Source organism: Silene latifolia, chromosome 3, assembly GCF_048544455.1.
Source record: "Silene latifolia isolate original U9 population chromosome 3, ASM4854445v1, whole genome shotgun sequence".
Lineage (NCBI taxonomy): Eukaryota > Viridiplantae > Streptophyta > Magnoliopsida > Caryophyllales > Caryophyllaceae > Silene > Silene latifolia.
This window is the reverse complement of record NC_133528.1, coordinates 137,835,199-137,907,287: the sequence shown is the minus strand read 5'-3', so window position 1 is coordinate 137,907,287 and position 72,089 is coordinate 137,835,199. Positions and strand designations below refer to the sequence as shown.

Sequence of the window (72,089 nt, the reverse complement as noted above, 5' to 3'; positions counted from 1 at the left end):
AACTATTATGAGCCTGGAGTTCAATCAATCTGAGATATTTCCATTTTCCAGGTCCAAGCTTCTCAATATTTATACATGATCCGCTGACACTTGTAACAAATAATACATACAATTATGATCAATTGGATGATATAATTATATAAAGCTCAATTAGAAAAGCTGAATAAATAAATTCTAATTTAGATGTTGTGTTCGATCACCGTATAGTGCTATTGGCGACCATCTTGTGATAAAATATATCTTGTGATAAAATATAATGACTTTTAACTTCTCGTATTAAAAAGCGACCATTTTTTAATAATAAAATGGTCACTTTTTTTGTCGTCGCACCGTAGTACGATAGCTGATGATAAGATTCTCGTAAATAATTGTTGATCTATGACAGTTTTTACTTGTAGCGTGTTGTCACGCATCGTTTTAACACAATTCTTGTAGGAAGGTAAATCTTACAAAAATACAAATTACATCTTAATTATGTCGAGACAATTTTACAAGACGCTACTCATCGTCTTAATAACTCCATTCCTTCTGATTGAATCACATATCTAGTCCTCATGGTATTAAATCTGAAATGTGGAACTTTAAGCAACAAGCCGGACATATAAATTATAACGACGATCAAGCCCGCCCTATGAAGAAACTGTTTCTCCTGCAGTCCCAAAAAACTTGATGCCCTTGGAGAGCGCAACAGCCATACATTGTTACAGCGTTTATGTTGTTAGGCAAACCACTTGCAAGTTGAAGCAACATAGCCAGACACTTGCAACGCAATGGCCGAGTCTGGTCTGGTCGAGCCTGCAACATAGCCAGACATTGATATAGGATTAGGTAATTATCATTGTGCTTTTAGGCAAACCAAATTAGTATGAAAATTAAATAACAGGAGAACCATAGAATGTTTACATCATTGTCATGCACTGTAGCATGAAACATGAATAGTTAACAAATAGTACCTTTTCTGTAACAACATCAGTAATGCAAATCATTGAGAGTAAAATTAGACTAAAAGTAAAGAGTTTGAGGTTGATATTACTCTAAGCTCCACTAAACCAGCTCACCTACCATTCCACTCCATCTGTCTTCGATCCGCTTCTACTTTTTAACTGTTTATGTTGATCCCCAAATAATTCAATTCAATTCCCATGGAGTAAAAGTTGCGTCCTACTCGGAATCTTTATCAAAACCAATCGGAATCAAGTAAAATATTCACAAGAACGACTCCTTATCTGATGTACGGATTTTTTTCACGTATGAGACCATCTCATATAAGTAATGTATGAGATAATCTCCTAATCCAACGTATTTCTCCATTAAGCACAGGGATAATGGGATAATCTCACGAGTGACACCATCTCATATACGTTCTATTCACCAGAATATCTTAACGTCTGGTTCGCTGTTGAGAGATAAGCCTCGGAACACATGCCACTGCTTCTTAGTAAAGCAAGAGCAATAACCAGGAAGGTATAAAAAGCTATGTGTTGATAAAGAAGTCTGGGAAACATAGACCACTCATGTATGACTACCAAGAACTGATTGTTTATCAGCCTTAGCTTTCCATATTCCTTTCTGTACTTTTGACTTTTCAAGTGGGTAACATTCTTACATATTCGAAACAGAAAAACTCTGACACTTAACTGTTGTTATGACAACTAATTAGGGAGAGATAGTGGTCTTCACCATAATTGTAGGAACAATCATGCACGTTGAAATGTTTAAGGGATAGTAAAGGTCATGATTAAGGTCTCCAAGGCTTAAAAAGCTTCTTCTATCAACATAATAAAAGACTAAGGCTATGTTCTTTCTAGCTTAATTTCAACTCATTTCAGTTTAGCTCAACTCCATTCAGTTCAGTTCAGCTCCTATCAGCTTTTTATCAGCGGAAAAGAATAGGGCCTAACAAAGTCTTTTGATATCCATTATTGACTAGTTCGGGATATTCATGTCCTAGTTTAAGACGTGTGGGCGCTTGACAACCATGTAACCATCACAAGAATGACAAAAGTCGGTTCTGTTCTAGATGATCAACCTAGTTTTTTTTTTTATAAAAAAGAAAACAAAATAGAAAACAGTCCTTAATGTCCTACCATCTTGTCCATAACTCTAAAAGCCAATACTCTTTTTTTTGGCACCTTTCCTAACATCCACTAACATCTTTTCTCTTCTGTCAAAGCCTAGGGATTCCCCCTAACTGCCTAAGTCAACTTACCATACATAGTATAAATAAAAGCATTTACTTAAGTTGTACTCAGCACCTAGACAAACATCAGCACTACCAAAATCACAAACAAGACTCACACTCGAAACTCTGAAGTAATGCACAATATGGATGTCGAAGATCCGAGTTCAATGCCGTCAACCCCCGTAACCCCAGGCACTCCTGGGGCACCTCTATTTGGGGGATTTAGGGAGGACCGACCTAGTGCGACTCGTAAGAAGTCCCTTCTTGGGAAGGGATGCAATTGCTTTACGGTAGACACTTGGCCTCATGAGGAAGGGAGCTTGCCTGCTGTGACCTGCACAATTACCATGCCCCCTCCCCCTATTCCTCTAGCAAAGAAGGTACTTCACTTTCTTTGCTTCTCATTGTTTAAGCTCAAACTCACATTAAAAGATCTGGCTTTAACATAGTAGTATTAAATCTAGGTCTGAGACTTGATCTGTGAAATGGTTATTGCGACTTGATCTCGGTAGTTTTGCGATCAATGCGGCTTAGATTTAATAACATGGTTTCAAGTGAACTGTTTTTATGACTATGAAAGTTATTACTAGACTTGCAGACAACATCCTTCCATACTTGAGTATGGGAAAATTGTCGATACTCGCTAGCTCAACTAGTAAGGTCGTTTTGGGTTTGGGATAGCTCTTCTACTTCAATATTGCCCTTTAGATTTCTTGTGAATCAAAACACATCTAAAAGTAAAAAAGATAGATATGATAAAATTATATAGATTAAAAAAAAACTTAAGACTGACCATTGTTTATACACTGTTCTGCATGAATGTGGCTGATATTTGTTATGTTAATCAGGTGATTGCAGAGTTCCTCGGCACTCTTATACTTATCTTTGCTGGGACAGCCACTGCAATTGTAAATCAGAAGACAGGGGGAACAGAGACCCTGATAGGACTAGCTGGCTCATCTGGCCTTGCGGTTATGATCATCATCCTCGCGACCGGGCACATATCTGGGGCCCATCTCAATCCTTCTATCACCATTGCTTTTGCAGCACTGAAACATTTTCCATGGACTCAAGTAATTAAAAACCATAGTTTTAACTACATTGGTAACACGAATCACATTGAGTCCGCATATTTTTAATGCTATTTTATTGACTGGTGTAGGTGCCCCTGTACATAGCAGCACAGATGCTAGCATCACTGTGTGCAGCATTCATGCTGAAAGCGATTTTTCACCCTATTATGGGGGGAGGAGTTACTATTCCCTCAGTAAATTACGGTCAAGCATTTGCCCTAGAGTTCATTATCTCTTTCAACCTCATGTTTGTTGTTACTGCTGTAGCCACCGACACCAGAGCTGTAAGCATCATCCATTCTTCCTCAGTTTTTTAATTAATTAAGACCATCTAGATCCCCTCTCCAATATTATAATAAAAGAATCCAGTTAAAAAGTTATTTAGAAAGACAAAGGTATTTTCCTTTTACTTCCCACATTTAAGCGTTGGCTTTGCTCCCACAGACCACAGTCCAAGTTCCAACACAGTACGGAGTAGCATATAATAAAGCTTAGTTTCAAAACTATATAAATGAACCTATATTATAATAGAATTCAGGAAGATAAGGCCAATAGTGAACAGTACTATATGGGCATTAACTTGGCTTGTCTGCTGTCTCTGATTCTTAGAATTATTTTTCTTGGTCTTGAACGTGCATACCTGGGGTTGTGTGTCACATCGCCCACGTCCTCAATAAATCAACTTATTTAATACGGAGTATCATGGATTAGTATAGAGACAAAAATAAGAACAATAATCAACTGAAAACAATGTAAAAGGTAAGGAGGAACATGACAGTAGAAAAATGAACATTGCAAGAAGTCCATAACTGAAAACTGAAACAATCACACAACTACAAATTTTCCTTCTTGAAAATACCGATACATGCTTAAATTCGGAAAGGCAGTACGTGAAATGCGGTCCGATAAAGAACTGCAAAATCTATGTATCTAGCATTATTATAATTTAAATCTAGAGGTAAGTGCCAGTTCTGAAAACATTGGCAAACGATGAGAATGGGTAAATGGTCGGTTCTTTGCTTCTTGCACTGAGAAAATTGGAATTAAACGGCGCTACATCAAAATAATTTAATTAGCATGGAAATACTGAAAATTGAATGATTATGACATTCTGCAGGTGGGAGAACTGGCAGGAATTGCGGTTGGGGCAACTGTCATGCTCAATATTCTCATAGCTGGGTATGCCACAACCTTTACCTTGTTCATCCATTTTTGGTTAACTCTCCAAATATTAGGCCTTCCGATGCATAGCAGCTATGTTACTCAGACTTTTATATTACCTAGCATACTCGTGTCGAAGGCATGAAACTCGGATACGGGGTGTGATATTGCACACTTCATACAAGCCAAACACAAAAAGGTTTTTTTTTTTGTTTGACAACATTATTGATTCACTTCACTCTTCTCTGACCTTCAAACTCTTCTACATCCATACCCCTCACCCACAAGACATCCCATTCCCTTACCCCCATTAACCCAACCATCACCTTCACCCAACTACCATCACCACCGGCATAGTTGGTGCCTTCCCTCTGCCCCCGGTCTCTGGCGTCGCTCATCCCCCTCAACTCTAACCACTTAGAAACCTAGCCCCACCTACTACAACCACCACCCCAGACTAGAAACCCCTCACCCAACCCCAGTCTCTCGATTCCAAAGGTGGTGAAGGGGTTTCTAGGATAGAGTGATGGTTGTAGTAGGTATGGCTAACGTTTCTACGCGGTGCCGATGATACCTGGCGAAGGTGCGGCAAGAAAGTCATAGGCGCCAACGGTGGTGTCGTTGTGGGTATTGGTGGGTTTATCTAGTGGAATGGTGGTGGTTGGATTTGATTACTATTTCCAAGCCAAACGGACTAGAATTATTTTTTCCTTTTCCTATACCCTTGATTCAATACCCTTAACCAAACGCCCCTAATTTTTTGAAACATATAGTCATAACCGAGTTTGAGCAAATGCCACTTGAGCATGCACATGTGCGAAATAGTCATAACGAAGTTTGAGTAACATAGCTTAGCAATCGACATTTGGCTTAACGAAAACATTGTTTCCGCAAGTTGATCTCTAGGAGGTTAAGTAATATCCTAACACATGAAAGAATTGAAAAATTCAAGATCATCAATCATTTGGAAAGAAGATATGTATAATTTTATTTCAAATAAAATTTTCAAAATAATTATAATATGCACACTTAAACTCTCACTAGTTCAAACCTTGAATTTTTTTTTAGAAGGTTACCTATCTTACAACTACCCCAAGCAAAGACGAAAACCAAACCTATGATGTGCATGTGCTTTTAAAAAAATCAGCGTGTAACTGAAAGTAACTAAAGATTGATTCCCTGTTTTGTAGACCGTTAACAGGAGCATCAATGAACCCAGTTAGGACATTGGGACCAGCCATCGCTGTAAATAATTTCAAAGGCATATGGATATACTTTACTGCCCCAATTCTGGGGGCGCTCTGTGGAGCAGGGGTTTATACTGCAGTGAAGTTGCCAGAGGAAGATGAAGATGCCCTCAAGCAGCCTTCAGCAGTAGTGAGTTTCAGGAGGTGAAACTATTCATAGCATTACCGGTTTTCCTGTGAATCAAAATCACAACTTTTCATGCATCTAGCCGATTGAGGGAGTAGATGGTAAATATGTCAATGAAGAGCAGTCGTTATCTTAATTAAGGAAAAGCAGTTGTTTGTGGAACAAGAGGAAACCCTTTGTACAAAAGTTGTGAAATGTGAGTTCCATATATTTCTCAAAGTGAAATGTTAAAATCCATCTCAAATTGCCAAGACTGTCTTGCCTTACATAAAAAAGAAAAGGGCCTTATCATGCCATCTTATTCTCTGGACATGGCCAATCTACCATGCGTAGAGACGTTGGCTGGACCAGGAGCCATTAGTGGAGTCAGTAGTAGGCATTGTGGTCACGAGTGTCCATAAAGGCTATTGGAAAAGCAAGAATAGGAAAAGGAAGTCCAAGAAAGAAAACACAACAAGAAGCAACATTACCCCCATGCCCATAGTCTCTCAGAGTCTCACCTATGATGCACTAAGGCCTAAGGGGGTTGAATGTTGAAAAACTAAACAATTATTTCCAAATTACTCATAATGATAATTAAAGACAATTGCATGACCAATACTTCACAATATAAGAGACGCACGCACACAAGTTTGAGTCATATTAATTTATGCTCATAATATTCCGCAGACATAAAATAACGAGTCTTTGGTTTCACTGGAAATAGATAACCAAGATACAAACACTTTGAAAACAAATTGTAACCAACAGTTTTAATTTTTAAATGCCACCAATGGAACATAAATACATTGAAACCAAAAATCCAGCATCTCAAGTGGCAAGCTATGTTATTTCGACATGTTACATTGTTGTGCGATGAGTATCGCGTGTCTAGCACTCAAACACTTTGTCGTGTCCGATATTTGCAACCGAATTAGAGTGAGATTAGTGAAATCATGGGCTAACCTGCATGGTGGGAACTGGGAAGGCCCCAGATAGAGGCACCTAGCAATTGGTGGATAACTAGTCACTTCTTCAGCTAGCCAAACTCGAGTAACAAGTCGCACTGAAGCACCCCGAGTTTACAATTCTTTCCAATAAAAACCCAATTTCTTACCACAAATCCTCATCTGCACATTAATGTACATTCATATTAACAAGCAAAACATGCACAAAATACACCAGCATGATTATAAAACATACTATTACAGTCAGATATGATTCCTACTCTTCTCAAAGTCCGGTGAATCCCCATCCTTCCCCCCTACAGTCTCCACAACTATAGAGTTCATTCCCAACTTCTTTATCATTCCTACACTATCTCATATCGTCAATCTTGAGACCAAATCTCTAGAAACCTTCTGTTCATCAATGAAAAACATTAAAAAAAAAAAAAAAAAAAAAAAAAAAAAAAAAAAAAAAAAAAACATTTTAAAATAAGTCTTATTTTCTCTACTTCTCCATTGCAAAAATCAAAGAACCGACTTCTTCAGCAAAAAAAACTAGCTTTATATAAATAGTCGTCTCATCAATGATTGCTTCATTTATAATTACTCCGTATTATTTTCTACACTTAATAAAGAGAAATGTGTGGAGTCAAGCAAGGTCAAATCCGATCATTCATTATGTGTCCAATCGGTTTCTATAATACAAATCCAAAGATTCTTGATCGACAAACGTATCATCCGTAAATAAAATATTCCTCCTCTCTAATGTCTGCATTCTATAACTATAATAAAAATGAACACCAAAGCCATTAGATTGAATAAACACTGCTACACTGACGCATAATTTCAACAATTTAACGGATAGAACACTTAAAAGTTCATAACTTCGATTAAAAATTCAACAATTTGTATGCCTTAAAAAATCGAAATAACTACTCCATCAATTCATTTTCACAAATTCTCATTTGTGACGGCCCTATTCCGTCACAAGCTTGTGACCTATCACAAAGAGCAAATGGGAGGGGGCTCTGAGAAGTCAGAAGCTTGTGACCGTCACAAGCAAGACGGTCTAATTCATTTTTTCCACCATACATTAATTTAAAATTCATCACATATTTCGAACTTATGAAAACGAAATCAATGGGGAGAGAATATGAACAATCAAATTCTTACAAACAAATTCATAACTTCGGTCACAAAATTCAAATGCCTCTAATTTCTATCTCCTTGTATCACTAAACAAGCAAAATAACAATACACATGAATCATCCTTTAAAACCGTCAATGATCAATTGCAGGCAATCAAACAAGCGCGGAACAAATAATGAATATTCAAATTCTCAAAATAAAATTAACACCTCTCGGCGATCAAACAAGCGCGACGCCAGCAAAATCATCATCGGACTTAGGTTTCCGGCGAAGGAATATAGGGAGAGAAAGTAATGAACAAGCGATGAGAACGCCGACGAAATCGGCGACAGCGTCTTTGAAGGAGGCGCCGGAGGATTGGAAGTAACCTAAGTGATCAGCGAATTCTTTGGCGGCACCGGCGAGGAGAGAGAAAGTGGCGGATATGACGGTGGAGTGACGGCGGAGGAAGCGGTGGCGCGTGAGAGAGGCGAGGAAAGAGAAAAGGAGCGTGAGAGTGAAGCAGAAGATGACGTGGTAAATTTTGTCAGGTGCTGTCCACGAGTCTTCTGTTTCCTCCAACATTGGAGGAACTCTGCTTGGTGTGGCTTTTTTTTTTTTTTTTTTATATTAAATAAGTGAGGTAAGTTGAAGTCACCGGCTTTCAAACCACCTCGAAAGAGTTGGACGGATATATAATTTCTTCATTGACCAGAGTAGAATGTTAGCAAGGAACCGCACATTTGCTAGTTCGGTGTGTTTCTAATTATCGATCATGACCGAGTGTCTAATATTACAAACAGTCACAAGCTTGTAATGAAATAATGTCGTCACAAAGGAGAATTTGTGCTAAAATTATCGTGTATCAAACTTAAATACTAAATTAAACATGTAAAATTTTATTTTTCTAAGATCTGTTTTATTATTTATATATAAAGAATATGGTCAATTTTAATATTTTGATTGGACAGGGTATACAATGGCGTGGTACACCCGATGTACTTAAGAATTTCTCGGGTGATATTCTACAACTGTGTAAATTAGGTTATAAGACGAAGTTAGGTCCAAATTATACATAGGACCGAAACATCAAAAAACCTACATTCAAATCATAATTATTTTTTTAAAAAAGTTAGTGTGTATTATATTTTTCCAAAAAACTAGCCCGAGCCATGGCTTGGTCAACATGTGCTTAGCTTCATCTCTGCTGGTTTACTGTATCGGGATGATTGGTTACGATTCAAGATGACACATTTATGTAGGAGTTAAATTTCTCATTACAATCTTACACTTAGCTGAAAGTGAATTGCACAAAGGAATAAAAATCGAAAATACAAGAAGAATGAGCAAAAAAAAAAAAAATGTGAAGGAATCAAATTAATGCCTTCCACTTTCAGTCCTTTTTGGACTTTGCAAGGGTACATTCTTTAGGGAGCCCTTCACTAAACCTCCACTTATCCTTACAATAGTCATAAGTCATGTACTTCTCTTGCACCCTCTTCATCTTCTCCAAACTCTTAACATCCAATTCCTCCCTCAACCAAGCATTTTCCGATCCCGGTCCAGGGTCCGACCCACAAGAAGATGACCCGGATGACCAAACACAAGCACGAGACGTAAAATTCCTAAAGGAGGCAACAAAAGGAGCCTTAGACCAGTCAGTATGTACCTTACCTCCTTGTGTAGCCCAATCATCGGCATTCCACAAACTCGAGTATATTCTCATAGGTTGATTCTTAGGAAAAGGCACACCATTCTTTTCCATGTTCGTAAACTCCCTTATCGGAGTCGCGTCTACAAAGAACACAATCCTTGAAGGATTCCATAAAATCGAGTAGCTATGGAAATCTTGTGTAGGATCAAACCATAAGTAGAATTGTTTTTCGCGGTTACCTTTCCCTTGGCTATATACATTGGTGTGTAAAGTGTAAGGTTGGCCACTTACATTGCCTAAGAACTCGAAATCTATCTCGTCGTGGTTTGTTCCATTTGATGATAGATAGAAAGTGGTGACAGTACCAGCAGAGTTGTCAGGGATGAGCTTAATGCGCATCTCAATCTTTGCGAATAAGTACTCATTTTTGGATTGGAATCCGGAGCCTGAGGAGTTATTTAATGAAAGTGTAAGGAGATCGCCATTTTCGTGGAATTTCCCTCTGTCGTCTCCCCAAGTTATTTCAAAGTCTTCGGCTAGACCTCCTAGGACGATCTCTGGTTTTTTAGTGTCGTTTTGTGGAGTTGGAATGACATTTTCTTCCGTAATAGGGTTTGAATACGGAGGAGGAGAAGGAGGAGGAGGAGGAGGGTTATGAAAAGGCGTGATTTCTTCCAATTCAAGTCGAGGAGAAGGAAGAAAAGAGGAAGGCAGAGCGGTTTTAATTTGTTCGGAAGGAAGGGTTTTATCATTCAATGTGATTGAGCTTTGTAATGTGATGTAAACACAGAGGATCACAGCCAATCCAATGAAAGTGTGAAGAGAACATAATGATGGTAAAATCGAAGACGAAGAAGAACGATGATGTGTGTGCATTTGGAAAACAATAAATCTAGAATTCAGGAAGCAAAACAAATACCACCCACACAACTCACAAGCCCTTCTTTTTGGATCTAATGAAGACTTGATCCTTACCAAGTTAATGATGAAAAAACAAGAATCCTAAAATGCAATTTCCCGCTCGAATAGCGTAAACTGCGTTTAGGATCAGTAGATGGCAGAGATTAAAATCGAAGAACAAGGGGGGTTGATATGATTTGGTAAGGGAGATGTGCAGTTGTGTATCTATGAAAATTGGTAGATGAACTAACTATTTATAGTCATGTTTTCGGATATATATACAGGCATTATTATAATATTGTGAGACCCATTTTAGGCACACAAAGGAAACAAATAATTCGTAGACGTGATTGACTGTTTGTGTAGTAAGAATTGTACATGCAGACGTGCAATCAACTAAGCATTGTTGCATTACTATGGGTGACTAGGTGTAATATTCTGATGCATGCATTTCTGTAAGCGATGTAAACGTAAGAAGATACACAGAATCGGCAGAATTTAAAGGTGAAGTCGAACCAAGAAGATGCGCAGGATGAGGAACAGAATTAGTAGAATTTTAAGGTAAAGTCAAACCTACGCTTATCATTTACAAAAACCTCCGTCTTAACCATCAAGCTAAAACCACTTCGGTTAAAAAAAATTGCAATTAACTCCATGGTTAGGGCATGTTTGGTAGACAATATTCTGATACGAGTTTCCATGTATGTCGAGTAAAAAGTAGTGTCGTGCACAATCGCATGGCACTAGCTATTTCCCTAGTGGCATTTGTGCCATTCGAAAACAAACAGATCAAAATCAAAACTGCGACCATCTGTGTTTTTAAATAAAATAAAGTTGCCCATACCAAACAAGTCATTACATGCTTACCAAAGGAATTAAGACTCGTAGTGTATCTTAGGCATTTAGGTACATGCAGCAGTCACAAGTACACTACCCTAATTCATCTTATCTATTAGCTCGTTTATATGCTCCTCGCGATTTCCAGAGTCTCCGCCATTCTTAAATGGGTTTTTCTTACCCTCAAGTGCGCCTTCTGGCCTGGCAAGAACGAAAGGCCAAAGAAAACGAGCTACTTCCTTAAAATGGGGGCCAACGTTGGAAATTTCGTGGACCAAATCCTCAAGACATAAAATACCATGTTTCCCTAGTGCCTGAACAAAGTAGAAGCAATGATGATATCAGATTTTATGGTACTTTGGAGGTTACAAGTCAGTCGCGAAGCCCAAGACTAATAATGGGGAATTTGATTACCTGCTCAATGATGTTATTGTCTGTCAGTGGAACCGTTTCTTTTCCCAATCTTCCACGACCCTTTTTGAAGATGAGGTCCCTTACATTCTTTAAATTTGGATAACTACAAAATAACAAAATGAATGACAAATTCAACAAGTATAAACAGAGTGGCATAAACAAACATCTGTAACGAATTTCACCAAGCAAGGGGCAGTAAGCTACATAATCGCTAGGGAGAAATAAAGTAGACAAAGTTAATTCAACCAAAGGCCAAAATAGAGTTTGACCAAAATTTCAGTCACTAAGTCCCCTTTATTTATTCTGGGTGGGACATTTTAAACAATGGGCTTATTGGCTGAACTGGATGGAATACGAAAACATATTAGGTTTAGTTTACAGTCCACACAACGCACTGAAGCGCTATAAAGACACTCGCCAATAGTCGTGAAGGAAGTGTATTGTCTGCAAACAACGATTTAGGTTTTTCAAGCAAGTATTTCCCCATTTAACTCCGAGAAAGTAGAAAAAGAAATCAATGATGATCACAATGAAACAAAGCCAGCATCATGTGATAATAAGGTATACAGCTTGTGTCAGGTTTGTAGACACGTGTACGTATTGCATGCACGTCGCTCAGCGGAAAGCCAGAAACCACCACACAGTCACACCCGTTTCGAATATCAGCACCATAAGATGTAAATAAATGCAAGATATATCAAACTAGCATAAAAAGCAATAGAACACAGATGTGAAATGTGTATATTCATGCATAACAAGATCCAGTTCTTACCCATAGGTTACAAAAGGCTCCACCTTCTCCAGCATTGCTAGAGTCCCCTCGGTAGCTTTCAAAAAGACACCATTAAAAATTCTCTTCAACCCAAGCGACCTCAGGACTCTTTCCAATTTTGGATGGATGGCCTTTTTACTGGGAAGAGCACAAAAAGCACAGCACAATCAACAAACAAGACAGGACAGCAAAAAGTGTACTCGAAAGAAAAGTATATAAGAAATAAGACGCTTACCCTTGAATTCGAATGACAAAAAGAAGATTTGACGTTGGTGTCAGACTAGATGTCCTCCGTCTCTTAATTCTATGCTTCATCTTCACAATATCCATTTGCTATTTCAAAGGGACAAAAAGAGTAAGAAAGATACAAAAAGTTACTAGTGACTAGTGAGGCTCATGCAACCACACATACAAAATGAATACGCAGAGATCAGAAATAGATAAGCCCATATTACTCTCAAATCCAAGTTTCCAAAACCACCCTATCTCAAGTTTCCTTGCTCCATTGATGATAAATAAAGAACCTCACATTAACCAACCCTCGTACCTAACTTAGCATACAAAATTACTAAACATTTTTTCATAAGAGCATTTACTCCATCAATGAAACCCATTGAAAATTCTAATTAGACCCACCAAAAAGTGAAACTACAGCTACAAATCCATTTCAACTGGATACCCAAAGAGTATGCTAATTCTTTTGTTTGATTTTCAAGACCATCAACTAACATAAACTCAACCTCACACTAACTCTAAGACAAACTTGTTTGCTATTTCCAACCAGCTCCTGAATCAATAAGCAAAGCAAATCAAACACTAGAGATGGCATACAGTATATCATTGCATTGAATCCTCCAAAAAGTAAATTTCTAGTTCCCTTCCATATTCCCTCAACTCTCGATAAACAAAAACCTAGCCCAAACAACTAAGTACTTGATTCAGAAGAATCACCCCAAAGCTAGGTGAATCCTAGTCCAATTATCACAGCTCTTCATCGACTTTCAAGAAATATAACCCAAACCTAATACGAATTTCCCCCTTTTATAGTACTTGTCAGTTGTCACCAAACAATCGCTCCAAATCAATAAGCAAACCTATGCAACACAAAACTCATCCTTAAGTAACTAAAAATCAAAACCTTCAGTCCATACATTTAATCTAATCAGTGATCAAAGTTTATCCTAATCCATTTATCACAACTCTTTATCAACCTTCGAGCAATATAACCCAAACCCAATATATATTTCCCCTTTTATACTACATGTTATCAAACAATCACTCTAAATAAGTAACCAAGTCCAAGCAACAGAAAACTAATCTTTAACTAACTGAAAATCAAATAAAACCCTCCACTAATCTCTACTCTTCAAATTACCCGCTTCCAGAAAACAAAATTGGTATACTTTTGATTCTCAAGCACAAAAATCAAACCCAGAACTGAATCTCTACTCTTCAATTCCCGCTTCCAAAAATCACCCAAATATCAATAAACAGAAACTTCCCCTCAATCTCTCACATACTTCAAAAAAACGTATACAATCAAATGAAACAAGTAAAGCATAAACTAAACCATTAAGCTAAAATGAACCCCTTCACATCCTAAAAAAAAAATACAAAATCAATTACTTGCATACAGTTCAAAAAATTACTCAGTACTTCAGTAGTCCGTCAGTCCCTATTATTTGTTTAGGTTCGATTAAAATAATCCTCACAAGTCACAACGAATAAAAAGGTAAACTATTGACCAAGACCGACACCAGAACAAATTACAAACTAAACCATTAACAAGCTAAAAATGAAACCTTTTACATAAAAAAACGAAAGGGAAAATGAATTACTTTAATATGGTGATCCTTGATGAAAGCTTCAGCACATTTAAAAGCAAGTTTTTTATTCTCCCGAAGTTTAAACTGCCTATCAAGTAATTGCTGCCTTCTATTTCATATGAGTATTGACTCCATCAATGAAACCCATTGAAAATTCTAATTAAACCCACCAAAACAGGAATTACAGCTACAAATCATTTTTCTACTGGATACCCAAAAAGTACACTAATTCTTTTCTTTGATTATCATGACGACTATCAAATAATATAAACCCAACCGAACACCAACTTTACAAACGTGTTTGCTATTTCCAACCAAGTCCCTAATCAGCAAGCAAATTTAACACTAGAGATAGCATATGTCATTGAATTGGAAGCCATAGTTCCCTTTCATATTCCCTCCGCTTTCAATAAACTAAAACTAACCCAAAACAACTACATACATGATTCAGAAGAAATACTCCATTGCTAAACTAATCCTAACCTAATTATCACAGCTGAAAATTGACTTTCGAGCAATATGACCCAAACCCGATCTTAAATTTTCCTCTTTTATATTACTTGTCAACAAACAATCACTCTAATCAATAACCAAATCCAAACAACACATAACAAATCAATAAACACAATATTCCCCTCCATCTCTCACATATTTTGAAAAATGTAAACAATCGAATGAAACACAAAGTACAAACCAAACCATTAAGCTAAAAAAGAATGTATTCGCTTCAAAAATTACTCAGTAGTCTCTCCGTCCCTATTATTTGTTTAGGTTTGATTAAAATACCCGTCGCAACGAATAGAAACGTAAACAATTGAACACGACCGAGAACAACGCCTAAAAAGAATCGCAAACTAAACCATTAACGAGCTAAAAATGAAACCTTTTAATCCAAAAAGAGGGAAAATTAGTTACTTTAATACGGTGATCCTTGATGAAATCTTCAGCGCGTTTAAAAGCAAGTTTTTTGTTCTCCTGAAGTTTAAACTGTCTATCAAGCAATTGCTGCCTTCTACGAATAGCCCATTCTTCGCTATGCTTCCTCTTCTTCAACACCGTCTCTTCTATGTAATTCAGCTTTGATTCTTCGATTTCCGCCATTTTTTTCTGCAACTGTTCTTCGCAAAATAGGTTATAGTATATATAAACTATAAAGTATTAAAATAATGTATGAATGTATGAAGATTAAGATGAGGAGTATTGATTGTTGAAACAAAGTATCAAAATTTGCAGAAGAAATTGGAAAAATTACCAGAGAGAGGACGAAAATGGCGAAGATGGCGGAGGAGGAGATTGGAACAAGTGTGACGGAAGTTGGGGTTTGTGAGAAGGATGAGTTAGGGTTTATGTCCGTCTCAGATATTTACCCCAGCGTCTAGTGGTTTTCTCCCTTTTTTTTTCACACAAATTCTTCTTAATATTGTCTTGTTTTTCAATTTTAGCGTATTTCTTCTATAAGACGGTCCTATAATAATATTGAAGCAGATCTTTTTGATAACCACGCGAGTATCATGTAGATCTCGTAAAATTAACCCGATTGGATTGACCTGGCCTGAAAGCTTGACCTGAGACCGAAATTGACCCGAACTACAACCCTCATATGTAGACCTGACAAAACTGACACAGCCCGAATAACCGACCCTAACCCGTCCTGCCACCCGAACTCAAGATCCGAACTTGACCAGAACCCGAATAATGCAACCAGAATGTTTATTGCTGCAACTGATTATTATCCACAAATAACTTGATAATTGTTGACTCGGAAATTACCTAACCCGACCCGACACGAGGCATGTAGACCCGAAATGACTCAACCCGAAATTGACCCGAACCAATTGACCGCCACGTCTACCTGAATCGACCCGATTCGACCCTAACAAGCTTTGTTGACCGGGTATTGAGCCGACCCGACCGAAATAACCCGATTTGAAATCACCTAGCCCAAAAGTGACCCGACAAAACATAACTCTAAATTCTAATTGAACACAAAAGACCTAAAATGACTAATTGAAATACACACTTTAGTTAAAATAAAGAAAATTATCAAAACTAAACTAAAAATAGGTAATAACACTAAACGTACTTTCTTTTTCTTTTAATCATTGACTCGAAAATGAGCTAGACCCGAAATAACCTGACCTGGTTCACCCGAAAATGACCCAGTCAACATACCCAAAAACACCTAAAACCCAAAACAACCCGGCCTAAACTAACTCGATAATATGACAGACCTGACCTGAATTGGCCCGACCAGAAGCGATCTGGTTGACTTAATTACCAGGTCTAGTATCATGTACGGGTCATTTATTTATTTGTGGGATTTGTTTTACAATATTAGTGTAAAACGTCTTACAAGACAACAACTAATCTTAAGGAAGGTTAATAAGTTATTAATAGATCTGTTTGGTTGGAGCATTTGTAATGGATTGGAATGGATTCAATCCATTCTAGTGTTTGGTTGGAGATTTTTGGAATGAAATTAGATATCTAATGGATTCTAACCCCTTGGAATCTCATACCCATGTTTCCACTCAAGTTTCTAACTTTATTCCGTATTATTACTACCTATATATCCATTTCAGGGTCGAACCAAACACTCATGAGCAAGTATGGGGTTCTAACTCCATACCACTATGATATCACAATCCATTCCATACCATTCTATTACTTCGAACCAAACGACGATTTGGTTGGGTTTGAGTTTGCCAAACCGTATAGATGTTAATGAGCCACTAACCACCTAACTTGAATCCGGATTTGATCACACGTTTACACAAACAATTTAAATTAAATGGAGAATTCACGTGGTACTCTCAAACTTTTCTATTTTTCATGTGGTATCCAAAATCCAATTATTTATGTTTGTGCAGAATGTAACCTTGAGGTAATATTTTTTTGGTCCACCGTGACCAATATATAACATAAGACAGGTGAAGGTTAGTTGGTTTTTATGTCTGACACGGAAAACATCGGAACGATTATAACCTCAATGCAAGCTTGCAGAATGACCCTTGTGGGATTCCTTTTTCACAAAGTCCTTGCGGCAATTATCCCTAGGTTTGTTTTATGAAACCAACAAAATCTCTAATATCTGATTTTACATATTATAAGTTATTTTGGACATTTACATCGAACTCTTTCGTAGTGTTAGAAATTAATGACTTTAACTTATCTATCACGTTTAAAATAATAAAATAGATTAGTTTTACTGTAAAAAATCAATATAATTTTCTTACCTTTTTTTTTCCTTGACAACAAGAGAATAATAACTTCCACAATCCCAACGATTATAGAGTAAGCTATTCCACTAAATAGCACCAAACACCTACCAACCAAATCTAATACTACCAAGCCACACATAGAAATTACATGAACATTACTTAGAATTAAAACAACAATAATAGAACAGCATAGAACAACAAAGGCCTGATGGGGACGGACATAAGAATGGCCACGAGCTATACATTGAGCTTCATCAGCACAAAAGACCTCCAAATCCCATTGATACATACGAACCGCAGAAAAACAATAACAAGGTATATTTACACTCTAGCGAAAAAAATGACGAGGTGTACTTAGGGGAAGTTTAGTTCGTGCATGGTTATGAGTTTGGAATTGTAACACCCCCATACTCCAAGTGCCTTACCAGGACCACTTAAGGCATGGAAATGCTACCATCTCGGTTACCCGAGGCAATGATTATCATAAGACAATAAAGAAACATATTTAAATAATAATTAACGTTTAAAGTGATTACATGCCAAAAACCAAAACTGATAAAGAGATACAAGTTCTCCAAAACTATCTACTATCAAAAGACTATAAAACTATCAAACACAGCGGAAGACTTCTAAACTGCATCGTGGTGACTCCTCCCAGTTATCCCATACGCATCAGCTCATACCTGCTCAATAACTGCTCACCACCCCCGAATGGATCACCACAGTTTTTAAAACATTTAACAGGGTCAGTACTAATCACACAATTCAATATATCAACAATAAGATAAACAGACAGCTTAACCGTCACACACACACACACAACTACACCAATCCCAACAATCTCAATCACCGATCGTCCACCGGACCCGCCACACCCGGGGGGACCGCAGCCGTTCCCACCTAAGCCCCGCTCATCATACCGAGCGATAACCCTGTCCATTAATGTGCACATCCCCTCCCGTGGCGGGTTCCACGGAGGGCGAAACTAGGGCGTGAGGCCACTCCCGCAAGCGACCCCACTCAGCCGAGAACGCATCTCGAGAACCATCAACAACGATCACAACCACAAACACAGTACAATCATTATATCGAACAACTAAATACAAAGACATCACCAATACCCCATTATGGGACTAATACGAGTAGAAATCCTACCCGAATGCAACACAAACATCGACGATCTAGCAAATTGTCTCAAAACCTTTCCTCTACGAACCCTTCTCCTATACACATAATCACGTAATCACTACCAACACAACAAATCATAAAAACCCCCAATCCCAAAATTAGGGTTTAAACAAAGTCAACCAAACGCTATAAAATTGGTATGTAGGACTTACCCTTGACGCAAGGAACACTATGATGCAAAGAACAATGAAATCCGACACCTCTAGCTCCGGGATTTGTCAACAATGCGATTAGGATGATGAATGAACTTGCTTTCTCTCTTTAACAGTAAATTAGGTTTTTGTAAAAGTGTTTAGAATGATGACGGAAAGATTATATATCTTAATCGCATAATTAACAAAACCCGAGAAAAACTCCCCGTAAACCGGCTACTCGATCGAGTACCCAAGGCTACTCGATCGAGTATCCTAGTTACTCGATCGAGTACCCAACAGGTCAGAAACTTTTCTAAAACGCAACTTACCCTTACTCGACAGAGTAAGGCCTACTCGAAAGAGTACCCCAAGACTTATAAATACGGAGTATTACAGTCTTCCCTCCTTAAAAAGAACTTCGTCCCCGAAGTTCAACCCATACATAAAAACAACCATACTAACTCGACCAAGACACAACAACATAACTAAGAACTCAAGAACTCGACCAAACATAAAACATGAACTTTTAACACCCACTCCACCAACTATGTTTACTTCCCTAACATGACTCACGATATCGTATCCACCACATATATATCTCTCACGACACCAACTCCATACATAACCAACTACCATCCTCTAATGCTGCTAGCTCCATAATATCATCCACTATCAAATCCAAAATCAAGACACTCATAGACATCAAACGGAATGTTACATTCTACCACCCTTAAAAGGAACTTCGTCCTCGAAGTTTACTCACACTCATAATCTCATCATCCAACTGTCAACACTATCGAAGTATTCTCGCATTCCTAACATCAAACTACTACAAGCACGTCCGTGACCTTTTAACACTATCAACCACAACATATACAAATCCATATCTTATGCTACACCAACACTCTACTTCCAAATATACTACCATATGAACAACCATCAAAATCTCTTTTATCGCATCCTACTCCTCTTAAGATAAATGTTACGTCCTCGTAACCTACTAATACTATATCCTTAGTTATATCTTCTCATTATTCTCATCATCATCACATGTCATAGATAACCACCTATACTCTAAACACTCGCCATGCATGTATCCAAGGCTCTCTTACTTAAACAATTCTCATACTTCAATTCACTCGTCACACCACCTAACCTATACCTCAAAATCTTTATCTTAACCCAAAACTTCAACTTTTCCACATTACCGCAACGTGACATACCTCTCTATATAAACTATATGAAACTCCCACCATCAAAAGCATAACTCACAATCCACATTTGTTACGTGCACTCATTCCAGATCCTCAAGTTCTTTCCTTCATTACCGCAAAACTCATACACAACTTAACATGACACTAATTCCCAATACCCTACACTCACTGTCTCAACAAACGATTATGAACCACCTGCATCTTTCGGGTCATTACCACACATGTTCTACGACTCACTTGCCATTACCATGTCTACTGAAACCTTAACTAGAACAAGATCATAATTATTGTAACAACCTCTCACAACCGTGTCCCATTAACAGAATGTCACTATACTATAACAACAACGAAAACATATACAACTCTATTTCATATCATACTCTACCCTCATTCCCAACTTAACCTGGTAAGAAACATCAATAACAAAACAACTGTCTATCTTTACAAACTGAAACTTACAGGAAGCAACATCAAACAAAACAACAATCTATGTATAACTGGTATGTACTTTCGAAACTCGAATCATAATCATCCCGCCTACTCCACCACAACCGGTGACATCACATCACAACACCGCCACCAACAGCCACACCGTAGTGCGAAAATACCCGCATCACAACACTATGTACCGTGCCCGGATCACCACCCGAGGCACCACAACCACACCGATAGACATCACAACTGCATACGATTCCCATAAACACTGACTGAGCATAACTTCTCAGACAAGAAAAACTTACTCAAATCCACTTTATTAAATCACCACGCAACATATTATATGGATAAACAGATAAGCATCTCATGAACATCATCTCTACCATTTCACGGAATACACATGTGTTATTAATACACATAAAATTATAACTAGCCATGTCAAATTAATCAAATTATTACCTTTTTGGATATCATTCAATTAAATTACCGTGTCCAACATATATATTCTGACGAACATTCATAAAACAACTTTATAATTATCACACCATACCACTTCTTATGAGGTCAGAACCTCACACAAACATTTACACATATCATAGACCCGTAATCACAACCAACTAGTCAATCCTGACCACGTAAGTTACCACTCGATAAAGGTTACCTGTCGCCCGAGTTTAACTCATATGCCCCTCATAACATATTCCCCCATTCGCACAACCATCACTTCCTGCCAAATATAACCATACCTTTACTATTCAACTATTAGCATCCGCCTCATCTAACTACATCTTATACCCTCTCACAATCATACACAACAATCAGGTCCCTACCAAATCAACCTCTTTAGAATTGCTACCTTTGTAATATACCATCACCCTTAACCACCAAAGGACAACACCACAATACCACCACTGCTCGTATATCAAACCTCTTACACTCATATCAAAATAACACGGTTCTTCTCCTATCTTTGGTTATCATTCCAAATAACGAACATCAAACCCATCCACAAAATTACCTCAACATTATTCCCAATACTATCTTATTTGTGTTGTCATTCAACTCTCCACCAAATACCTCGTATCGTGCCAATACTCCACCAACTTCTTGCTCCCTTAATTCCTCGAAACTCATTATCAATCATGTTGTTCTGAAACTCCTATATAACCTTTAGCTAACATCCTCGTGACGCTATCACACATTTCAATGATTCCTTACCTTTATATCACATAACTCCGGTGAATATTTTCCTCAGCTTACTTTTATCCTTCTTTTCTCTTTACACTCAATAATACCAATTAATAGTTCAACTCCTTATTCCTTCTAGCTAACTCTTTAGAAATCCAGTTACCCCTTCGTTGCTCCAAAACTCAAATTCCATTATTTTCTACCGACATCATCTCACTCTTTCTTACCATGGATCTTCTCTTATTATGCTATCACTCACACTTGCCACTAATCTATCCATAAAATCCACGTTCATTCTCCCTTTTTACATCTCTAGAAATCAAAATTCTCTTTTTATACCGTTAATTGCCCAAGGAAATCACACATTAGCTTCGTCTCTCGGTGACACAAATTTCCAAACTCAGTCACTATCTGCAAATCCACGTCGCGACATATCCCATTAAGTTCACTATATACCACTCGTCTCAATTCCTCTAAAACGACCTTTCATTACATATATTCTTACTCAACACTATTTCTAACCATCTCCCTCCATAATCCGTTATACATCTCAAGTTGCTACTATCCACATCCTTTCTTTCAATACTTTCATTCTCACGTTCCTTAAACTTGCATCATCCCTTGCCCACATTCACTTACATTTTCATTACTCAACATACAAATATGTCACTCATCTCGTCTCACAAAACATGCTCTATGCCTCAATTAAGTCTTACCAATCCCAACACATATAAATCATGTCCTCCCCACCGAACTCATACTCATCATAGGTGCCACTCTTTACACCATAAAATTGGGTAACTTACGCGTCAAGACCAACATACATGTAAAACAATGCATAAAGAAGCAAAATAACGCCTTTGAATTAAACATAATATGCAACGAAGTCAAAAGATAAGCATATGACCCAAAATAGGGGTCACTAGATCGAGTACAGGCCACTCGATCGAGTAAGGGACTTACTCGATCGAGTAGGTGAAGATCAGAAGCACGTAAAACAAATTACCAGGGACACTCGATCGAGTAACTGACGTACTCGATCGAGTACCACCCTACTCGATCGAGTACCAAGGCTACGCGATCGAGTACCTACGCATTTCTCAAAGACTTTGTCCGTTTTTAAAAACAGCCATAACTCACTCATTTCTTGGTCGCTTTGGGCGTGTGACCTATCGTTAGAATCGTAAAAGAACAAGCTATCACCTCCAATTGGAATCACATTAAAATCATTTACGCATCTCAAGTTATAACAGTTTAAAGACAACTTTGCTGTAATCAGACGACATAACTATTCGATTTTCTCTTTCAAACAACTTAAACATCAACAAAGCGAATAAAAGCGACTCAATACTTGTAAAACCACTATCCCTAACCACATGTTACGACCTACAAAAAGCCAAACAATAACATTTATTATGCACATAATTCATTTAACTTGCCAATCATGGCTTCCCACATGCTTTTATTCTATCACTTTTCGTAAACAAAATCACAAATACATGACATCAAGTCCCCTATTCACATGTTACTAGCATAATAACATTATAAAATAACTTTCATTATATAACATGCTTAATCATAAATCATATTATCATACAACGATTATTCATCTTTTCCACTAATTCATCCATCATGCCACATATTTATCCACCACATTCGTTCAACATATTCACCCAACACATGTTCAATTCACACTCCCAACCTTCTGTACTTTTACTCAACACGACAACAACAACATGTATACTTACACATCGCTTTATATATATATATATAGACAAAACACTTTTCCTTACATAATTATAACATGCCAAATTACATGTATCAATCATTATACTTTCATGCTTTACAATAAACCAACATACAATTCACGTCATCATCATCAATTCATGCAACATACTACTACATAGATACACACAACACACAATATGCACATAACGATCCCGACACATATCCCATGGTGACCGGTTCAAAATTGTAGGGCGAGTTCGCGACTTTAGGACGTCTCCCAAGTCTTTGCATTAGCTCCTACAACCTTTACCCCTGGTTCATTTTAATTGACTCCCTATATTCATTGGATTTATTGGTTACAGGTTTCAGGATCGTCGCTCTGATACCATTTGTAACACCCCCATACTCCAAGTGCCTTACCAGGACCACTTAAGGCATGGAAATGCTACCATCTCGGTTACCCGAGGCAATGATTATCATAAGACAATAAAGAAACATATTTAAATAATAATTAACGTTTAAAGTGATTACATGCCAAAAACCAAAACTGATAAAGAGATACAAGTTCTCCAAAACTATCTACTATCAAAAGACTATAAAACTATCAAACACAAATGGAAGACTTCTAAACGCATCGTGGTGACTCCTCCCGATTATCCCATACGCATCAGCTCATACCTGCTCAATAACTGCTCACCACCCCCGAATGGATCACCACAGTTTTTAAAACATTTAACGGGGTCAGTACTAATCACACAATTCAATATATCAACAATAAGATAAACAGACAGCTTAACCGTCACACACACACATAACCACACCAATCCCAACAATCTCAATCACCGACTGTCCACTGGACCCCGCCACAGATGGGGGACCGCAGCCGTTCCCACCTAAGCCCCGCTCATCAAACGAGCGATAACCCTGTCCATTAATGTGCACATCCCCTCCGTGGCGGGTTCCACGGAGGGCGAAACTAGGGCGTGAGGCCACTCCGCAAGCGACCCCACTCGGAGAACGCATCTCGAGAACCATCAACAACGATCACAACCACAAACACAGTACAATCATTATATCGAACAACTAAATACAACACATCACCAATACCCCATTATGGGACTAATACTGAGTAGGAAATCCTACCTGGAATGCAACACAAACATCAGACGATCTAGCAGCTGTCTCAAAACCTTTCCTCTACGAACCCTTCTCCTATACACATAATCACATAATCACTACCAACACAACAAATCATAAAAACCCCCAATCCCAAAATTAGGGTTTAAACAAAGTCAACCAAACGCTATAAAATTGGTATGTAGGACTTACCCTTAACGCAAGGAACACTATGATGCAAAGAACAATGAAATCCGACACCTCTAGCTCCGGGATTTGTCAACAATGCGATTAGAATGATGAATGAACTTGCTTTCTCTCTTTAACAGTAAATTAGGTTTTTGTAAAAGTGTTTAGAATGATGACGGAAAGATTATATATCTTAATCGCATAATTAACAAAACCCGAGAAAAACTCCCCGTAAACCGGCTACTCGATCGAGTACCCAAGGCTACTCGATCGAGTACCCCCCTACTCGATCGAGTATCCTAGTTACTCGATCGAGTACCCAACAGGTCAGAAACTTTTCTAAAACGCAACTTACCCTTACTCGACAGAGTAAGGCCTACTCGATAGAGTACCCCAAGACTTATAAATACGGAGTATTACAGGAATTATGAATCATACCTGGGTGGTATCGGGTTGGAACTTATACCTCATACCTTGTATTTGTTTCAATTTGGACGGTATAGGGTTAGAAATTAATCAAGGCAAAAAAATCTTTAAAATACAATATTTTTAAGGATTAGTTAATGAGAACACTATTGCACTTTTTAAAACTTAACATCTTATGAAAAGTTTTTTAAAACGTAATACCTTAATGTGCACTTCATTCACATTTTGGTACCTTCAGTGGATTTAAACCAAAAAAATTGTGAAATACTATCGAGATTGAATCAACCGTGACTTCTAGTTATAAGAGGGAAGGGAAGAGGTTGAAAATGTGTACGAAGTGTATCATAAATACGTCATCATGTCTTTAAAAAATAGTCGGAATATTCCAATTTATTTGGCCTAAATCCACTCAAGGTACCAAAATGTGAATGAAATGCACATTAAGGTAGTAAGTTTTAAAAAAAATTTCATAAGGTGTTAAATTTTAAATAGTGCAACATTAAAGGGTGTTTTCATCAATTGATCCTATTTTTTAATAATAAATTTTAATACTATTGAATCATGTAGATAAAATTTAATCAAATAAATACTCCATATAATTTTTTTTTTACAATATTACAAAACTAGTTGAAAAGCCCGTGCGATGCACGGGGCTCTCATTAGGGTCATATGTATAAATATATTCTATAGTTGATAAAAAAAGTTCAATTATGTTTAAATCATTGATAAACAAAAGTTCGTGGTTGGTATAGTTGATCAATGAACTATTAGTGCTTTTGCATAGGAGTTTTGTCATTTAGTAGTTATTAATTCAGTTGTAAAACATCAAGTAACATGGTAACCGTATGTAATTAGTTTTTCCATTATTGTTATAGGTATCACTGATTTTAAGTAAATACAAAACATTATCTCCATAAATATAGTATAGCTCACCAAATGAATCGCCCTTAATAACTGAGACAGACCTTTATGAATTTTGCAAATTATTTTAACCTATAACAACTACGTAAAACTAAATGGTTTTACGTAAAACAACAAGTATCATAATTATCTATGTTTAGTGTGTTTAGAGCAATGTTAGATCTCCTATAGCAAAAGTTTTCCTCGATTATCTACAATTAATTAAGAGAGTGTTTTGCTCTTTATATACCTTCTCGTAAAATCAAATCCATACTAAATTCCAATAAAATTATATAGTAGTCTCTAAACAATAGTACAAAAATATATGTGATTCTGTTACATAGAATGCATGAGACTCCCATTAGGATTATCTTTAAAAATATGTATATTGAATGTTCTAAGAATTTGTTGAACAACAAATTGCAAACATTGGTTTACATTGTCATGCTTTGATAGTAGAAGTCAATTAAATTGATAAAAAAAAAGTCCAACAATCTTGAAAATAGGAACACAAAAAACTTTTGGGTTGATTATTGATGGATCATCAGTCCCTTTAACTTAAATTAAAGCTACTCCTTTTGGTATTAATTATATCAGTTGTATAGAATCCGAAGACACAGTTGTATAATGTAATTACCTATTTTTATAGTTGTATGCACCACCGATTTTAGTTAATTTAAAACATCATTCCTAAAAATGTGGTTTAATTCCATAAAATGAACACATGATAACTAAGGCCGATTTTATAAGATTCACAAATTAGATAAACTTACAACATTTACGAATATTCCATTTTGTAAGCATACGACCGTGTAAATATTGAATGGTGGTACGAAAAACAACATGTATCTCAATTATATATGTAGCCTGTTTGGAGGATTTTTGTTAGATCTCTAAACAATAAAAATTTGCTTTTGACTATTGACTATTAAGACAGGTTGTTCCCTATGAACTTCATGTAAAATATATAATACGAAATTTATTTTTTTAGATGTGAGATATATTTTTAAGTGAATTAACGGTCAAATTTTTCAAAGTTTGACCTGTAAAAAACAAATCAGGGGTTTTGTGTGGATTCGAGGGAGTAGGATATTATGATACTACTCTTAAAGTCGATTAGTTTTATATTAATTCTATTAGAATTACTATAATTCATTTATGTTTATTTGAAATGTTATATATTCACACAATCAAGTCTCATTATCTTACAATGTTATTCTACTCTTTATTTATAATAACAAAATGAACAAATTTTCAGAAAGAGTTTCAATTTTAAAAAAAATTGCTTCAAATTACTAAATATATACGTACAATCGTTTCACTTCTTAACCAATATATATGCAATTATGATTTTTATCTTAAGTTCAAACTCTTAAGTTTGATCTAATTTATTACACTAAGGAGTACTTTATATTCAACTAAACCCTTATGGGATACCCCATAGTTAACCATTAAAAAACATGATTATTTCCACTTTGGTGCCCTAAGGTTTAGCCTAATTTCACTTTAGTGCCCTGGGTTTGCATAATTTCACTATAGTGCCTTGAGGTCTACTTCCCACTTAAGTGACCTATACATAACATTCTTAATATTTCATACTCCCTCCATCATCTTTTATCTCCTCGACCACTTCTCTAATATATGTGAAAGAATTTTAATGAAATGAGAAGATAAAAGATAATAGAGGGATACTAAAAAAATATTTTGAACATAACAAATCTGGCATTTTTTTGCAATATTACTATTTTGTATGTAGTTTAATATCCAATTTTGCACTTTATTTTACTGAAAATATAATTACTATTAAATATTGTAGGCCACCAAAATGAAATTTTATTCAAAACTCCGGTTAACAAAGTGGAAGTAGTCGAAACCTTAGGACACTAAAGTGGAATTATGCAAACCTCATGGCACTAAAGTGGAATTAAGCCAAACCTCAGGGAACAAAATGTAACTTTTCCCAAAATAAAAAACACCTTTGAAAGCTACCGTAAAAACTATTGCACTTTTAAATATACAATCAATACATGGCAAAGTAATAACCAGCCAAATGCAAACCGCGGTAAATAGTTAAGTGAATAAAAACACATAGGAGAATTGGAATTTAGAAAGTAAAAATTGATCTAACCGCATATTTTGTATATTTGGCAGTTCAATACATTTTTAACTACTATTATGGATTTGATATGAATTTGAAACCAGTTTGAAAAAAAAAAATCGGTGATATAATAGTATATTATATATAGTTCTAACAATTTGTATATATATTTACACTGATTTATTCATAGTTAGCTGGTTCTTGAATAATTATTAGTCCGCATAAAATCGAAATTCATGACTTTGTTCATTTGTATTTAATTTTTTGGCTCATTTGACTAAATCGATATGAGACTTATTTAATATTTTTAAATGGTAGCTCAATTTTTTTAATCTTATGTGAATATTATTGGTAATCTAATCATACACATTTGATACGTTATAGAAAGTCAGAGTTAAAACGATTTCATGCCATCGTTGAAGTTGTTTATTTCTAATATTATCATTGTAGAAATTTTTCTCTGTCAAATGCTAAGTAAATGTCATTCTTTACCTCTTTTTCCTATTATGACATGTTACTTTTTCATGAAGTATTTATTTTTTAAAATAAAGTTCAGCTTTTTCCTAAGGTTTTTGTAAAACAATTACAGAGTTGGTAATAATTACCAACTTGAATCTTTTGTAAATATTTTAAATATTCAAAAAAGTTTCTAAATAAAATTATCTTTATTACTAAACGAATTTCACCAAGTAGTTAAAATCGAACAACTTAGATTTTTGACAATATTTATGTTTGTAAGAAATTAAGTGTATTTTACAGTATAATTTATGTTTATAAAATATATAATTTTAACATTTTTGTACGTTTATTATATGACTTTTTTTTGCTTTATAAATATTTTTAAAATAAATATTCTTTATAACATTATTTTTCTATTTTTATGTTAGTAAAGAATAATCGATAAATTATTAGATCCACTTCTATTTTTTTTCCTTATAAAATATTAGATTTACTTCTATTAGGATTACTTTGTCATAAATTATTAGATCTACTTTGATTAGGAGAATTTTCTATTAAATTATTAAGAGGAAAAAGCTAGATCTACACTCATTAGGAATTCTTAAAAAGTTGGACTCTCTAATATCGCTCGAAAAGTTTCTGTTTTATATATATGTACTAGTTGGAAAGCCTGTGCGATGCACGGGGCTCCCATTAAAATTATCTGTACAAATATATTCTTAAGTTGATAAAAAAAAGTCCAATAATGTTGAATCATTAATGCAAAAAAAATGTTGTTGGTGTACGAAGTTGTATAGTTGATCATCGATAAATTATATTTATTCTAAACCAATAGTTATTTATTCTAACAATCAAGTTTATAAAATTAAAAGTAACTTGAGATTAACTCTTAACAATAGGCTCAAAATCAAGTAAACATGGGCATATAAATAAGAAATTAATTTGATATGAGGAAGGTCGGGAGATTATGAAAAATCTCATATTTAGGCTCTGTGTCTATGAAATAAGTTTAAGCTTATTTGACCAAAATTTCATTTATCTTAATTTCTTATAAATATTTGGTAGATAGAGTAGCGTGTGAGAAATAAGTTACATGTTTGTTATTTTTAATCCTTCAATTTACAAATAAAAGGGTACGAAAGACTGGTCTCTTAATAACTTATTGAAAGACCGTTTCTCCTAAGTTTTAGTGTCAATTTAAACTATTAAATATGGGGTACTTATTATGTCTTTTTATGTCATTTTACTAAAAAACAGCTACATTTCGGTTAGTTTTTCCAACATTTTCTTTTTAATCAGTCAATTTATCAACTCGTAACTTTCAGTTACCTTTTAAGCTTTTTTTTTTTTTAGGTTTCAGTTAACTTTTTAATTTTAGTATGACTAATGTAATCTGTGATATAGTATAACTTTTCAGTTTCAGTTAAACTATATGTATATCTGAATACGTACTTTTGTATGTTATTAATATACCATATAATTAGTTACATTGTGTATTTAGAGTAGCACCTACTATTATTTCTTTTAATCTTTCCAATTTTTTATGAGTCCAACACTCAAACTCTAAATGGTTAAAAAGGTTTTGATTTTCTGCATTGTAACAAGTTTTTCCGTTCTTCTTGTTTAAGTTAAGAAGAATTGTGCATTAAGTATTATTTTATCCTTTGGAAAATGAATCTAAGAAGAAATCAATATTATGTAATGGTTATATTACAATTGATCATCAGTTCATCATATATGAATAATACTATTAGTTACTCCAATCTTTAAGTTATTCAAACCACCAAATTTTACTTCAGTTATATATTCTCGTTTTCGTTCCTCTACGATCTAATGATCTACACATTCTTATATGGAGTAAATTAACGACACAAAATAGTACTTCCTCCAACCCGATCAATAATTTACACTTTCCTATTTAATGTGAATAATCAATCAATAGTTTAAACTTTTATTTTCTAGTAAATAAACAAACTCATATGGGTGGGGACACTACAAAAATAACGCGGGAAACGGACAGAAATTCTGACGTATTTTCCAAGCCTTCAGATAATTAGGGAAACTGACGGAATAGTGACGGAAATTCCGTCAGTAATCCAATACTGACGGTTATTCCGTCAGAATACGTCACAGGTTATTGACGCGTTAAAAAAAGCAATGGCGCCATCACATCCTGACGGATTACCCATCAGGTATTCAATATTACTGACGGAAATTCCGTCAGATGTCTCCCCTAAACCGGCCAAAAGTCTATTATTGATAGAAAAGTCCTGATGAAAAATCCGTCAGGAAAGTCAATATTTCGTTGACTTTCCTGACGGAAATTCCGTCAAGAACTTTCAAAAACACGGGATCCCGTCAGAAACTTTCAAAAACACGGGTCTGGACCATTTTATTTCCTCCTTATTTCGAGTTGCTTTTGATTTTTTTAATAATTTTAAACTCATTCCTCTCTCATTACCTTAATAATCGTGTATAAAGCAATTATAAACTGTAACTGACTGGGACGGAGGGAGTAACATACATAGATCGGTGAATTATTTTATACTCGTATGTATGGATCACTTGAATGTGTATCGAGTCATGTAAGATTTATATAGTCACTCCAATGATTATTTTGTGATTATATTGTGATAGAATAACCGTAGTGTATACTTCGTGTAACTACGTAGTACATCATCTTAACATCACACTTTAAACAAATAAATTCATTATTTAGCCGTCAACTTCTTGAATTTTAATGCGATAATACAAACTACAAATGTATGAGACCATAAGTAGGAGAAAAATAAAAATGATAACTGACCTATTATAAATGTCTGTTATCTGTTTGATAATTGTAATCTACCTATATTAGGATAATTTTATTAAAATATATTTGATCTACTTATATTAGGATAATTATTTTACATAGTTGCTTTTTCATGTACAAACATTACTCTTGCATGGACTTTTTGTCATTATTTTTCCACTCCTTACCTTTCCCCCCAAAAAAACTCTCTCTAATTCTTTTCATCACAAAATTAAACAAATTAGTTAAATTACTTAATAATTATGGAGTCTAGTTCTTATGTCGATCAAGTAATAATTCTAATTTATTTAGTTTATCAATAGGCTATATCAAATTAGGGATTAAATTAAGACTAATGAAATTAGGGTTTGGAAAAATGTTTGTCAATGAAAAGCTTATGGTCGGAGTCTGACGATATGTGGTTGTGGCTGCGGTGGTAGGCAAGAGGGGGCCTGTGATGGTGACGACGACCAAGGTAGTGGTTGTACTATGGCAGTGGTGGTACGGGTAGATATTGGCCGATCAGTCAATACTCAGTAGTCAAAGGTAATTAAAATAAAAATTCCGCAGTAGCATTATTTCATATCAACAAAGCCATGTCTAGAACCATGTCACTCACATTTTCAGATGCAAGCAGTATATGAGATTCCTTATGACAATACCCACTCACCATTGAAACTAAAGGGCAAATTTTTCTATTGAATTCAATCAGGAAAAAGGGCTCGAATTATGTCCAGTTTAATTTCAAGCAAGTAACAAATTGCATCATCCGGAGTGGTTTAAGACCTTGTTATTTGTCAAAACCCCCCAAAAAAATCCTTAACTGAAACCATTTTCTCAGTTGTCAGTTGTCTATCTCTAGTCCCGACTGAAAAGCATATATTAATGTATCGAGGTGCAAATGGAATGCATTACTTAGTGTATTTTTAGAGGTGGTCCGATAGTATAGTCGGTGCGGCCGGTCCTATGCAGGGGTGGTCCAGTTGTATCGTCGGTGCGGTAGGGGAGGCTGGTGGTTTGGACAGGGTTGGATTGAATTATTTGAGAGGACTACCAAATTGAAAATGAGTTTGTAAAAATGATAAGGGTATAATGGTCATTCATGTCCATGATTGAGTAAATCATGTCCATGAATGAGCATAACCTTTATTTTAAATTTTGTTTTAAATATTAAGAAAATCTACTTTTATTAGGATAAATTTAGTAAATTTATTTCGAAATCTAGTCTTGTTAGGATTTCTATAAAAGTTGGACTCTCTAATATCGCTCGAAAAGTTTCTGCTTTATATATATGTACTAGTTGGAAAGCCCGTGCGACGCACGAGACTCCTATTAGGATTAGCTGTTGATAGGCTTATCGCGTACCTATGCAAAAATAATTTCCCTAGACACAAATTAATGTAGTAATAGGGGTCGAACACAAGGAAACGGGAATTATGTCGTGAATTGCTATGGGTGGATTTTTATCAAGGTCGATTACGATTTGGTTTTGGTTTGTTTGGTTTGATGATTAATGAAAATTGCAATGTAAATAATATGATAAAAGATAGTCTAAAGGGGTCGGGTCACTCATGCAAAGGTAAACATATAAACATGATAAACTTGATACTAATAATCTTGTCAATTGCTTAGGCTTAAAGACACCCACCTTACGGCATTAGTGTCAACCATAGACCGGGTCCTAGAGAAACTCTCGTCCATGACTAGGTCGTCCTACCACACATGCTTAGTCTAATTCAATTCGGTGCCTCTCGACTTTAGAACGAATGAACAAATATAATCTACGACTACGGCCGATAATCAAAGATTAAGCGTAATAAAACAAGCATGTGATGGAAACAATTGATCAATATTATTATGAACTTTATTTAGTCATATTATATGTTTGATTTTGCATGGCTCCCCTAGCCTTTAGACTAGAGAATTTAGCTACTCATACTAAGATATAAAATGGAAACTAAATTGTAAAGAATATTAAACATGGTTATATGAATTATATTAATTAGGTGATATAACATATGAAAAGAACAAAGCTAAAGTAACAATTATAATAACTATGTGATAATTAAAACAATGATGTAAATTGTAAACTTGTAATAAGAAATACCTTAATAAGGAAGACTTGTATGGAAGAACAAATAACTAAAACCAAAGGATTGAATAACAAATGCTTGAGAATCTCTTGAAATACAAATTGTTGAAAGATTAACTAAGGAATGCTTAAACAACTTAAACTTGAAATGTAAACTAATGAGAGAAAACTTATAATGCTTGAGGCTTAATGTAGTAAACTTGGACGTAAAATGGGATGCCCAAAACCTAGGAATAATAGGAGAGGAGGGGAAAAACGTAAGAGCCAACGAGCATGCAACCCCGATCGGGGTTGGGCGGCCCCGATCGGGGCCATGCGTTCCTCGGTATTTTGCCTTAACTCCTCCCTTAATTGCTAAGGGTATCCAATGTTGGTGATTAATTGTGCGATTAATCACCCGGTTAATGCTCTAAATTCCTAGCATCCTAAGCTCTCTTGGCATCCAATGCTTGCACCTTGATATGGACCTTTATTTTGGGTTTGACTTTGCATTTGGCTTCATTTGTAATTCCTTACTTCAATCCACTAATCTTCATGCAAAACCCAAGTAATCTTCACATACTTAGTCCAATATTTGGCCTTGTTTAGCTTAGTGAACTTGGTGTACAAAATCATAGGAAAAAGCCTCTAAATGCTTAGATTCCTACAAAACCGTAACAAACACAACAATACACCTAGAACACAAAATTAGCTCAAAAATATATTAATTAAAGTATGATAATCAATAGAAACCGAGCTAAAATGAGGGGTAAAAGTATATATAAAATGAACATATCAAACTCCCCCAAGCTAAACCCTTGCTTGCCCTCAAGCAAGAAACCAAATTCCATCAACTGCTATATCCTAAACAAGCTAAGCATAATGATTTAAAAACCCGAAACAACATGGGCAAGGGATAAAGCAAGACATGAATGAGATTTACACGACGGCGTAGCATAGAAAACTTTGAATGAACCTTTAAGCTCTTGCATGATCTTTCGACTTATGGACTCTCACGGGACACTCAAACTCTTTTATATGTGAAAGGACAATTTTTGTGAATGAACCCTCAACTGTCCTCAACTTATAACAATGTGCCCGCAATCTAATATGGTAAACATGTCAAAACTAGCAAGCAAAGACAATCAAATGTAAGCATGATAAAGAAGCCAAATGGGTAGGAAGAAGGTAAATAAACATGGGTAAGAAGGGGGAACAAAAGAGTTATGGTAATGTGGAGCTAAGTCAAGCTAGCAACTACCAAAATGCAAGGATGCTCAATCCCAATTCTAACCCAATTTTTTCAATTCAAACCATAAGAAATTTCTCCAAAATATAATGAATAATGCTTGAGAATTTCTCATATCTTTTCTTCTTCTCTTTTTTTTTTTTTTTTTTTTTTTTGTTCACTGCATACTTCTTTTTTTTTTCCATGCTTTTTCTCATTCATTTGTTTTTTTTTCTTTCTTCATTTTTTCATTTTCCAATTTTCCAATTTTTTTCTCATTTCTCCTTTTTTTTTTTGAGCATTAAGACCAAGCTCACATGACTTCAAACAACCATATATATCCCAATGAGCACCCAAACACTATCCAACTAAACTACTAGCTCAACAAGGGTAGGCAATTTCAATGATGTAGCTAAGGACAAATTTTGTGAAGGGGTAAAAAAGGCTAAAATATCATGTGAATGACTCTAAAATGCTAAAACAAATGAATGCATGCTTACCAAGAAATGACATGAAGACCATACTTGTGCGTTTTGATGTAACACACATTATAAGGAGACACCTACACTCACCTAAGTGAGACCAAATAAAGATGAAATGGCCTTAAAGGAGGTTCTACCTTACCATTTTGTAGCTTGCCAAAAGTCAAGATCAAGCCTATTCGGTTCATTCTTCATCTCCCACCTACTATGTCAAGACATCCCCATGTAGCTAATATCCCATCATTAAAGAATAAATCATTAGCAACAAGCTATTGTTAGGATAAGCAAAGAGGAAAGTAGGCAACAAGCAAGCACAAAGCAAAAATTTCTCTCAAAAATTTTCAAACTTTCTACACTACATGCAAACTACACTATATGCAAATGCAATCCCCCCCCCCCCCCCCCCAAGCTAAACATCACATTGTCCTCAATGTGCCAACTATCCAAATCACCCAATCAAACCATAAAAATGGCTCAAAGCACAAAGCAAGGACTAGAGGTTATGTCTAATGGGTTGCAAGATCTAAACTAATATGCAAAGCAATTAAAAACTTACTCAACTTGCTAGCCCCCCCCCCCCCCCCAAGATAGCATGAATTCGGGGGATTTCTTCATTGATCAACTAAGAAAAGGGCCAAAAATTGAACCCCTTCCTCCCTTTCTTCTTCTTCTTGCCACTACCACTTGATTCTCCTTGTTGGCCACTTCCACTTGAGTCATCCCCTTGAAGAGGAGTGACATACTCACCAATATCTTGGCCACTACCAAGACCTTCACCATAACTACTAATCCCACCATAGCCACCATATCCTCCATAGCCTCCATAGGCTCCTTGCAATGCCTCAACCCCATAATCCGAACCACAAAAGTCCGGGCCGGGCTCATAGTGAGCAAATGTACCTGCAGCATGGTGAGAGGGGAAGGGGAAATAGGAGATGGAGGAGGAAATCCACCCGGAGGATAAGTATAGAATGAAGGGTGTGGCCCCTCGGGTTGGATAACTCCTTGCCTAGCAAAATGATCATAAATAGGATGTAATGCAAGTCGTTGGTCATCACGAATTTGATTAACACCTAAGTTCATTTCTCGCATCATGTTCATCATTTCTATGCTAGATGGTGACTCAATGCTAGAGGTGGAATGACGTGCTTGGGAGGATTGACCTCCCACACATCTCTCAACGGTGGTGGTGGACTCACCTCTAAGGGCTAAATGGTAGGTCGGTCTAACAAAGGGGTCACTTCCACGACGAGGCTTAGTATGAACCAAAGCCTTTATTTCTTTCTTTTCCTCGGGTAGACGAATGGAGTCTTGCCTACCTATCTTCCAAATCATGTTTGGATGGGCATCTTTAAACCAATTACAAGAAAGAAAGTACTCATAATCAAGACCAACTCCCCTAGACCTAGACTCAAGCAATGGTCTCAAACCGGTAGTTTCTTGATTAAACCTACACAAATGGTGAGCAATTTTAGTGACCAAACCACCTAAGACAATGCAACTATTCTTGGGATTAGTTTGCTTGGTCAAGTGGACCGCAAAGTGGTAGGGGATATTGATTCCCCACTTCTCATCACCATTAACATTCAAGAAAGCACCCAAGATTTCTAACTCAATCTTCCTCACCGAGTGAGGTTCATTTCTACCAAAAAAGGTCCATCCCATAAACCTTTGCCAAATCCTTATGTCAGGATAATGAATAAATTGATGTGGTGTATGATCAAAACCCGGAAAAGTCAAGTGAGAAATGGCATCCCAAGTTAAAGCGGGGTTATAATCATCGGGTGATTCGGTCAGTAAGTCTTTGCTAAGCAAATCAAAGATAGCGGCGAAATCCGCTAAGTCCATCTTATGATCTTCATTAAATAAGCGAAAGGTAACAAAAAGAATGAAACCGGATTTCCTAGACCTATGAAACTCGAAAGAGCTTAAGAACTCAAGGGTGAGTTCGGGGAAGGTATTAAAATTCATGGTATAACAAGATTTCATGCCAAGATTTTTAAACAAAGTTTTAACATTTTTCTCTATTCCAATGTTGTTTAAAGATGCTTGGTTAATGAATTTTGTTGGTTCCATACCTTTGCTTTTCAGAATAAACCAATTGTTGTATTGAACAAGTGAATTGAAGATCACATTTGGATATTCCGGGTCATGCCATTGTGGGACTTACTCCATGGGGACATCCGCTGCTGCATTTGAAGGCTCCGCCTCACCTCTCCTTCTCTTTGAAGCACCTTGTGAAGGAGCTTTTCTTGGTGCCATATTTCTGAAATTTTAAGACAAAATTCATCTTAAGGCAAATCAAAATTCATCCTAATAGGCATAATAGTATGAATTAGTGAACTAATTCACACTACAAACATATAATAACCATTCTACAACCAATTTCTAGCACTATAAAGCACAAAATCGAATTCCCCCAAATTGATTTAGGGTTTGCATAATCCAATTAATTGATTGCAATATATGAATTTAAAGAGACAAGAGAAGAGATCTTACCAATTTGATGTTAATGGTTGAACAAAGCTTGCAAATCAATGAAGAAAATGAAGTTTCCTTGTGATTTTAGGTAGGAAAATGAAGAAAAAGATGGAGAATGGGAAGGAGTAGTACCGTCGGGTTTGCTTTGTTATGATAGAATCTTACTTTTTTTTTTATATACCCGCAAATACCAAAAAAGAGCTACAGTACCACGACCCCGATCGGGGTTAGGCGGCCCCGATCGGGGTTGACTGCTTGTCCGCGTTGACTTCCTCGTATAAGGGGGGTGACTTATTTTTCCTTTTTTTCGAAAACCACGTCCCCGAACGGGGTTTTTGCATGGGGTTGCGTGTCAAGTGCACTCCATTTTCTCCTTTCTTCATTTTCACCTAAAAATCACAAAAGAAAAATCGTTAAGTTGAGTATTTTATTACTAATCTACGAAAAACAATTAAATTGAAGAAAATTAAAAATGAAAATAAACAAAAGCAATAAAAAGCTTGGGTTGCCTCCCAAGAAGCGCTGGTTTAACGTCCCGCACGACGAAAAAGCTTGAGTCGGTTTAAGCTTTCTTTGGTAGAGGTTGAACGGTCATTTCCTCTATCACACCAACGATCACATTCTCATGGTAGAGCTTCAAACGATGACCGTTTGCTTTAAATTTTTCGCCCTTGGTGGTCACTACTTCAACGGAGCCAAACTTGTTGACATTTGTGACGGTATATGGACCGGTCCACCGTGATCGTAACTTTCCCGGAAATAGTTTGTATCGGGAATTGAATAGTAAGACCTTGTCACCAATTTGAAATTCCTTGTTCAAGATCTTCTTATCATGCCATCTCTTTGTTCTCTCCTTGTAGAGACGAGAGCTCTCATAAGCTTGTAAACGGAATTCATCGAGCTCATTGAGTTGCAACAACCGCTTCTCTCCACTCAATTTCGGGTCCATGTTAAGCTCCTTAATTGCCCAAAAAGCCTTTTGTTCCATCTCAACGGGAAGATGGCACGCCTTTCCATAGACCAATCTATATGGTGAGGTACCAATAGGTGTCTTAAACGCGGTACGGTAGGCCCATAAAGTATCATCGAGCTTCATACTCCAATCCTTTCGTGATTTGGCAACAACTTTCTCAAGTATGGACTTGATCTCACGGTTGGAAACCTCTACTTGGCCACTAGTTTGTGGATGATAAGCCAAGCCTCTTTTATGGTAGACTCCATACTTTTCCAACAAAGCATCAAGTTGTTTCTCACCAAAATGAGTACCACGATCACTAATGATTGCTCTTGGAACACCGAACCTCGGGAATATGATCTTACTGAACAATTTAATCACGTTGCGAGCATCATTGGTAGGAGTAGCAATTGCCTCTACCCATTTAGAGACATAATCAACGGCAACCAAAATGTACCGATTCCCTTTTGAGGAAGGAAACGGTCCTTGATAATCTATGCCCCAAACATCGAACACCTCTACTTCCAAGATTCCATTGAGAGGCATCTCGTGTCTTCTTGATATGGAACCCGTCCTTTGGCAAGCATCACAAGCCATCAGGAAATTTTTGGCATCTTGAAACATAGTTGGCCAATAGAAGCCGGATTGCAACACCTTTGCAACGGTCTTGGATGGTACATGATGACCACCATAAGGAGAAGAATGGCATCCTTCTAGCACCCCCTTCACATCCCATTGTGGGACACATCTCCGGAATAGCCCATCGGAGCAATGTTTGAACAAATGTGGATCATCCCATAGGAAGAACTTGGCATCATGTAAGAACTTCTTCCTTTGTTGATATGAAAGGTTGGGTGGCAATTCTCTTCCAACTAGGTAGTTGGCTATGTCGGCATACCAAGGAGTATTGGCTTCCAACATCATTAGAACATCGTCGGCGAAGGAATCATCAATAGGTAACTCAATACCTCCATCTTTGAACTTCAAACGGGATAAGTGATCGGCAACAACATTTTCGGCCCCCTTCTTGTCTTTAATCTCAAGATCAAATTCTTGCAAAAGCAAGATCCATCTTATCAACCTTGGCTTAGCTTCTTGTTTGGCTAGGAGATGCTTCAATGCGGCATGATCGGTATGAACAATGACTTTGGAATCAATCAAGTAAGAGCGGAATTTGTCTAAGGCATAGACAATGGCAAGTAGCTCTTTCTCCGTCGTGGCATAATTGATTTGAGCCGCATCCAAGGTTTTGCTAGCGTAGTAGATAGCATGGAGAACCTTGTCCTTTTTTTGTCCTAGCACGGCACCTACCGCATAGTCACTTGCATCACACATGATTTCGAACGGTAAGTGCCAATCCGGTGATTGGATGATAGGTGCGGAAATCAAAGCCTTCTTGATCCTATTAAAAGACTCAAAACAATCATTAGTAAACACAAAGAGAGCATCTTTTAAAAGAAGCTCCGTAAGGGGTTTGGCAATCTTAGAAAAATCTTTAATAAAACGGCGGTAGAAACCCGCATGGCCTAAGAAACTCCTTACACTCTTCATATTTACCGGTGGGGGTAGTTGCTCAATAACTTGGACCTTAGCACGGTCCACTTCAATTCCTCTCTCCGAAATAATATGACCAAGCACCACTCCTTCATTCACCATGAAGTGGCACTTTTTTCAATTTAACACCAAATCAACTTCTTCACAATGCTTCAAAACTTTGGACAAGTTAGTCAAACAAGCATCAAAAGAAGAACCATAGACACTAAAATCATCCATAAACACCTCCATGATAGACTCAATGTAGTCGGAAAAGATGCTTATCATGCAACGTTGGAAAGTGGCGGGGGCATTACAAAGACCAAAAGGCATTCTACGGTAGGCAAATGTACCATAGGGACATGTAAACGTGGTCTTCTCTTGGTCATCCGGGTGAATGGGTATTTGAAAGAACCCGGAATAGCCATCTAGGTAGCAAAAGTATTTGTGACATGCCAACCTTTCCAACATTTGGTCAATAAAAGGTAATGGATAGTGGTCTTTCTTGGTGGCTAGATTTAGCCTCCTATAGTCAATGCACATTCTCCAACCCGTCACAATTCTAGTTGGAATTAACTCATTTTTATCATTTTTGACTACGGTGGTTCCTCCTTTCTTAGGAACCACTTGTGCCGGACTCACCCATTTAGAATTGGAAATCGCATAGATAATTCATGCATCTAACAATTTAAGCACTTCCTTTTTGACCACTTCTTGCATGTTAGGATTTAGTCGTCTTTGACCTTGGACACATGGTTTATGATCTTCCTCAAGATTGATTCGGTGCATGCAAAATTCGGGAATTATGCCTTTTAAATCGTCAAGTTTGTAACCAATGGCTTTCTTGTGAGACCTCAAGACATGAAGCAATTTAGCCAATTGACTCTCATCTAATTTAGCACTAACGATTACCGGACACATCTCCTCATTATCAAGAAAAGCATACCTCAAATTGGAAGGAAGGGGCTTAAGCTCGGATTTTTGTACCTCAACATCTTGGGGTGTAGCAACCAAGCCTATAAAGTGTGAGCTCTCCTCCAATGATAGCTCCTCTCCATCCAATTCTTGCTCCAAAGCATAAATCTCCTCATTTCCAATCTCATCGTCACCTGAAAATGATTCTAAATCCAAGAGTGCCTCCAAGGGATCTTTAGACAAAGATCGAGGTGTAGAGTCTTCTATAACAATGTCAACAACATCCAAAATGTCAATAGAATAACAAGACTCTTCTACCATAGGACTCTTCGTGGCACTATTCAAATTATATGTGACCTTATCGTCACCCACTTCCAATGTAATTTTACCGTTCTTGACATCGATCAACGCACCCGCGGTGTGTAAAAATGGTCTTCCCAAAATGATTGGGATTTGGGCATCTTCGGCCATGTCAAGAACAATAAAATCAACCGGAATGAAAAACTTACCAACCTTAACGGGAACATCCTCCAAAACTCCCAAAGGGCGTTTTATAGAACGGTCCGCCATTTGCAATGTGACACTAGTGCATTTTAAGACTCCCATATTAAGCTTAGCACAAATAGAGTAAGGTATTACACTCACACTAGCACCTAAATCGCATAAAGCTTTATCAATTTGGTAGGTGCCAATTGTGCATGGAATAGAAAAGCTACCAGGATCTTTTAACTTAGGAGGGGACTTGTTTTGCAAAAGAGCACTCACCTCGGCGGTGAGAGCTATTGTTTCAACCTCATCAAAAGTCCTCTTCTTAGTTAAAATGTCTTTCATGAACTTAGCGTAAGATGGAATTTGAGTGATTAATTCGGTAAAAGGAACGGTTACCTGTAAATTCTTCACAACTTCCATGAACTTACCGAATTGGGAATTCTTTTGATGCTTTGCCAACCTATGAGGAAATGGTACTTTGACTTTTTTCGGAATCTTTGCTTCAATATCTTTCTTTGGAGGAGCATCCTCCACTTCCTTGTCTTTCTCAACAACAACAAGTGGACCATCCACTTTCTTTGGAATTTCTTCAATTGCCTTATCATTTGGAGAGACCTCCAACTCAACAAGTACCTCCTCATCATCTTTGGGCATGGATGGCCCATCATATTTCGTACCACTTCTTAAGGAGATAGCATTAAGGGTAGCATGTGGTTGCTCACCTTGAGGGGGTAGTTGACCCGATTTCCTTGAAGAGCTAGATGAGGCCAATTGAGCCATTTGTTGCTCCAACATTTTGACTGCGGCATTTTGAGCTTGCTCATTCTTTTGGATTTGAGCCAACAATTCCTTTTGCATGCGGATTATCAAGCCCTCAAGCTTACCTCCCTCTTGGTTATTTTGTTGGGCATTTTGTTGTGGAGGTTGAGTTTGTTGGAAATTGTTTTGTGGGGGCCTTTGTTGATTTTGATACCCTGGTGGAGGGATATATTTTTGTTGTTGAGGGACATAGACATTTTGTTGTGGTGGGGGTTGTGGTTGAGGATTTAGCACATTGTTGCTTCTATAAGACATATTCGGGTGGAATTTTGAGTTTGGATTATATGTATTCGAGAACGTACCCGGTGGATAAAAATTTTGTGCATTTTGTCTTAAAGCTAAAAAGGCATTTACCTCTTCAATGGGAGCTTGGCAATGAGTGGCATAATGACCCGCACCTCCGCAAACTTCACATACAACGATTTGGCTCATTGAAGACATGGCATTGACTTGTTGAATGGAATCTCTAGCATCCCTCTCCGCCAATTGTTGTTGGAGCAAAGCAATTTGAGCTAGCAAAACAGAGTTGTTAGAGGATTCTTCTTTACCTTTAGATGGCACAACTCGGGAATTGACATATTGGGCATCATGGATCGCCATAGATTCGATCGTGGAATGAGCAAGATCGGTGTCAATTTGATCAAACCGCCCATTGTTGGCGGAATCAAGAATCCTTCGGGACTCGGCACAACATCCATTGTAGAATGTTATTGCTAGAAACCAATCATCTAGCCCATGATGTGGGCATTACCTTTGAAGCTCTTTGTACCTCTCCCAAGCCTCATATAAGCTCTCAAGAGCTTGTTGATGGAATCCGGTGATTTGGCTCCTCAAAGTTTGAGTTTTCTCCGGTGGAAAAAACTTTTGGTAAAAAGCAAGAGCCAATGTCTCCCAATTGGTGATTCCCAAGGTGGTGCGGTCAAGGCTATTGATCCAAAGCTTGGCCTTGTCCTTCAAAGAAAAAGGGAAAAGTATTTCCCTTATTTGGGCTTGGGTGACGCCCGTTTGACGGATCATGGAGCAATAGTCACAAAAGTTTTGCACATGCAAATTGGGATCTTCCAAAGGACTTCCTCCAAATTGCTTTCTCTCCACAAGGCTAATGAAAGCCGGTTTGATCTCGAAGTCCGACGCGGTGATTTGAGTGGTTGTGATTCCGGCCGAAAGCATAGCCGCGGTGGGCTTTGAGTGATCGGAAAGTCTCACCATCTTTTTGGTAGTAGATGGTGATGGTGGTGGAGATGATGAACTTGAAACCTCCCCCTCTTCAAGGGCTTCTAGATCGTCTAAGTAAGACTTTCTAGCACTTTCAACTTGTACGGGAGAAGTGGCTTCTTTTACTTCCCTCCAAAAACGTCATCTTCTCCTAAATGTTTTCTCGGGATCGGAATCCGGTGAAAGCAATTCTCCACTTTGAGAGGACCTGGGCATAAGACAACAATTTCTAGAGAAGTGATAAGTAACGGTCTCAAGGAACAAGTGTTCCCCAAGACAAAGAAAAATAAGATAAAAATCGACAATTCAATAAGCAATAAAACCGTTTCCCCGGCAACGGCGCCAAAATTTGATAGGCTTATCGCGTACCTATGCAAAAATAATTTCCCTAGACACAAATTAATGTAGTAATAGGGGTCGAACACAAGGAAACGGGAATTACGTCGTGAATTGCTATGGGTGGATTTTTATCAAGGTCGATTACGATTTGGTTTTGGTTTGTTTGGTTTGATGATTAATGAAAATTGCAATGTAAATAATATGATAAAAGATAGTCTAAAGGGGTCGGGTCACTCATGCAAAGGTAAACATATAAACATGATAAACTTGATACTAATAATCTTGTCAATTGCTTAGGCTTAAAGACACCCACCTTACGGCATTAGTGTCAACCATAGGCCGGGTCCTAGAGAAACTCTCGTCCATGACTAGGTCGTCCTACCACACATGCTTAGTCTAATTCAATTCCGTGCCTCTCGACTTTAGAACGAATGAACAAATATAATCTACGACTACGGCCGATAATCAAAGATTAAGCGTAACAAAACAAGCATGTGATGGAAACAATTGATCAATATTATTAGGGTAAATTGATATCTTATACCTTACATAACCCCACTTTTCATATCTTATACCTAACATAATTTTTTTTTAAAACTTATACCAGAAGTATCCAAATCTTATATATTTAATACCAAATTACAATTCCGGTGGAAAAAAACTTAAAGTGACCGTTTTGCCCTTCTAGTAAACCACCAGCCACATTTACTCTAAAACTCCCGTCCCCCTTTCATATTACTATCCCTGATTAAAGAAACCCCCAAATTTTCAAATAAAAACCCTAAATCAATCCTCTACAATTAACCAATCTTATTCTATATTGCTTCTGGAATCTAATCAATACTTATTAACCTTCTTATAAGGCGCACCTCTGATCAATACTTATCAAGTTATCAGGTTTGTTCATTTATGATTGAATTCTCGCATAGTTTGGTTATTTACTTCGTGTTCTCTATTCTTAATGCTGGATTTTTTTTCACATAGTTTCTTCCTTAATCCCTACAATTTGTGTAAGTTTTAATATTTATTGAATTTGCGTGTTCTTTATTTTGCAAGATATCTACTAAAGGAAAGCTAAGGAGGAAGGATGGCGAGCTAGAAACGACATCAAACTCCTTCAAATTGATGAGGAATTCAATATTTTTCAAGGTATTACAAATTGATGTCTTTAATGAAAACTAGGATTCATAAATTCTATTGGTTTGATTATTCATTTAGGAAAATTGGATGTTGTTGGCGTAAATTACAGGGGTGAGAAAGGTGGTGGATCTTTGTGCAGCACCTTGTAGTTGGAGTTCATGAAATCAAGAGGATTTAATACTTCAATTTTATGGAATCTGGGAAAAAAAGGAAGAAAGGCGGAAGAAGACTAAATGAAGATTATAGGGAGTGTGTTGTATAAATTAGAAGGAGGGTAAACTTGGAAACAAATATTACATTTAGTGAGTAAAATTTGAATTTGTCGGAATCCGTTCGTTTTTTTCATCGGAGTTGTAATTTGGTATTAAGTATATAAGATTTGGGCATTTCTGGTATAAGTTTTAAAAAAAAATTATGTTAGGTATAAGATTTGAAAAATGGTGTTATGTAAGGTATAAAATATCAATTTACCCATATTATTATGAACTTTATTTAGTCATATTATATGTTTGATTTTGCATGGCTCCCCTAGCCTTTAGACTAGAGAATTTAGCTACTCATACTAAGATATAAAATGCAAACTAAATTGTAAAGAATATTAAACATGGTTATATGAATTATATTAATTAGGTGATATAACATATGAAAAGAACAAAGCTAAAGTAACAATATAATAACTATGTGATAATTAAAACAATGATGTAAATTGTAAACTTGTAATAAGAAATACCTTAATAAGGAAGACTTGTATGGAAGAACAAATAACTAAAACCAAAGGATTGAATAACAAATGCTTGAGAATCTCTTGAAATACAAATTGTTGAAAGATTAACTAAGGAATGCTTAAACAACTTAAACTTGAAATGAAAACTAATGAGAGAAAACTTATAATGCTTGAGGCTTAATGTAGTAAACTTGGACGTAAAATGGGATGCCCAAAACCTAGGAATACCTCTCCTATTTATAGGAGAGGAGGGGAAAAACGTAAGAGCCAACGAGCATGCAACCCCGATCGGGGTTGGGCGGCCCCGATCGGGGCCATGCGTTCCTCGGTATTTTGCCTTAACTCCTCCCTTAATTGCTAAGGGTATCCAATGTTGGTGATTAATTGTGCGATTAATCACCCGGTTAATGCACTAAATTCCTAGCATCCTAAGCTCTCTTGGCATCCAATGCTTGCACCTTGATATGGACCTTTATTTTGGGCTTGACTTTGCATTTGGCTTCATTTGTAATTCCTTACTTCAATCCACTAATCTTCATGCAAAACCCAAGTAATCTTCACATACTTAGTCCAATATTTGGCCTTGTTTAGCTTAGTGAACTTGGTGTACAAAATCATAGGAAAAAGCCTCTAAATGCTTAGATTCCTACAAAACCGTAACAAACACAACAATACACCTAGAACACAAAATTAGCTCAAAAATATACTAATTAAAGTATGATAATCAATAGAAACCGAGCTAAAATGAGGGGTAAAAGTATATATAAAATGAACATATCAGCTGTAAAAATATATTCTTAAGTTAACAAAAAAGTTTAACTATGTTGAATCATTGATGAAAAAAATCATGGTTGGTATAGTTGATTGATGAATTATTAGTGCTATTACCGTAAAACTTTTGCATTCAATAATACTTATAACATCAAGTGATTTAGTTATAATATGTACTTTGCTTTTTCATTGTCGCAAGCACAACTGATTTTTAATTCAATAAAAAAATCTCTCTATGTCAACATGGTGGAGCTCAACAAAATGAATCCTTAATAACGGAGACAGACCTTTATGAGTCTTGTAAATTATTTAACCTACAACAACTATGTAAAACTGAATGACGTTACATAAAACAACAATTATCATAATTATATATAGTGTGTTCAAAGAAAATGTTAAATCTCTTAAACATAATTTTACCTTGATTATATATATTTATAATTAAGAGTATTTGCTCCTTATAAACTTCTCACAACCTCAAATCCAAACTGAATTCCAATAGAATTATTAGTCTCTAAACAACAATAAAAAATATATGTGATTCTATTTCATAGAATGCACGGGGCAACATCATTTATTAGTTTTATGACATCATTTAAAACCGTTGAGTTACCAAGTTAATATTTTATGGCAACGCTGAAACGTTGGTTTACCTTACCATGGTCTGGTAATAGAAAACTATTAAATTTAACAAAAAGTCAAACCATGTTGAAAATGAGAGCAAACAAAATTTCGGGAGTTGATTTAGATGAAGAGTGATTAATTATCAGTTTCCCTCACAAAAACGCAACAAAAATGTTGGCATATGGTATTGACTATATCAGTTGTATACCATTCACAGATATAATTGGATTGTAGAGTTATTATTCTTATAATCTCGCGCAACATCGGTTTTTAACAGAAATAGTCTTTGACTATTTACAATGAAGACTACCTGTCCTTAAAAGCTTCATGCAAAATATATAATACGACACATAATTTGATAAATTTGTGAAAACTTCTTTGTAAAGAATGTCCTTCGTTTGGCCTTGATACATTTGGTCTCTATCACGATAAGAACCTTAATCCCTTGGATGACGTTGTTTTTGACGCTTCTACGTAAAGGTGGTCATTACTAAAAACTCGTTTCAGCACATAAATTCCAACATGATTAAGCGATTGTCCCTGACTCTTGTTTATTGTCTAGCGTAGCATAGCCTCAATGTATATTGTCTTCGCTTAAGAATGAAAGGAATCTTTATATCCGAGGAAGTCATTCTTATGCTCGGTTCATTACCTTTTGCCAACTTTGGCACCCGTAATTATCTTCCTTTATATTTCGAATTTTCCAAGGCGATTGATAATAAGACAATATATCTTTGGATAGTCCTCTTACGGAGTTGATGTTCCTCAACAACATAACCGACATACCACACTTGGTAGAACATACCATTATGAGTTATGTTAAAAAATTCATCATGTATACTCCCTTCCCTTCTTTATAAACATCTTTCCACCAATTGCTTCTCAAGGGTCAAACGTCGTTGATAACTTTGATTATTAATATGTCAAAAATCATGGTCAAACTAATGTATTGACGACTCTGCAAAAGCAATCCATAGGATCATTGCGAAGAGGATGACGTACACTTAGAGTGAAATTACTAAAAGATAATGAATTTTGCTCCAAAGTCTAACGAGACTAAAATACTCTACCAAGTCTCGAATAATAGGAAAAAAAACGACTCCTAAAAGCAAGGATGTTATACGGGCGAAGGGTCAGGATGAATGTAGGCTTTCTCATACCCATATTAATTAGAAAATTTACATGCCCTTAGTTGTCACAAGTAAAAATTTTCAAAACCATAGATCAACTTGTGTAGATCTTAAAATAGTTCGTTCTATATAAATGTTATATTCTCGCTTATTCTATAGTTTTCAAATTTTTCTGATATTTTATTTACCCATGTCTAGCTAACACCCATATGGTTGACATGATTTAAAATTCAGTTTGAGTCTGAAACTTTATTTATATTCGCTGCATCTAAGACAAAAGAGATATAATTGGACAATTGTGATAGATTTTCCTTTTGATCAAAGTTTTTTTTTGTTTTTTTCTTATTGTAGAGTTAACAATTTTCTTATATGGAACGCTATTTATTTTGAACCAATTGCTTATTTATTCTATTTCTCATGATTATGATATATACGTACTTTGTGGTACAATGTCTCATTGCTAATATTTATTCTGAACCAATAGCTATTTATTTTATTAATCAAGTTTATAAAATTAAAAATGGAACATGAGATTAACTCCTAATAATAGTTTCAAAAGTAAGTAAACAAGGGCCAAAAAAATATCAAAAAGAAATTAATTTGGTATTATGAAGGTCAAGAGATCATGAAATTAAAAATATCATATTTAGGCTCCGTTTTGAAAAAAATAAGCTTAAATTTATCTGAACAAAATTTCATTTTTCTTTTTTGTTGTACGTATTTTGTGGATAAATTATTTACCATAATAAGCGAAGATGTGAGAAATAAGCTACCTATTTTTTTTTTTTTTTTTAATACTTCAATTTATAATATTAAATATGGAGTACTTACTATGTCCTTTTATGTCATATTATCAAAAAAAGCTATCTTTCGATTAGTTTAAAAAGGAATTTTTATTTAATCGGTTAACTGATCGGTTCCGAATTTTCAGTTATCTTTTAAGCTCGTTTTTTAGGTTTCAGTTAATTTTTATAATGAAATCTGAGATATAGTATATGAATAAGGTGTATTGACATTAATATACCATATAATTAGTTACATAGTGTATTTTGAGTATGTAGTACCTACTATTTCGTAATGGTTAGATTACTTGGATATATGCTGGTGGTATATATGAAATTTTGTAGTAGATGAAATTAAGTAATACTACTAATGCGTGAGTCTAGAACCGACCATCAATTCATCATATGAATAACACTTGAGTTGTTTCATTGTTACACAAAAGCTTTGAGTTGTTTAAACTGTAACACCCCCATATTCAGAGGAGCCTTAACTAGGCCTTCCTTAGCATATAAGGGCGTTACCATCTCGGTTGCCCGAGGTAAGTAATCATCAAAAGTCGATAAAAGAACATTTATAGTTATATTACAAGCGTTACAACCAACTTAACAAAATAAAGATACAACTCGTGAGCTACACACTATCTCTATCAGAACTCGTGAAGACTCATCCCCGCCAGGACTCCAGCTATCAACGACATCAGTATCTGCTAAGACCGACTGCTCACCATAAGGGATCACGGCAGACACATACAACAACAAGACAACCACACAAGGTCAGTACTGAGATAAGACACGACAAAACCAACGACATCTATCAACACAACATAGCACAAACGGTCACACACACACTCACACCCACTCCAATCAATCTCCGTCACCGACTGTCCACTGGACCAGCCCTGCCAGTGGGGGACCGCAGCCGTACCCACCAAATCCCCGCTCATCATACCGAGCGATAACCTTGTCCTATTAATGTGCACATCCCCTCCCGTGGCAGGTTCCACGGAGGGCGAAACTAGGGCGTGAAGCCACTCCCGCAAGTGACTCCACTCAGCCGAGGGCGCGCCTCGAGAACCAGAGACAAACAATCACAGACAGCTGCAATACAACAACAACCAACAAACTGAATACACCAACCGACTACCGTATGTACGCTGCCACGCAAACACAATGCAACCCAACAACCACGACACAACAATCGACACACTAGACCATCCACAAAAACTGAGTAGGCGAACCTACCTTTAAGCAACTGCAACCATTCCATGTCCACACACGCAACATCCAGCAACCAAGCAACACCTATATATATAACACAACCATCTATCACTACCAAGCAAACCCTAATTGCAAAGACAAGGATACAGATGATGATGACGACATACCTACAAGGGGAAACCTGGCAAAGGACCGCTACCCGACTCAAGCTATGCTCTCCTAAGGCACAAGGACCTTCAAAGGCTTCCATGGAGGTTATATGGTGAAGGGAAGGGAAAGAGGCGACCTAAGGATCTGAAGAAATGAGGCGGAAATGAGTGCAGATATAACAAAACGCGATTATAAACCCTCGCTGAAAACACGATACTCGATCGAGTGGCCCACCTACTCGATCGAGTAGCCTCTACTCTATCGAGTACCACCCCCAACTCATAACATAAGATCACTTTGGTACGACTTCTAAGGACTATTACCGCTCCCAAGGTCAGTCAACGCTGGTCAACGGGTCTCTAAAAGGGCGGGTATTACTGTCTTCCCCCTTTAAAAAGAACTTCGTCCCCGAAGTTCAACTCATCTATCTCAAAGCACAAGACGCGGGACAAAACGACACCACTACTCCTCCGACATAGGTCACTACTCCCCGGAAATACCATCCCCCATGTCATCATCATCAACTGTCTAACGCTCCATATAGATCGACCTTTACAAGCCACTACTTGAAATATCAACCTCACAACACAAACCGGCACGACCAACGATTACCCACACATTATAAGATTACGCTATCACTAGCAATAACCATCCACACGAAACATGTCTCATATCAACACGCAGCATGACTATACCACCATGTTACTCAACAACGCGATTCTATTCCAACACACGACATCGTAACTATCTCTTTATGACCGCCTTTTAAAGCACACTATCAACTTATTCAACGAACCAAAGCAAACAATTACAACTTCATACAAGAAATGTAATCAAAGTGATAGAAAACCTTATAAACAAACAACAAAATAATTACCATATCGGCCTTTTTATTTTGCGACATTACTCTTCCCCTCTAAAAGGAACTTCATCCCCGAAGTTCACCACCAAATCACTACACATGTTATGTACTACTTACGTATTGACACATATATCTAACCCATATCATTCCTTATCGACATTACTCATTAGCTAGACAACCCTTAAACCATAAACACATGCAAGCATATACGAATAACTAGCCAACGTCAAGAGTGCATGTTTATATCATTTGCATTTGTATATATAGAAGGACACACTTCCGGTGAAATATAACTAGTAGACAATACGGATGTAAAATGAATGCAATAAGAAACACTTACTACCTCACTATTCATTACAAATACGCATCTAAAATCCAAGCACGACTTCCAACATATGAAATTAACGGTTCAAATGTGTTACTAATCATCAATAACCATGTTAAACACCAAACATGTAATTATATAACCATTAAACAATTTTAATTTTACGAAAAGTTCCTGTAACAGTGCTACTCGATCGAGTATGTAGGGTACTCGATCGAGTGCCCGCTACTCGATCGAGTGTCTTGGCTACTCGATCGAGTAGCCCTGAGATCAGAATACCTCATTTCCGTCACACCTGCAGCTACTCGACCGAGTGTGGGGCCCAGGGACGGAGCTATGCCTGGGCCGGATGGGCCATGGCCCGGGCAGACTCCAAAACAATAATTAATAGAAAAACAAGTAGTGAATTAGCAATTGTGCATGCTTGGCGTAGTGGTAACTTGTGAAAGGTTAGGCATGAATGTTGTACTCCTCGAAGTCACATGTTCGAAACCCACTGAGAGTATTTTTTGTTTTGTTTTTATTTGGTTTGGTTTTAGAATTTTCTTATTTTGTCTCATGTTACTTCATTCCTTTACCATTATTATATTTTATTAACATTCATTTTTATCAACAATAATTCTTGTAACTAGTAAATAATTATTTACATAATACGAGTATTTGAATAGTAAGGAATAAATTTTATCGTTGCGACTTGCGAGTGGTCCTTATATAGTAAATAATTTTTCAATTTTAACCATCTCACTTTTTTTTTGAAGGATTTAACCATCTCACTTTAAATAAACTATATAAACCATCTTATAGGGATTTATTTGTTTCTATGTTTTTCTTTCACATAAATTATTGTTAAAATACTAAAACACGGAGTAAATTTATTGAAGAAAACAATGTACTTGTATAATTCAAGTATTTTATTAATGTGTTTAATATAGGAATCTAAAAATATTACACCCTCGTTCCAATAATTTGTTTATCCTAATTGGGAGTAACAAATATCGACAATGTTAAATAAAGGTACAAGGTCTATGATAAATGAGTATATAGGTACCGACAAAATGGATTAAATCGGCCCCGGTTATAATTTTGCCCTAGCTTCGTCCCTAGTAGGGCCCTCTGTCGAGTAACCACAGGTCAAACCTTAGAAAACACCTGTCATAACACCACACACACACATATATATATATATATATATATATATATATATATATATATATATATATATATATATATATATATATATATATAAACGTCACATAACACGAGTCGGGATGACTTCCCGACCCCCAAAATCCTGCAACAAGGTCAAACTAGCAAATCCGGCCTTATGGCCATCCGTACAAACCAAAATAAAAAGTCCTAATTAACAACGACGACCATCATCCAACACCATCAACCATAAACAAGAATAAAGAAAAGGAGTATCACTCCTGCTGCTGCTGTTGCTCATCCATCATCTCATCTCCTCCACCATCTCCTCCCGAGGTGCCCGCTTCCGATGACCCGATACCCGCATCAACCCCCGCTCCAGCTCCAGGACTCACATACCATGGGGTCAAGCCACCAAAAGCAAAGGACTGAGGTGTCCCCCAAGCTGACTGATCCACCCCGTAAGAGTGGGAAACCCCACTATAGTCCCCAACTCCGCTCCACCACACCGGATGCGATCCCTCGGTGCCAATACCCTGAGCATACGCCATCTCATGCATGTTTCGGAGTGTCAAGGTGGATGACACTATCTCTGCCAAGTAGCTCGAACGCGTCTCCGGGGTGTCGAGGTAGGGGTAACAAGGAAAAGGGTGCTGCTGCGGTAGTGCTGCCGGCCGTGGTCTAGTCTCAACTGTCCTCTCCCTCACCCGACGAGGTCCTCTCCCCAACCTGGGTCTCTCCTCCACCATTGCCACATTCTCCCCCTTATTCGGCTCGGGCATCACCTGAAGGATCGTGTCATCAATGAGGTAAGTCTGCAACTACCGAGGTGCATCGTCATCCTCCTCTTCCTCATCGGAGTCAACAGCCACCACCACCGGATCTAACGGCTCTATCGGTGGGAGGTGCTCAGGAGCCGGAATCTTCATCCAGCTCATGCCGCACACCCTCCAAGCTAGGCTGCCATCAGCTAAAGTTCTCAACCATTTCAGGTCGAGGTAGTAGTCTCTGTCCATCGTAGGCACCGGTGTAGATAGAGGCACGTACTCAGCAGAAGCCTCAAAGGAGGGTAGCTTTTCAGCTAGCTGAGTGGCGATAACACCACAACTCAGGTACCGGGTGGTAGAAGTAGACATCAAAGCAAGGCTAGCGCAGACCATGGCGGGAGCATTAAAGACCACCCTCTCGGTCCGCTCCGGGTTCAGATAAGACATCAAAAGCAACAGTTCATGATTGTTCAGCTTACTCATATCCGGCCTCTCGTAAAGGAGGTTTGGCAAAGAACGAAGGAAGATCCTCAAAGTAACATGTTGAACATCATTAATACATGTTGCTAGAGGTGGGAGCTGACTTTCCGGAAAGACAAGGCATAAGGCGGCAAACACCACACTCAGAAGGGATCTCACTGATGGAATCCTTGGGAGGCTTGGCCAACCCAAGGTGAGAAGCAAAAAGGTCCATGGTCAACACGAAGCTCGTGTTCATCAAACGAAACTCAACAGTTTGTGCAGCTGGCTCGTAATTAAACGAGCTCATAAACTCTAAGGTAAGAAAAGGGTAGGAATGCTTCCTCAACCGATACAACCCCATAAACCCCAAAGTCTCAAAGATGTGACGGACATCCGTCTCAATTCCCAAGTCCTCAAGAAGTGTGGTATCCACACAACGGGTATGCGTCATTTTGCGTTTTTACAACGCCACAAATATCTCCCTTTGTTTAAAGTCCACAAACACCACCGAAGGGTACTCCGGTACAGCGGGTACTATGGGTCCACTACCTTCCCCAACTTTGGGTTGTGAAGCCCTCCCCCTCTTACTCTGACGGGTCCCTATGTTTAGTCTCGACATCTGTTTCTGAAGTAAAACTCTCAAGACTCGGATTTTGACTGAAATTGACTCGATTTGGACAGTGAAAGGAACTGTTTAATTGTGATAAAAACGACTAAAAACCAAACAGAAACTCTGAGGACCGAAATCGAACAGTCGACAGAACTGTTTATAACCACGGTTTCCTGAACTCTACAACCGAATAGAGTAAAAGACGTGATTAGGATATGACTTAATCCAAGCACTAAGCCACTAGACTCAGCCTAAGGATAATTTCAAGCACTAAGCAAAGAAAATACCCGACTCTAAGCACTAAGCAATAGAGTATTTCCCAGCACTAAGCAAAGGAGATTAGTAGAAATCAATGTTTCTAACTTGTGTTTTTCATTCATCAAATCTGATTTTTACACTAAGGAATGCCTTGCTTTTATAGGCCAAGCTAAGCAATCATATCCATCCATCCAACCTAGCATCTAACGGTCCAAAAGACCCTAGAAAAACCGGTTTCAAAAGGTGGCCCTAAACCTTACACAAAGTTCTTACACAAGTTAAAAATCTTAAAAGAAAAGCAAGAAAGTAAACTAATAAGGACAATGATTAATTAAACATGGAGTAAACTCTTTTGGAAGCTTCAATGGGGTCCGGCCAAGTCTATGCAAGAGTAGTAGAGGAACAAAAAGAGCCTTGTGGATGTCTTGGTTAAATTAGGAAGGGTGAAAGGGACTTGAAAGCGACCCTTGTACTTCCCATTGCAAACCGTGTAGCCATAGGTCCACCGGTTTTGTTCTTTGCCTTTCTCTATGATTATCACCTTCCCAAAACATAAGATCTTGGACAAAAGTACTCTAAACTCCTCATGGAAGATTTCTAGGCCGGAAAAGGACCCATGTGCTTAGACGGATTCCGATTTGGACCCCATTTCGGATAAGGGACCAAAACCGGGCACAAGCATGCCTAAGGTGACTCGTTTAGCTTCAATCTCCCTGTCTTGAAAAGGATTTGTCCTCAAATCCTCGGCATCTTCATCACTAAGCTCTTCACAATAAGGACTTAAAATCTCAACATCAAATGTGACATGAGTTCCAAAGAGATTAACCTTGTATTTGTTGGGTTCAATTTAATTGACGATTTTGAATGGACCTTCTTCATGGACCATGGACTTGTTCTTCCCATGCTTGAGGACCCTCCCCTTGCACGGACGAATCCAAACACGATCCCCAACTCTGAATTTTATGACTTGCTTGGAGTTCATGGACCCTTCCTTGTTGGTCTTGAATTGAACATGACGAACGAGCCTTTGTTCAACCCGTTCCTTGACTCCATTTCCTTGCTTACTTGGGTGAACACTCTCCTTGATTGTTCTGATCATACCACCCGTGCCATTGGCCTTGTGCTCAACTTCAATTAAACTTGGAGTAGAGTGTACGGAATAGTCACAATGCACACCATCATGGACAATTATGGTTTGGACATTGTTAAGGATCCCCTCTTGAGCCCGTTTCTTGACCCTATTTCCTTGATCGCTCAAGTAGGCACTTGACTTGTCCTTGCTTTCATTCCCAATTGGACTAGTGGTGGGAGAGACGAGATGATGAACTTGCACCCTACCAATGGTACTTTCGGCTCCAATCTTGACAAAGAGCTCATCTTAGACTTGATCATTGGTATTACTCCACTTGGATTCCTCTTGTATATTTGAACACTCCCCTTGTTTGTCTTTGAACTTATGGACACCATAGTCGAACCAAGGATTTTTAGGGACCTCGGCCTTCGTTCTTAGATTAGCAATTAGAGGAACATTTTTATGGACCTCGACCCTTGTTCGAACCGCATTAGTGAACGGCTCATCTTGTTCCATGGACATATGCTCGACATTAGGTGGATTATCTTGAAAGAACTTGTTCAAATTTTGAACCATGCTAGGGAATGTTTTGTTTTGTTCCTTGGATACACCCTCGGCAAGGTGAACATGAACACCTTTCTCATTGTTCTTTTCGGGGACCATTTCGGCCTCCTTGATTAGCATCACTTCTTTGTAAGGCTCAAGCATGGAGGGTGGTGGAAGAGGTGCTAGAGTGATCTTCCTCTTGTCAAACTCAAAGGAGTAAGTGTTATCCTTTCCATGATGCACCACACTCTTATCAAACTCCCAAGGTCTACCAAGTAGGAGATGACAAGCATCCATAGGTAGAACATCACAAAGAACCTTATCAACATAATTTTTGCCAATGGAGAAGGACACTAGGCATTGTTTGTCAACCTTCAATTCGGCCCCCTTGTCAAGCCACCTCAATTTGTAAGGACATGGATGGTTTTGGGTGGTTAAGGAAAGCTTCTCAACAAGAACACTAGAGGCCACATTAGTACAACTACCTCCATCAATGATTAGGTTGCAAACTTTCCCTCCAATGGTACACCTAGACCTAAAAAGTTGTTGTCTTTGATCCATTTCCAATGGTTGAGCACTCAACACTCTCCAAGTGACTAGACTCATCCCGGAATCCGGTAATACTAACTCCTCATCCTTAGTCTCTTCGGTTTCCTCATCCTCATCACACATAAGAATTTCATCCTCTCCCCAATGAACCACTTAAAAGCTACTAAGGGCTCTTTGAGTTGGACACTCTTTGGCAAAGTGACCATAGCCTTGACATTTGAAACATTTTTTAAGGGGTAAGGTCTTTCTTTGTGAGGTTTCAATGCCTTTTCCTTTGTCAAGTGTGGGGTTCACGGTTGGGGTGTGGGTTTATTTGGGTTTGGTCTCGGCATAGGTAGTCTTGGTGGTTGTTTTGGTCGGCAATTTTGAGTTGGAGGGTTTCCCCTTGCCCAATTTTTCTACCCTTAAAGCCAAGTTCACGGCTTCATTAAAAGACCACAATGGTTGCATTCGGACTCTATTAGCAATTTTATCATCCAACCCTTCAACAAATCTAGCAATTTTTTGTTCCGGTTTCTCATTGATTTCACATTGCAAAGTGAGTTGTTCAAAATCCCTAATGTAAGACTCAAGTGGTTGTTGATCTTATTTTAGATGAGTAAGTTTAATGAACATATCTTGAGTATACTCTTTGGGAATAAACTTGTCACTAAGCTTCTTTTTCAACTTTGACCAAGATTTTATGGGTTCTTTACCATCCCTCTTCCTTTGATTTTTCATGTTTTCATACCAAAGAGATGCATAACCTTTAAAATTTAAAATAGCAACCTTGAAAGACTTAGCATCCGAGTATGAGTTAAATTCAAAGACTCTTTCAATTGACCTAAACCAATCTAGTAAGTCATCGGGATTTAAACTACCATGAAAGTCCGGAATTTCTACCTTTAGGTCTTTAGGATGCTCTTCATGCTCGGCCTCAATAAAAGAACCCTCTTCATCCGAGTGCAAGTCCTCCTCTTCATGGTCGGCTTCTTGGTTTCTTGCTCCAAACCCTCGGCCACGTCCTCTACCACGGCGAGGTGGATGTCTTCCTCGGTTCCTTGGTGGTGTTGGAATGTTAGCCATGATAGCATTGAAGGAGTCTATCATTAGGTCGCATTTCTCGGAGAGTTGTGTTACTTGAGTCTCAATTCCAAGTAGTCTTTCTTCACTCATGGTTGTTTTTGTATTTTTGGATGTGGTTAAGGTTTATGGTGAACTCACAAGAAAAGCTTCTTCCTAAGACTAACACAACAATGGAATTGTGTTAAACCTTTGCTCTGATAACCAATTTGAAGTAAAACTCTCAAGACTCGGATTTTGACTGAAACTGACTCGATATGGACAGTGAAAGGAACTGTTTAATTGTGATAAAAACGATTAAAAACCAAACAGAAACTCCGAGGACTGAAATCGAATAGTCGACAGAACTGTTTATAACCACGGTTTCCTGAACTCTACAATCGAATAGAGTAAAAGACGTGATTGGGATATGACTTAATCCAAGCACTAAGCCACTAGACTAAGCCTAAGGATAATTTCAAGCACTAAGCAAAGAAAATACCCGACTCTAAGCACTAAGCAATAGAGGATTTCCCAGCACTAAGCAAAGGAGATTAGTAGAAATCAATGTTTCTAAATTGTGTTTTTCATTCATCAAATCTGATTTTTACACTAAGGAATGCCTTGCTTTTATAGGCCAAGCTAAGTAATCCTATCCATCCATCCAACCTAGCATCTAACGGTCCAAAAGACCCTAGAAAAACCGGTTTCAAAAGGTGGCCCTAAGCCTTACACAAAGTTCTTACACAAGTTAAAAATCTTAAAAGAAAAGCAAGAAAGTAAACTAATAAGGACAGTGATTAATTAAACATGGAGTAAACTCTTTTGGAAGCTTCAATGGGGTCCGACCAAGTCTATGCAAGAGTAGTAGAGCAACAAAAGGAGCCTTGTGGATGTCTTGGTTAAATTAGGAAGGGTGAAAGGGACTTGAAAGCGACCCTTGTACTTGCCATTGCAAACCGTGTAGCCATAGGTCCACCGGTTTTGTTCTTTGCCTTTCTCTATGATTATCACCTTCCCAAGACATAAGCTCTTGGACAAAAGTACTCTAAACTCCTCATGGAAGATTCCTAGGCCAGAAAAGGACCCCATGTGTTTAGACGGATTCCGATTTGGACCCCATTTCGGATAAGGGACCAAAACCGGGCACAAGCATGCCTAAGGTGACTCGTTTTGCTTCAGTTTCAGCATACGATTTAAACAAACTTGCATAGGCATGTAAAGGACATAATTCACACAATTGAACTTTGAATACTCAGCTAGGTACACACTTTCACCAACAAATTCCCAACTCGGTATATAAATTCAGTTTATAGTAACTCAGACGATCTCTATAGCTGTGAAAAGTTTAGCATGATAAACACAATCTACTCAACCAATTTGGATATCATGGCATGGCTCAAATGCTACCTCATATAATTACTTGATAACATGTGAGATATTCATATATGTTCATAGAAAGGCAACTTAAAACATGTCATCATCAACCTTCAACATTAGAAGCAATTAACTCAACTAGACTATTCAGACGGTCTCTACAGCTGTAACAAATTGACATATCCTTCAACAATTAACTTCACCATTACCATATTAAAAGTTTAACTCTTGCATATGCATTCATATCCAACACAAAATCTCAATTATAGAAAACGAATTTCAACTTGGGGCACTTTTAAGACGGAGTTTTAAGGCAAGTTTTAAGGTAAGAATTACCAAAATCCAATCGTCAACATGGTATATACAACACATAGTACTCAATTTCACCATCCAACATGTATAAAACAACCAAAATCAATTTTGATTTTTGCAAACCCTAGAAAATTCGTCCCCAATTTGGTAATTTCTATTCTATTTTTTGGGAGCAATTAATCATCAACAATCATGAAAGGGAAGCATATGAATCATATTACAACAATTAAAAGCAACGATTCGTCCATATGAATCGAAATTTCAGTTAATTCTACCATTCTAATAAGTTCAAGTGATAAAACATGTAAATAGGGAAGAAATTCATACCTTGATTAGATAGGAAAGTAAAAGAACGAAATCAAACAAATAAAGCAACCCCAAATTAGTCACCACCAACACAAGGATAGAAGAGTTTTGAGAGATCTAGGGCTTAGGGTTTCTAAATAAGGAAGATAGAATGAGAGGATTAAGAAGAAATAAGGGTTTTAAGAAACCCGTAAGAGCCTATGTACTGTAGCCTACTCGATCGAGTGCCTAGGGTACTCGATCGAGTGCCCTCTACTCGATCGAGTAGGTGCTACTTCGTCGAGTATCTGCAGAAAATTTCCACATCCCGACGTCATAGCTTCCTAACTAGATCGAGTGAGGTCTACTCGGTCTAGTAAGCACTCGCACTCGGTCAAGTAAGGTTGAGTACTCGGTCAGAAATACGAAGTAAATTGAAGATTCCTGCAAAAACAATATCGCGTGTCGATTCCAAACTATGTTCGGAATTCGTCACTAGTTATCATACTCACTCATGTATTACCATTACTACTCAAGCACACCATACCGTCTTATCAGATAATATTTATATCATGTTACGCCCCAACAAATTCACACAACACGGTTTACCTGTTACCGAGTCATTCATATACACAATTACGTCTTTGCATCATATCTAAACTCGTCTTACCACATGACTATCAACTTATTCTCATGTTAATGTAAAATATATAATTAACGATAAGTATTCTTCCATATGTCATTCAAATGTATTACTATCATGTTCCAATTTCAATCATAAGCAAATTATTCTACACAAATTGATCATTGCACAGCGGAAACTTTCAACCTTTGAACATTGCACAAAAGCATCATTACCTGCTATTTCTCATATTATGACTCAACACTTCTTTAACTATCATCACTTTAGCTACCGTAGGACTTACAAACTCGTGTAGGATCACCATTACCACAACCTTAGGCAAACACCAACATGACCACCTTTCACATTACAGCATGCACTTCACACTTTTCACGCATTCTAATTAAATAAAACCTACATCGCATAAGCTCCCTAATTATACCAAAACTTCACCATACACAATCCAAACGCAACTACCATGCCCATACCAACTTTAACAAAGACTCGACCACAAATAGTTCCGACACAATCAACATACATATTATATACATAAACACGGACTCCACATTCCCATACCCAGTGACTGGCTTAAGTACAATGAGGCCAAGATTTTGAAATGAGGGCGCCTACTCACCCAAAACCTAGCATCAGCTGGGGATCTCATCATACATACGCCAGGTTCATTTTATTAGACTCACTACGTTCATTATTTTCATTGGTTATAGGTTTCAAAATCGTCGCTCTGATACCACTTTGTAACACCCCCATATTCAGAGGAGCCTTAACTAGGCCTTCCTTAGCATATAAGGGTGTTACCATCTCGGTTGCCCGAGGTAAGTAATCATCAAAAGTCGATAAAAGAACATTTATATTTATATTACAAGCGTTACAACCAACTTAACAAAATAAAAATACAACTCGTGAGCTACACACTATCTCTATCAGAACTCGTGAAGACTCATCCCCGCCAGGACTCTAGCTATCAACGAAATCAGTACCTGCTAAGACCGACTTCTCACCATAAGGGATCACGATAGACACATAAAACAACAAGACAACCACACAAGGTCAGTACTGAGATAAGACACGACAAAACCAACGACATCTATCAACACAACATAGCACAAACGGCCACACACACACTCACACCCACTCCAATCAATCTCCGTCACCGACTATCCACTGGACCAGCCCTGCTAGTGGGGGACCGCAGCCGTACCCACCAAATCCCCGCTCATCATACCGAGCGATAACCCTGTCCCATTAATGTGCACATCCCCTCCCGTGGTGGGTTCCACGGAGGGCGAAACTAGGGTGTGAAGCCACTCCCGCAAGTGACTCCACTCAGCCGAGGGCGCGCCTCGAGAACCAGAGACAAACAATCACAGACAGCTGCAATACAACAACAACCAACAAACTGAATACACCAACCGACTACCGTATGTACGCTGCCACGCAAACACAATGCAACCCAATAACCACGACACAACAATCGACACACTAGACCATCCACAAAAACTGAGTAAGCGAACCTACCTTTAAGCAACTGCAGCCATTCCATGTCCACACACGCAACATCCAGCAACCAAGCAACACCTATATATATAACACAACCATCTATCACTACCAAGCAAACCCTAACTGCAAAGACAAGGATACGGATGATGATGACGACATACCTACAAGGGGAAACCTGGCAAAGGACCGCTACCCGACTCAAGCTATGCTCTCCTAAGGCACAAGGACCTTCCAAGGCTTCCATGGAGGTTATATGGTGAAGGGAAGGGAAAGAGGCGACCTAAGGATCTGAAGAAATGAGGCAGAAATGATTGCGGATATAACAAAACGCGATTATAAACCCTCGCTGAAAATACGATACTCGATCGAGTGGCCCACCTACTCGATCGAGTATCCCCTACTCGATCGAGTATCAAAGCTACTCGATCGAGTAGCCTCTACTCTATCGAGTACCATCCCTAACTCACAACATAAGATCACTTTGGTACGACTTCTAAGGACTATTACCGCTCCCAAGGTCAGTCAACGCTGGTCAACGGGTCTCTAAAAGGGCGGGTATTACATAAACCCCCAAATTCTACTTCAGTTTTTCTCGGTTTCATTCCCCCATCTAATGATCTCCACATTCTTATAGAAAGTAAATTAGTTAAACAAAAATAGTAACATATATAGATTAGTGAAATGTTTTATGTATTGATAACTTGAATGTATATGAAGGCATTTATGTTTATGATTTCTATACACACACTTCAATGATTATTTAGTGATTACATTTTGATGAAATCGTAATTTATACTTCATGTAATTACATAAGATTACACTACATCATCTTAGCATAACACTTTAATAAATAAATTCATCTTTTATTTGCCAACTTCTTGAATTTTAATGCGAGAATACAAACTAAAAACGTATGAGACCATAAGTGGGGAAAGTAAATGTGAGAACTTGAACTATTATGAATTTCTATTATCTATTTGATAATTTTAATCTACTTATATTAAGGATAATTTTATCAAAATATATTTGATCTACTTATATTAGGATAATTTATTAAAATTTGTTTTAAATATTAAGAAATCTACTTTTATTAGGATAATTTTATTTATTTAGCTTTTTTCGAAATTTACTGATTTCTAAAAAAGTTGGACTCTCTAATATCGCTTGAAAAGTTTCTGCTTTATATATATGTATTGATTGATTGATTTATTACTAGTTTAGATCCCGCGCAATGCGCGGTATATATAGAGGTTCCACATTTTAATGTATTATTAGTATAGATCTCGTGCAATTTATGCACGGTATATATAAAGTTTTACTTTTTAGTTTATAACTTTATATCTCATTAACTTTTTATGCGTTCGTCATCTATATATTTTGATTTGAAAAAAAAATTCAATATTGAAAATGTAATAATCAAAAGGATTGAGTAATGTTAAAAATGTCTATTTTAATAAGATCATTTTTCATAATCATTTTATTTTAAAATATTTTATTAATTTATACTTTTTAATCCGCAATTTCTTATATTTTCATAGAAAACCAATGAATTTTTTATTATAAAACTCGTGGAGGTAAATCTTGCAAATCAAATTTGTGCAGATTGTGAACATTCCAATTTATGAATATATCCAATTAAAAGATTATATCCATTTATATTTCAAAATACACCTATAGAATAGACTATAATAATAATAACCCAATTTTAGATTCTAAGATTTTAGGCGGTAAAATGTAGAGTTTCACCTATTCTTTTTGTAGATAGAGGATTATAGCAATGATTGACGGGATACTTATCTTTTGGCAGTGATTAAGGATTTTATACTTATTTTTTGGCAATCAATTTTTACGTTATTATTGGGTAAGATCATTGATATAATCTTGATTTAGTCCGTAGTAGAATAGAAGGACGTTATACATATTTTTTGGCAATCATTGTTATACTTGGCCCACAGTTAAATGCAAAATTTAAAAGCCCAAATAGAAGTTAATATTTTAGGCGGAAAAAAAACATAGAATCACCTATTCATTTAGTAAATAGGGGATTGTTATCACTTTTTGTTATTTAATTTGATACCATGTGTATCAATCTCATACCCACCCCTTCCCTAATTATGAGAAACTAACCCATACCTAATGAATTTGAGACATAATTATAAAACCTTTATTTTCGTCAAACACACATAATATGAAACAAAAATTACTCTTTGGGCATGTTGTCGGCTAATTTACACTCCTTTCGTGCCGGTCATTCACTCATAAATGTCACATCATTTGATTATCGTTCGAATGTAGAATGTAGACGTGCAGTCAAATATTTTGCCACAAAAACTCCCTGCTTCCTTCATACCAACCATTCAACTCCCCTCTCTCCTGATCAAGCAAACTGGAGAGAGAAGAGAGAACCATCGATTCAATTGAAGGTTCTAGAATCTTCTGCCGCCATGGATGTCCCTACCTCCTGGGACGCCCTTCGCAAACAGGTTTCCTTCCTTCCGTCTCTCTCTCTTTTTCTTTTGTCGGTGCCAGGTTCATAATTGCGCTATTAATTATTCTAAAATTGTTTCATCATTTTATGATCATCAAATTGTTTGTTTGTTTATTAATTATGACTTATGAGATGGTTGTTGCAGCATTTTTCATGGTTGATTGCATAATTTACTACGTTACTGTGAAATATGAAGAATCAATTGATTAAATGTAGCTCGAACAGCGTAACTTTTGTAAGTATGGATTTCTAGGTTGACTTGTTTGATTGGAACCGTGAAAGGATGATACGATTGTAGTAGCGGATACAGGATTTGATGTTTTGATGGCTAAAATGTAGTAGTGATCGAAAATTTTAGGTTAGCGCCCTCGCTTCATCGCTGCATGATTGTCTAATTTCATAGACAATGTTGTAGCAGTATTTCATCTGTTGAAGGATCTGAAATGGAAATTCTTGACAAGTACCCCCTCTGTCCCGCTCAATTGTTTACCTATTCCATTTTTGGGATGTCTAATTTCTATTTCAGGATGCCTTAGATGGCTAATTTGATCCTCCACACTCAATTTAGTCCACTCCTCTTTCCTTGGTCTTTTTGCCAAAACCAAAGTTAAACAAATGACTAGGACGGAGGGAGTAGTATTTTTGCAGTTCATAGTTTTTGGAGCAACAGTGAGGAGATAGTGAAGAGTGGCATACTCTGGTTTTGGTACAAGAATGTATAATTTAGGTTCTTTGCTTGGCAAAGTTCTCGAACATGTATGTCGTTTGGGACATGATCTAAGCAATAGACGGTGTAGATGCATGAATCTGATTCACGTTACTTTGTGCATCCTTACTCCGTTACTTGATATGTCTTTTACAGTATATCTTCGTTCCCACTTAATCACTTATATTTTCATAAACTTGGAAGTGTTGATAGTAAATGACTATATTAGTTCCTCCCTCCGTCCTGGTCATTTGTTGTCCTATTCTATTTTAGGGTGTTTTAATCAATTGTTGTCTTTTCTATTTTAGGAATGTATTTGATGAGCAATTTGATCGTACACACTCAAATTGATCCACTTGTCATTTAATAATTGGCCTCCTCTTACCTTGATCTTTGTGCCAAAACCAAAGGACAACAAATGACCGGGACGGAGGGAGTATCTTCTAATTTGTTGTCTTTGGGGAGTACATCTTATTATTGCTCGTGACCTAGGTAGCACCAAAACGGACACGGACACGGGACACGGACACGACACGGATACGTGACACGGCATCCCTTGAAATTTAGGACACGGGACACGTTATTTAAATTTAATAAAATATATATTTTATAATTATAAACGTTCGATTTTATTTTTATAAAATTATTTGATATTAAATTTAAATAAGTGAAGCTAAAACTTGCCTTGATTATAACTCATTTTCATTTACCATCCAAACGAATCTTTTAATCAATCTCTTTCGACAACTCGTTTCACGCTTAAAGAACATCATTTACCCTTAATGATGTCCAAATGTCATGGACACGCGTCGGACACGGCCGAAATACCATGGACACGCGTCGGACACGTGCCCGAATAAATGTAGAAAGTTAGACACGGCTTTATAGGTGTCGGACACGTTTCGACGTGTGTCCGAGGAGTGTCGGTGTCGGACACGGGACGGCTGATTAGGAGAAGTGTCCGTGCTACCTAGCTCGTGACTCGGGAACATGTTCGTATTAGTAATTAATCCCTCCGTCCCGATCATATGCTTACCTATTCCATTTTAGGGTGTGTCATTCATTTGTTTACTTTTCTATATTAGGAAGTTTTTTTATGAGTAATTTGATCATACACCTCCATTATAGTCCACGTCATCCACTTACAACCACCACAAATGGTCCCCTCCTCTCACCTTGGTTTTTGTGCCAACACCAAAGGTAATCAAATGACCAGGACGGGGGAGTACTATCATCACTGAATTTTGTAAAGTGAAAGCTTCCTGTAGTACTTGTGATGTGATGTATTCAATGATTATGTCCCAAATCTTCTGTTAATTATAATAACTAGGGGGTTTTATATATTTTGTTAATTTTCAGGTGTAGTAAGTAGTACGAGATGCTTACTTTAATATATCTAATCAAAGCTTGGATGACTTATGCTATAGGGGGTTAAAATCCTTTAGATGAAGTCCTCTTGGAAACTGGTTTACTTGGTGCTGCTGGTAGTCACGGAAGGCTATTCTTAGAAATACGTTCTCTGTAGTCTTCAGCTACTGTTTTTTCTAATCCATCTTAGAAAATTTAGGCTGGCATTTTAATTAAATAGGCAACATTATTTCATTCACTTGTAGTTGTAGACTTGTAGTGTCTGATATTTGTGCATTTTGTTCACAAATTCAGGCAAGGAATCTTGAAGCACAGCTAGATGAGCAGATGGTTTTTTATCGCAAGTTGGTCTCTGCAAAAGCTGACACTGAAGATAACAATATTCAGTCTGGGATTGAACAATTACTAAAACAGCTTGATCAAGTGAACAATCAGATGAGAGCATGGGTTTCATCTGGAGGCTCGGAGATGGTTTCTCATACATTAACCCGTCACCAAGAAATTCTTCAAGATTTAACCCAGGTATACTTGTTTCTTAATACTCCGTATTTGAGTAGCATATGCTTGAAGAAGTTGACAAGTAAATGATTACTTAAGTATTATAGTTTACTGCACCATAATGTCATTGTCTCGTGTTCTTTTGTGCTGTTCTTTATGCTTCTTTCTTTCTTTCTTTGATGAATGATTGCCTTCTTTGTGCTCTCTAGCTCTCTTATATTATTTCTTGCATGTTTGGTTTCTGTAACTTGAAAGAGACTTTTTTTTGGTGCATACCATCCGGTTTAGTCCGGATTTGAGCTGAGTAGGACCACAAGGAACTTGAAAGAGACTTTGAGAGGATATATAGGAATTAATATTCTCTTACAACTCGTATTTTTTGTCCTTGGTCCACCTTTATATTCTGGTCAGGGAAAACCATATGATGTCTGAGATTATTTATCCAGTGGAGATTATGTTTTAGTTGAGGATTGGATCCTGGCCCATTTGAGTTTCACATGTGTTTGTCCCACATTGATAAAAGATGAGAGTTTTGAACTTTTGGCCGCTTTATAAACCAAGGAGCTACTCATATTAGTATATTACTAATCGGTTTTAGGATAATCTTCACTGTACTTACGAAGTGGACCATCTCTCCTCCTTGTGAGTGTCCCCAAGTCCCTTTTCATGAACGTAACAGTTTTGCATCAGTGTTGAAAAACTGATGGAACCCAATGTCTCAATTTCTTATGTTTAATATGCTGTTTGATTGTAAGCACTTGCAGCAGCCAACAAAGTTCCATTTTTAATATTTCAATGTTAGGTATGCTAACCTTGTCCACGGCTGCATTGAAATGTTGGTTAAGTGTATCGATAGTTGATGAGACCTAATATGACGTTTGACATGGTTGAAGTGCAGGAGTTTTACCGTCTCCGGTCTAGCCTTAAGGCCAAGCAAGAACATGCATCACTGCTACAAGACTTCAGGGAATTTGATTTGAATAAGCTAGACTTAGAGGAAGGAGGAAATTTGGAAGATCAAGTTCTGCTGAAAGAGTATGCCACTATCAGTAGAAATACAGGGCAGGTACACCAACATATATTTGTTTGTTTATATATTTATTTCATGCTCATCCTTGTAAGGAGCAAAGGAATATAATCATATGCTGGATGCACTTTCTGATTCATACCTTCAGTACCATTTATGCAAAGTGGATACCTACTTTTCCTCCATTTTATCCTTTATAGTTTGAGTTTCCATGTGTGTTACCCTTCTCTTTTCAACCCGTCCTCCCAATCTCTGGACTTTTCATTTACGGTGTATTTCTAGTTTGTGGGAATTTAAAGGGATCCTAATGTTTGTTACAAGCTTATGCTCTTCTGGGCCTGTGTTTTAAAGAGCTCATTTTTAAGTTGCTTCTGGATTTTGTCTCAGTAGTTGGCTTTGGCCTTGACTACATGTTCATCTGAATTTCAAATGGTGTGCTTCAAAGTTCAAACTTAGGTCAGATTCAGCAGGACTTTTTACACATTGAAAAGATGCAGGCTAAAAACTTACAACAACAACAACAACAACAACATTACCCCAATGCCTCAATGGCTCCCGCAAATTGCGGGGTAAGGGGGGTCGGATGTACGCAGCCTTACCCTTGTGTTAGCAACACAAAGAGGCTATTTCCGAATGACCCAAGATGAAAATTGCGTCGAGAACTGCATCGAAGGACCGCTACTTCACAAAAGAAGAAAGAGCAGCCACTTTAGTGAGCCATTTTGATTTATTCCATTATAATCCATAACCAAAGAGTAATGAGTCTTTGGCTCCATTGGAAATATGTGGGATAATGTTGATGTTACATCTCAAGCCTACAACCATTGTTTTCTGAAGGTTAAGTGTAGTCTATGTTTTCCTCTTTTCTTTAATTTTTGAGTCTCTGTGAATGGCAGTTGGACTCAGTTATTTCCCAAGCACAATCTACCCTTGGCACCCTTGTGTTTCAACGTTCAACATTTGGAGGAATTAATTCGAAGATCAGTAACGTTAGCAGCCGCCTTCCAACGGTATGGAGCCTGATTCTTCTTTGAAATCTGCAAAAATTCATTGCTAATGATTAATTACTTTTTTGTGAATTAATGAAGATCTCTTAAGCATTTTTTTGGTACCAAGGGAGTTCCAACTTACAACTTACAACTTACAACTAAGAAGGGCATGCGTGATGTTACGAATTTCAAACCCTTCTTATTAAAACCACCCCTTAGTGACGTACTAGCATTTGAATGCTGACGTCTGCACCAAGAGCGCTTAAGTCTGACATGATATATCCCATTGTATGTGGCAAATCTACAGGTGAATCAGATTCTTGCTTCCATAAAGAAGAAAAAGTCAATGGACACTATCATAATTTCGCTCGTCGCATCTGTTTGCACATTCCTCATTTTTATTTACTGGCTATCCAAGTAGGATTATTGTTTCTCAGGACTTGGTATTGTGCCGAAACATCTTGATATCTGCTTCGTCAGAATTCCACAGTTTTCATTCGAAGATTCCATTACCACCCACTCAGCAATTCAGCATTATGAATGGTAACGTACTAGGATGCACACTTCAGAAGAGTTGGATACTAAGCTAATGGAGTGATTCATGTTGATTATTGAAGGCCCATTTAGTCTTCATGTATTTAGTATAGGAAGCATTTGTGTGAATTTATATATATACGTCGTGAGTTGCCTCGTATCTTGTACAATATCGCCAACTGTGTTATATGATGTACAATGTAGTTTTTTGGCATCTATTTGATGTATAGTTGTATACTTGGTGTGTATGGCGCGAGAGCTGCTGCTTCTTTGTACTGCATTGTAATCTTACTTTGCTTCATTTACTAGTAGCAACCGATAAGTGTCCTTCTTGACATAATTTGCATAATTGCATTGAAGGTCGTCTGACAGCCGTCTATTCAAGTTGAACACGGGGACAAAACCCCGTATATCTCGTGTTTCGAATCCAGGGGTTGGTGTTTCTAGTTACGTCTATAATGATATTGGCCCCTTTGGGGTCCAATATCATGTCGTCGTACAAAAACACGAACAAAAGGAACGTGTAGGGTGCTCCTATGTTTGAAGTACTCCATATTTATATGCCTATGCAACCTCAAACCAAAGTCTATTTCATTGTTGTCCTGTCTTCGATAGGTCCGACTGTCCAAGGAACACATCTTATCGTGTCCAATATCTACCGACTTTTTAAAAATTTAGCCCGTAAATCTATTAGCACAATTTTGATTTTAGATGTTAAATTTTGACCAAAATTGTATGTTGAATATACTTCAAAAAGATAAAATTACTAGTTGGTCGTGGTGTGAAGTCGATGCACATGTCCTTTAATGAATATCGACGACAAAAATGAAAACTAAAAGTTGTGAGTAACAACGTACTAGCTAGTAACGTCATTTCAAGTGTACTATGTTGTCGAAGTATGTATAATGTGTAATGTGTTGTTATATACAGTATGTAACCACTAACCATCCATTGCAGACACGAAAGCTATGCAAACTTCATGTCCCTTCGACTTTACAATGTGGGGGCTTACCTAACGTGTCATCGCATAAGAATCCTTATATTATTATTCAACGAAATTTCATAGTCTTTGTACAAAATGAATAAATATGGGGATCGTTTCTGATAAGAAAAAATCTTAGTTCTTATAGGAGGATCATAAATATGTCCTCCCTAACTAATACGGAGTAAGAAGTTTCATCTCCGTCCAAAAGTTATAAATATAAAGACAAATATATGGAAAATATTAGAAATTAAAGCTTCTCTAACTCCATTCTATGCATTGTTTACCCTTTTCGTTTCTTAAGAGGGTATTTCAATTAAAGGTAGACAAATTATCGATATAGAAGGATCACCATTAAGACACTAGGGTAAAGCTTCATGCTTGTCAACCGTCAATTCTATTATTTGTTTGTGTTTTGCTCGGTCTTAGTGGGAGAGCCTACATGCTTCCTTCCTTGTGTAGGAGTTGGGAATCTTTGATCCTAAATTATTGCACATACAAACATGGGCAAATTTTAGGATGAAATTGTGCATGTGATCTTTGATGTTTTGCTCTTTAAAGTGAAACTCACATGCTTAAAATTGAAAGTTATTTCATATATTATTTTGTTTAATTATTTACTTAATTGATAAAGTTATTAAGATCTGGTATGTAAGATTTGAATTCCAAACGTATTATAATCATAATTATATTTCACCTCTATAACACTATTTACACCGAAAATTCGGAAAGTACTTAGTATTCTTGTCTCTATTGGATGACCCTCTTATACAAGGTTCTCGTGTAATTATTATTATTATTATAGTAATTGTTTCAATAAGATTGTTAGTATTTTGAAAATAGACAAAGACAGTTTATATAAATTGGATCTTTTATGATGGAAACTCAATATTGTTGTCGATCATAGAGTATAATACGTCCAAATTATGAAGGGACGTGAAGCACGGTATATATAAAGTAAGCCACTTCATTTGTCATGAAAAAAGGAGAGAAAATCAAATTAGCAATCAACTTTTAATTATTACATTAAAATAACAATTGAATCCCATTGGCCAGTGTATAACCATAAAGAGTTCAAAATCCCACCTGAAAATGTTAACTGCTTTCACAACCAAGGACCATATGTTTTTTTTTTTTTTGTTGATATTTTTCGTCCCGATACGAAGGTTTGAGTAATTTCTAAATAGATTGAGAGTTAACTATTTTTGAAGAGAACTCTTAATCTAATGTATGTGTCGGTGATAATACATTGGGTAACAGTTTTACATTATCGTTTATTAATAGGATTTTCAAGAGTTTTTTTAAAGTAATAATGTCAAATTAATATGTTTTATATTGTAAATCC

At 37.1% G+C, this 72,089-nt stretch overlaps 5 protein-coding genes, 1 long non-coding RNA gene and 1 other non-coding gene across 10 annotated transcripts; 4 read left to right on the top strand and 3 right to left on the bottom strand.

The window, feature by feature from the left end:
- Nucleotides 1-241: 241 nt before the first annotated feature.
- On the bottom strand, nucleotides 242-8,445 carry LOC141648141 (uncharacterized). Of its 4 annotated transcripts, XR_012545939.1 has the most exons (4): nucleotides 8,075-8,445; nucleotides 6,736-6,899; nucleotides 3,821-3,895; nucleotides 2,976-3,231 (listed from the first exon to the last, which is right to left on the bottom strand). XR_012545939.1 is itself a non-coding variant. In XM_074456625.1 (2 exons), the coding sequence occupies exon 1, from the start codon at nucleotides 8,427-8,429 to the stop codon at nucleotides 8,085-8,087; it is 345 nt and encodes a 114-aa protein (XP_074312726.1). In that variant the 5' UTR covers nucleotides 8,430-8,445; the 3' UTR covers nucleotides 7,073-7,130; nucleotides 8,075-8,084. The 4 variants fall into 4 exon arrangements, 1 of the variants encoding a protein (XP_074312726.1); XR_012545940.1 differs by lacking the exons at nucleotides 2,976-3,231; nucleotides 3,821-3,895 and adding an exon at nucleotides 242-795; XR_012545938.1 differs by lacking the exon at nucleotides 3,821-3,895.
- Nucleotides 1,830-6,041, top strand: LOC141648140 (aquaporin NIP6-1-like). Its single transcript, XM_074456624.1, has 5 exons — nucleotides 1,830-2,562; nucleotides 3,031-3,255; nucleotides 3,345-3,539; nucleotides 4,373-4,434; nucleotides 5,607-6,041. Exons 1-5 carry the CDS (start codon nucleotides 2,317-2,319, stop codon nucleotides 5,809-5,811), a joined length of 933 nt encoding a protein of 310 aa, XP_074312725.1. The 5' UTR covers nucleotides 1,830-2,316; the 3' UTR covers nucleotides 5,812-6,041.
- A 652-nt stretch (nucleotides 8,446-9,097) lies between the features above and the next one.
- LOC141648139 (xyloglucan endotransglucosylase protein 7-like) lies at nucleotides 9,098-10,491 on the bottom strand. Its single transcript, XM_074456623.1, has one exon. It carries the CDS (start codon nucleotides 10,372-10,374, stop codon nucleotides 9,238-9,240), a length of 1,137 nt encoding a protein of 378 aa, XP_074312724.1. The 5' UTR covers nucleotides 10,375-10,491; the 3' UTR covers nucleotides 9,098-9,237.
- Nucleotides 10,492-11,189: 698 nt separating this feature from the next.
- LOC141648138 (large ribosomal subunit protein uL30y-like) lies at nucleotides 11,190-15,687 on the bottom strand. Its single transcript, XM_074456621.1, has 6 exons — nucleotides 15,500-15,687; nucleotides 15,163-15,360; nucleotides 12,657-12,754; nucleotides 12,422-12,559; nucleotides 11,650-11,752; nucleotides 11,190-11,549 (listed from the first exon to the last, which is right to left on the bottom strand). The coding sequence occupies exons 2-6, from the start codon at nucleotides 15,346-15,348 to the stop codon at nucleotides 11,334-11,336; spliced, it is 741 nt and encodes a 246-aa protein (XP_074312722.1). The 5' UTR covers nucleotides 15,349-15,360; nucleotides 15,500-15,687; the 3' UTR covers nucleotides 11,190-11,333.
- A 27,350-nt stretch (nucleotides 15,688-43,037) lies between these two features.
- On the top strand, nucleotides 43,038-43,144 carry LOC141650868 (small nucleolar RNA R71). The gene has a single exon (XR_012546879.1). It is a non-coding gene; the product is annotated as a small nucleolar RNA R71 (small nucleolar RNA).
- Nucleotides 43,145-44,384: 1,240 nt separating this feature from the next.
- Nucleotides 44,385-45,474, top strand: LOC141646325 (uncharacterized). The gene is made up of 3 exons (XR_012545508.1): nucleotides 44,385-44,758; nucleotides 44,918-45,010; nucleotides 45,111-45,474. It is a non-coding gene; the product is annotated as an uncharacterized LOC141646325 (long non-coding RNA).
- An 18,876-nt stretch (nucleotides 45,475-64,350) lies between these two features.
- Nucleotides 64,351-70,108, top strand: LOC141648137 (Golgi SNAP receptor complex member 1-1-like). The gene is made up of 5 exons (XM_074456620.1): nucleotides 64,351-64,635; nucleotides 67,009-67,236; nucleotides 68,111-68,278; nucleotides 69,136-69,249; nucleotides 69,536-70,108. Exons 1-5 carry the CDS (start codon nucleotides 64,366-64,368, stop codon nucleotides 69,647-69,649), a joined length of 894 nt encoding a protein of 297 aa, XP_074312721.1. The 5' UTR covers nucleotides 64,351-64,365; the 3' UTR covers nucleotides 69,650-70,108.
- The last annotated feature ends 1,981 nt before the right edge of the window (nucleotides 70,109-72,089 follow it).

What these genes read in the sequence shown, in the direction of transcription:
- LOC141648140 (XM_074456624.1), top strand. Translation starts at nt 2,317, where the DNA reads ATGCACAATATGGATGTCGAAGATCCGAGTTCAATGCCGTCAACCCCC. An exon ending in AACATTTTCCATGGACTCAA is followed by an intron (nt 3,256 to 3,344) that starts GTAATTAAAAAC and finishes TGACTGGTGTAG; the next exon opens with GTGCCCCTGTACATAGCAGC. An exon ending in CTCAATATTCTCATAGCTGG is followed by an intron (nt 4,435 to 5,606) that starts GTATGCCACAAC and finishes CCTGTTTTGTAG; the next exon opens with ACCGTTAACAGGAGCATCAA.
- LOC141648141 (XM_074456625.1), bottom strand. Translation starts at nt 8,429, where the DNA reads ATGTTGGAGGAAACAGAAGACTCGTGGACAGCACCTGACAAAATTTAC.
- LOC141648139 (XM_074456623.1), bottom strand. Translation starts at nt 10,374, where the DNA reads ATGCACACACATCATCGTTCTTCTTCGTCTTCGATTTTACCATCATTA.
- LOC141648138 (XM_074456621.1), bottom strand. Translation starts at nt 15,348, where the DNA reads ATGGCGGAAATCGAAGAATCAAAGCTGAATTACATAGAAGAGACGGTG. An exon ending in TCAAGGATCACCGTATTAAA is followed by an intron (nt 12,755 to 15,162) that starts GTAACTAATTTT and finishes CCTTTGAAATAG; the next exon opens with CAAATGGATATTGTGAAGAT. An exon ending in GAGCCTTTTGTAACCTATGG is followed by an intron (nt 11,753 to 12,421) that starts GTAAGAACTGGA and finishes GTTATTTTGTAG; the next exon opens with TTATCCAAATTTAAAGAATG.
- LOC141648137 (XM_074456620.1), top strand. Translation starts at nt 64,366, where the DNA reads ATGTTGTCGGCTAATTTACACTCCTTTCGTGCCGGTCATTCACTCATA. An exon ending in GGGACGCCCTTCGCAAACAG is followed by an intron (nt 64,636 to 67,008) that starts GTTTCCTTCCTT and finishes TCACAAATTCAG; the next exon opens with GCAAGGAATCTTGAAGCACA. An exon ending in TTAGCAGCCGCCTTCCAACG is followed by an intron (nt 69,250 to 69,535) that starts GTATGGAGCCTG and finishes GCAAATCTACAG; the next exon opens with GTGAATCAGATTCTTGCTTC.